Source organism: Pteropus medius, unplaced genomic scaffold (genome assembly GCF_902729225.1).
Source record: "Pteropus medius unplaced genomic scaffold, Ma_sr-lr_union100, whole genome shotgun sequence".
NCBI lineage: Eukaryota > Metazoa > Chordata > Mammalia > Chiroptera > Pteropodidae > Pteropus > Pteropus medius.
The window spans coordinates 630,215-702,303 of record NW_024350927.1 but is presented as its reverse complement, the minus strand read 5'-3'; the positions used below and the strand labels follow the sequence as shown (position 1 = coordinate 702,303).

At 46.7% G+C, this 72,089-nt stretch overlaps 1 protein-coding gene and 1 pseudogene across 1 annotated transcript; one reads left to right on the top strand and one right to left on the bottom strand.

Moving 5' to 3' along the window:
• Positions 1-31,955: 31,955 nt before the first annotated feature.
• KLHDC7A (kelch domain containing 7A) lies at positions 31,956-38,059 on the top strand. The gene has a single exon (XM_039842075.1). It carries the CDS (start codon positions 32,196-32,198, stop codon positions 34,560-34,562), a length of 2,367 nt encoding a protein of 788 aa, XP_039698009.1. The 5' UTR covers positions 31,956-32,195; the 3' UTR covers positions 34,563-38,059.
• Positions 38,060-53,089: 15,030 nt separating this feature from the next.
• LOC120585970 (uncharacterized) lies at positions 53,090-53,208 on the bottom strand (annotated as a pseudogene).
• Between the last annotated feature and the right edge of the window lie 18,881 nt (positions 53,209-72,089).

The following is a 72,089-nucleotide window of genomic DNA, read 5'->3' as shown; positions in this document are numbered from 1 at the left end:
CTTTCTCCATCGTTTGTTTCCTGGCTGGATGGACTTTCTGATCCTCATTTACCAGTGAGAACTGGGAGGCCCTGGAAGGTTCTATGTCCATAAGAAAATGAGGGGCATGGATAGGCAATTGACTAAAGCAGCACTAGAAATGCCCAGTGAGCGTATGAAAAGGCGTCAGGTTTGTGTGTCAGTGCAGTGTGCCGAAAGCACTTTATGAAGTGGTTTAATCTTTAAACTCCGGAACCAGAGAGCTCTGGGTTAAAGTCCCTGTCCAACACTGTCTGGTCATGTTATCTTGTACCTCGGTTTCCTCTTCTGTAAACCAGGGTTAATATAGTACCTACCGCATGTAGACTAGTTAGTGGCTTCTCTGCAGGCAGTACTCAGTAAACAATAGCTTTAAAAAGGCCTGTAATTGACACCTAAGTAAACGCTCAATAACTGTTAGTCTTTAAACAAAGTCAGCAAGGGTGTCCTAATTTTTTCAGCTGTCAGATTTATGGGGGAAGATTAACATTGTCTAGTTTCGACAAGAGTTCAAGGGAAAGTAACATCCTCTTTCACTGTTGGTGGACACGGAAATCGGCACCAGCTCTCCAGAGGACAGATTCGACAATGGATTTCAAAATGCCATGTTGCAGATCGTTTGCTTTGTTTATTGTCATTTACCTGCTAGCACCTTGGCCTGCTTTCTTGACAGCTGTGACTCCAGTGCCTTGGGTAGTGCTTGGTATGTCATAGGTGCTCAGTTTGTCTTGAATGAATGAATGAATGAATGAATGAATAGGCAAGTTAACATCAGGATTTCTGCTCCTACGAAGCAATGCCAAATCAGTGGGCAAAGTTGTATGTGCGAAATATTTTCAATCGTTGTTAACAGTAGTAAAAAAAAAAAAAAAAAGAAAACAGTTTCATGTCTATTGATCAAAGATGGATGAAATAACGATGTGGCAAGAAGCTCTGCTTTGCCAGTGAACAGGATAACGCACGTGCATGCTCGCTGATAATGAGAAAAGCAAATGGCAACACAAAGTGTTTAGTTTGATTCGACTTGCGTAAAAATACTGTGTGCGTGCGTGCGTGCGTGTGTGTATATAGGCAAAGGAGACAGTCTGGAATGGCTGGTCACTTCTTCTGGGTGATGGGACTCCAGGAAATTATTTTCCTTTCTTATGTCTTGTTTGGATTTTTAAAAATGAGAAATATAAGCTCTTTAAACAGGTAAACTAAAAACGGACAATAAAAAAGAAAAAGAAGGGAAGAGAGAAGAGAAAGGCGACGTGCCAAAGCCCTGTGCGTGTGCGTGAAGGGCTGGACCTGTCCGCGCCCCGCCCTTTCCGCCTCGCCACCCCGCCTTCCTCCCTCCTCTACGAGGGGGCCGTGGGGCGAGGGGGTGAGAGCTCTTCCTGCAGCGGTTATTGCTGGTGGAAAAGATGAGGGCATCGCCCGCTGAGCCCCTCTGCCACCCAATTCTCTGCTTTCGTCTTCCTCTTTAGAGGAAGCCCACTAGGCACCAACGTCATCGATGACTGCGGGACGGACGCCGACCACTTCCATTGTTGCTACAGCAACAATAACTGGAAAGTCTAACTACGATAACAACCAAATCAGTAAACGTGCATTGAGCGCTAGCTCTGCACCTGGTTACCATATTTAATTCTCATCAGACTCCTGGGCAGGTGGCTCATTCATGGATCGCAACTCAGTTATAGCCATCTGTGCAGCTAATAATGACAACCACCAGCATATGTGTGTGTCTACTATGGGTTTTGGATCCCAAATATACATAAGATGGCTTGGATGTATTAAGTTATGCGATCATTACAACTACCTATGAGATCAGTGCTATCATTATGCTGACTTTACACATGAGGAAACGTCAGCACAGAGAGGTTTAGTAACTTGCTCAAAGTCACCAAGCTAACAAGCAGCAGAGATAAAAATTGAACCCGGGCAGTCTGGTCCAGACTCCAGAACCACGATGCCAAAGCTGGCCTGAATCTCAGGTTTAGGAAGCGTAGGGCGATGGCCTGGGTCACACTGTGAGTGGGTGGCAAAGCCATGACAGGCCGAAAGCAGCGGCCCAGGGCCCCTTGGTGCCTCTGTTTCCCCGGCTGCCTCTGCTGGTGCCTCTGTTCCCTCCCGGAAGCAGCGCTTGGCCTAATTAATGCGTGGGAACTGCTAAGTGCCTTGTTTGACAGGTGTTTCTAGAGCATCAACACTTTTCCTCTTTCCTTCTCAAATTCCCCAGACAAGCAAGCACTTCCTAGCTCAGAAAGTATATTGATCATATCTTTTTTACTTTCTCTAGTTTTATTATTTTCTCGATGCTTTGACATCTTGGGGTCCTTGCTGGCAGGTGACAGACAGACCCTCCCAAGGCCAGTTTCCTCCTAGAGATAGTAAATAACTACCCTTCTTCAAGTGTGCTTTTCACGTGCAAACCAACCAGAACGGAGCCCATACCCCGCAGCCACCTTCTTCACGGAAGCTCTCACATGTCACCCCTGCCCTAATCACCCCAGGGCCAGGCACCAGGCAACTAAGGGCATTAAACCTCAGAGCCACTGAAATTATTCAAACTAGCCTGTCCTAAACCTGCTTAGCCTGCTTTTCCTGCCTCACCCACTCCTTCCTGCAAAAACCACAGTACAGGCTCTCCTCCATGTGGTCCCCTTGTCCTTCCTGCTCCCGACTGACCTTGCTGTTCCCTCACGGGGCCCTGCAGGGCGCTCCTCCTCCTCTGGGGAGCTGTAACTGCTGTCTTTTCGATCTGTTGGCCTCACCATACCTGAAAAATAATAAAACTTACTTTTAAAACAAAATGTCCCAGACTACATTTTGCAGCATCATCAGCAGCATCTATAGTATCATGGATCTCTCACTAGGGGCCCCCTCCCTGACCACGTCCAAGCCCTCTTCTGCCTGGCATAACCCCTCAGACTCAGCTCTTCTTATGTCTGCTTCACTGAGAGACATTACACACGATAGATGCTAAGAGTGTGGGTTCGAGGCCTCGCTGTGCCATTTCCAGGCAGTGCACACCTGGGCCAGTTAATTAACCTCTCGATGCCTCAGTGCCTGGAAAATGGGAAAATAATTCCAACCTCCTGTTTTTCTCTATTGCTGCCTGGGTCCCTCAGGAAGGGAATAAGGGAACCAACCTTGGTTAGTACCTATTATGAGGACCACGTGGGGCAGGCATCAGCACTCTCATTCTGCAGGTGAGAAAAACAAAGTTCTGAGACACATGTCAGGTGAGGAGAAACAGCAGAGCCACGGTACAAGCCTCCTTCATTGTGTCTTTCTTCTCCATTAACAGGGCCAGGACTAGGGCAAGGCGAACAAGATAATCAGGGTGCAAAACTTAGGGAGGCACTCACTCCCAGGTTCAGGCACTCGAGAGTGGGTGTCTGCTTAAATTTTAGGCCTCACTTGCCTCACCCTAGTCCCACCCTGCCCATCAAACTCACACACCAAGGTTTCCTTCCTCTCCCAACTCTACCCTCCAATGTTGGTCTAGGGTCTTCGTCTTAATCAACCCGCAGGCAAAGAAATGGGCCCTGGTGACGACTTCTTAATAGCCATGGAAAGCTAAGGCCAGGCTTGCTTTTGTGCATGTGGGGGTGTCTCAATATTTCCTTGGCAGAGAAGTGGTGGAGGTTTGGGGCGGGGGAGTTGGGGAGTCAGGACCTTGCAGTACAGTTCTGAGTTGTCAACTCAGAACTCCACTCAGCACCAGAGAAAGACAGGGAGGTGCGGGCTCCACGGAGTTCGTTCCACGCTTTTCCCCATTTCAAGGTTAGGAAGGGTCCCTAATAGTAAGTCGCCACTTACTGCTGCCTAATTGACATAACATTAATAAAATAGCCGCTCCCGTGGTGCAGTCTCATGGCAATGTCATGACCAAAGGGACCCAGCTGGGTAACGAAAAAGCAATTTCAAAACAAAGCAAGTTCTTTGTACTTCTCCATCGACAGGACACACGGACCACGGCAGCAATTCTTAACTTCTCCCTTACATTCTCGCCCCCTGAATGATTCCTGGTACCTCTTTTCTCCCTGTGCCTCCAAGTCCTTCCCCCTGAACTGCCGGTCCTTCTCCCTCTCTCCCCCTTCGCATTCCACGTCACGAAAGCCCAAGGAGTTGGTTTGGTCACTGCAGAGCCCACCTCAGAGGTGGAGCCTTAAAAGACCTGAACAGGCACCGCCACAAGTCTCTGACGGACTGAAAGCAGGCAGGGATTAACCACTGCTGCCACGTCACGCAGATATGGCCTCTTTACGTCTTCACAGCAGACCAGCTCCTTCTTCCGCCCACCCCACCCACCTCTGTGAATAGGGATGCCATCTACCCTGCTGCTCAGGCCAAAACCCCCAGGTTTCCATTGTCTCTTTTCCTACCTCCTACCAGGAAATGAGGTGCTTGTGCCTCCAAATACATGAGGATTTTTTTGTCCACATCTTGCCTCCTCTGCTGCTGCTGGCAGTTACCGCATTAGCCTCCTGGCTGGTCTCCCTGACTCTACTAGTCCATCCTCCTGATAGCAGCCGTAGTGATTCTTGCAGATGCAACTCTGAGCACGCCGGTCCTCTGTTCAAAACGTTCTAATAGCTTCCCGTGTCCCCAGAATACAATTCAAACCCTGACCGTGACCTACAAGGCTTTCCACCATCAGATTCTACTGGCTCCTTCTCATTCGGCTTGCGGCTCAAATGTTACTCCTCCTGAGACCTTTCTCTGATAATTTTCTCCAATGGTGAAGGTTCCCCTGCTTCAATGCATCTTTCGATCTTTTATCTATCATCCTGTGTTGTGGTCTTTGTATCCCTGGTCACTAATGCTTCTCTGTTTCGTTATTCATTTCCCATATACCTCTCCTAATGAGAGAGTAAGTTCCAAGTGGGACCCCCTTTATTCACTGAATGCTGCTCCCCCATGCATGGCGCATTGTCTGGTTCTTAATAGGTGCCCAATAAGGAAGGACTTGTTGACTGAATACGTGAAAACACAAATGAATGACCTGGGGAAAAGGCATTTGCATCCTCTTGGCTGCAATAACGGAAAGTGGACTCAGCCTGGCTTAAACATGAGGACTTCTTATCTCACATAATGGGGTCCGGAGGTTTGGTGGGATTCAGGTGTAGTATGATCAGGGCTCTGGTTCAGTTCCTCTGTGTTATCTCAGCTCAGTCCTTCTCCAAGTGTGGAATTTATCCTCAGACTGGCTTCTCTCATAGGCACGCTATGGCTGCCTCCAGCAGTGGGAGCCAGAGGCTTCGCCGTTTCTACCCAGTAGGAGAGAAAAGGCAAGACTCCTTCCTCACCGCCAAATATGAGATGTTTCCTCCAGCTGTCTGGGCCATCCACTGTAATGCCATGTGCCCATCGGCTTAAGCCTGGACTCCTAATCAATCACTGGAAACTGAGACTGTGTCTGAAGGCTCTAATGGGGACACCCATGCCTAGCCCTGAGGATAAGGTCTGCTTCCCTTATGGATATGGGCTGCATCCGGGGAGGGTGAATGCTTGAACAAAACAGGAGTGCCCTCAGGAAGGAGGGTAGGGAAGCGTGGTGGGGAAGGCAGCCCACGAGCTCTACCACAGCACTATCTCTCCATCCTACAAATAGGAAGCATCTGCCCAGAGAGGTCGGTCCATGTACCCAAGACCATAGAATTTATGTTTGGGCAAACCTGGATTTGAACCCAGAACTCTCTGACTCCAGGGCACATAGTGACTAGGTTCTAAGACCTCCCAGTCTGCTTAAATCCCAGGATAGGGGTGTGTCCGGTGTTTTTCACTCCTCAGGACACAGAGAAGTGGCAAGACCCCTCCAGTGATACAATAGCACTGGGAGCCCTGAGTCAGCCACTCCCTTGTGCGTCCCTACTTTGGGGAATGGGGTTCACCCTCATTCTCTCAGGGGCCAGTTCCCCGGCCTGGGGATGGCCCTACCTCTGTGTTCTTAGTCAATGATCCTTCCTAAGCGGAATTCATCTCTGGAACTTAGATGCCCCGAACCCCCTGCACCTTAGTCCTCCTACCAGATGGTTGTCCCTTCAAGGTGGGAGCTGTGAGTCTCTCCCAGAGCCTTTCTGCGTGAGCCGTTCCTCTGCTTGAAGCACCATATCCCTGCTTCTCCTCCCTCTTTCCCCGACCTCACCTCTTCTTCAGCAACGGTCACTTCTTAGATTATGACCCTGGCTGGTTACCTCCCTCTCTTCAGTTTTCTTGTCTGGGAAGCAAAGGTAACGATAAAATTTTCACGGAAATTAAATGAGAAAATCCATGTAGAGTGCTTAGAACACTGTTTGGCACATAGTGAGTGCCTATAAAAAATTAGCTGTTGTGATTAGCGTTATCCATAGCATCCTTTAGGTCTGAGTTTAAACACCGCTTCCTCCAGGAAGCCCTCTCTGACTATCGCTGCCAGGTCAAAGTTCCTTGCCCTGCTCTGCGTTTAATGTAAAAACCCATCACTCGTAACACTGAAGTAACCATCTACTCACCCCTGGAAGCAGAGATGACAACTTCTCTCTTGTTGACTCTTCTATCTTCAGTGCCTAACACATTGCCTGCCACATGGTCACAAACAAATAAACACTTGCGGGAAAGAGAATGAATGAACAACAGAACAAGCAATAACTTTGTACCACCTGAGTCATTGGGCCAGCAGCGGATTCCTCACAGTAGAGCCCAGGGTTTTCATCTGCTCTGAGAACTTCCTCCTTTCCCCGCCCCTTCCCTGCCGGCCCCTCTGCCCCCCTCCCTGCCCCTAGCGAACACCAGCCTGGAGTGTAGGTTCAAGGCCTGATTAGCACTTTCTCTTCTCCCCAGCCTACCTTTTCAGAACAGATGCTTTCTCCTTCCAATCAGCCCCTCTATTGCCTTACACCTGGAGCTTCATCAAACGACCCTGATTTCCCCCAGCCCAAACCCATCAGACACATTGGGCTGCCAGCCAGGCCTGACCCTCCCCACCCGACTGGCCCAGACTGGATGTCACAGCCCCCCCACCCAGGCCTTCCAGGAACCACGTGCACCATTCACATGGATATAGATAATCCACATGGGCAGATGGGAATCCAAGCAAAGATAATCCAAAACCAGCGGAGGATCCAGAAGTCATTTCTATTTGGCTTTGAAGTGCTTTCAGTGAACTTATTTTTCTCCCCTACCACAGATTTCATTTCTTAATCCTCTTTTACTTCAGCTAATATTGAAATGAGTTTGCTTGCCCCACGCGCACACTGTGGGGGACGACTCCAGAATGCGTCTGAGAGTCACGGGGAGCAGCTTCAGGTTTAAAGTTGGCCGATGCAAACAGCCAGGCCACCTGCTGGTGTCCAGGTACAGCGACCCCAGAGACAGACCCTGGAAAGGCCTTCAGGGCTGCTCAGGTGAGCTGGGCCCCTGCCCTGCCGTCTGCCGTTTGAGTCCTTCGGGGTGAGCAGACTTACCTCAGAGAAAAAAGAACAGCTCCTCCCACCATCACCATTACACAGGTGTGCACACATGTGTGCGCGCACACACACTGGACCAGCTTAAAAAAAAGTCAAATCACTTCTCATGTACCTGGAAGAGCTTCTCAGATCCCTGGTTGAAGGTAAAATCTCAGCACCTCCCAGAGGAATGGACTCTCTCTACCCTCCCTTCTTCCTAGCCACTGGGAACATTCCTTCATTTTGGGTAAAGGAAGAAGCAAATTTTGAGGCAAAGTTTCACCCATTATTATCTGGCTCACCTGGAGCAGGTCACTTAACCTCTCTGAGCCTCAGGGTTTCTGAAAAATGGGTCATAATACCTGGCCTGCTTTACCCTACCCGGTGGATGAGGGAAAGCCGTGGACGGCAGTGGTGAATATAGAGTTATCTGTGGCATCATCTTAATCTCCCACCACCATAATGGTAGCTCATGTTAGTTGAGCGCTTACTATATACCAGCCCCTATTTGCAGAGCTTTAAGTATATTGACTCACTGAATCCTTAAACAACCTCCTAAAGCAAGTATTGTGATTCTCATCCTCCTACAGATGCAGACATGAAGCCTCAGAACACTTATTGTGTAGCCCCCGGTCACCCAGAGCCAGGTCGGGCCTTGGACACAGCCATTCCACAGGCCCACAGTGCAGCAGGAACAAAGGGACCGAGAGAATGGGACAAGGAGCCATCCACTAGTAGGAAGCCAGCCCTGTCCTTCGGAAATGAAAACCAGACTGCTAAGTCCAGCCAGGTAAGAGACAGAATGAACACAGTGACCAAGGCCTTGATGGGAAGGAGGAACTGTGTTGACTCTAAACAAGCATCGAGCATCCCTGTCTCTTCTCGATTCTCTTCTCCAACTACCTTGGACATTCGTTCAGTCCTTCAATAAACCTCCATTGGAGTCCCACTGCATACCAGGCCCTAACATAGGCCCTGGGCACTGTTGGGTTCCCCTGAAAATCACCTGTCCCCTTTCCATCACAACAACCAGAAAGCGCCCCCACCCAGGCAGCCCACACTCCCAGAGGGGCCTGTTGGACTTCCCTGCCCCAGCCCCCAGGTCTGAGCAAAGCCAGAAGTGTGTGAGGGGTGCAGGCATCATGACCCACAGTGGGGAGCCCCTCACTGACACTCTGCAATGTCCTCCTAGAAAGGAACCCAGAGCAGATGAGGGAGTGAGATGCAGCAGCGAGCACGGCCAGGAAGACCTCTGGGAGTATAGAGGATTCAGTGCAGAGAAGCACAGAGCTGGAAACCCTGTCTCCACAGGAGCCTAGAAGTCCCTCTTCAAAGTCATTCTTGGCAAATAAGGGACAGAGCCTCTTTTTCCAGCAGATGATTCTCCTCCCCTGATAACTTCCTCTTCAAATCCCAAGTCAGACAGGATAATGGAGAGTTTGGGGTGAGAAAGTCAGAAGATGTGTGCTTAACACTTGGATACGCCACCTGTTAATTAGCTGCGTGACCTTGAGCAAAGTCCTCTTGGGACCTCAATTTCCTCTTTGTGAAATGAGTCGACAATGGCATATTTCTCCCATTGCTGTGCCCATGGCAGATATTGCTAAAAGGTCATTCATTCATTCAATGAATGTATTTATCATCACAGGATAGGGTCTAGGTAGTAGGTGGTGTACTAGGCACTGGAGATACAACACTTTACAAAAGAGAGAAATGTTCTGTTCTGTGGAACTTGCATTCACTTTACTCATACTGAGACCAGATATGGTCTCAAAATCCTTAACAGTCTTCAAGGCAAACCATTAATGATCAGATTAGCTTGAGAGATGAACTCTAGAGGGGGGGCGGGGAGAGGATGAACTCTGTCAGAGTTCCCCAAGAAAACAGACCGATAAGATATATAAGGTGATGATGTGTGTGTGTGTGTGTGTGTGTGTGTGTGTGTACATATACAAATATATATATATATATACACAAATATATATATATGTAGAGAGAGAGAGAGAGAGAGAGAAATATAGATTTATTTTAAGGAGTTGGTTTATGTAATAATGAAGCTTGGCAAGTATGAAATTTGTAGGACAGGCTGGAAACTCAGGCAGGCTTTATACATTACAATCTTGAGACAGAATTACTTCTTCTCCAAGAAAATTTCAGGTTTTGCTATTAAGGCTTCAACTGATTGGATGATGCCCACCTACAATTACCCATTATTGAAAGTAATTCTTGTACTTAAGGATAACTAATTATAACTGTTAATCATATCTATAAAATATCTTCACAGTAATATCTAGACTGGTGTTTGACAAAACAACTGAGTGCCAACTAGCCTAGTTGAACCATCAAATTAACTATCACAAACCCTGTAACCCACTCCAAGTAATAATCTCTAAGCAAATATTCAACACAATCTAGGACATAAATCCTTTGATTCTCTGTAGTTCTTGGGGGAGTTCCTTCGGCTGGCAGTAGACTGACAAAGAGTCTGCTTATCTACAGGAGAAGTTAGGAAGAAGTGTTTCTGAGAGGGCAATCTAGACCATCACCTGCAAAGAACCCTGTCAGAATGTTTTGTTACAATGATCTGTGTTACGACATAAACGAGGAACACTTTCTTCTTGTTAGCCCAGAATTTGGGAATGTATCACCCTTGGGATTTTTTGAAAGGCCCTGTCTCAGGGCAAAAGGATTTTTCTAGGTCAGTGAGATCTTTCTCCACCATACCTGCCCTTTCTATATGGACATGAGGCTATGCCTATCTGAGCCACTAAGGGAGAGGACGAGGGAAAAGCATGAGCATCGGCCGTGAGCCAGGCCATGTGCTAGGGAGTCGCGTTTGTCAGGAATTGTCTAGGTTATGCTGCAGTGACAAATATAACCCTGGAATCTCAGGGACTCCACACAACAAAATTTTATTTCTCTCCGACGTTATATGTCTGATGCGGGTTAACAGGTAGTTCCAGAGTCACACAAGGATGCGGGCTGATGGAGGTGCCACAAATTTGTGATGCTGCTATCCCAACGTGTGGTTTCCAGAGTCTCTGTGGTAGGGGTAAGAGACAGTGTGGAGAATTCACATGTGTTGTTAAATGTTTTGGCCTGGAAGTGGCCCACAGTGCATCTGCTCACACTGGATTGGCTAGAATGAGTCACAGAATCCCACCTAACTGCAAAGGGTGCTGGGAAATGTAGTCTCTGCATGCCCACGAAGGATGGGAGAACCAGACCACCAGAGCATTATTTCTCTCTATCGCAGTGCTATCTTACCTATTATCGTTACCTATTACCTTACTTAACTTTCACAGCAATATTTTCTCTCAGCAGAAAATATGCCTGTTCTACAGATGAGGAAACTGAGGGCCTTTCCTCTGACCGAAATGCAGGAACTATAGTACAGGGATTTTCGAGGGCTTTTTTGGCAGCTCCAAGATCTTCTATAATTTCCTGGTCCTCGTTTGTGTTCTGGACCAGCAGTTCTCAACCTGGGTATTGCAACACACCCGGAGGATTCTCCAAGTTATGGCTATTCACAAAGAGCAGGGTATATAAATTTGAAAATTGTAAAATTATTTGCTGTGCTAAATCTAGAGTGTGTTCAAAATTAACCCTAGAATGGCAACAGTTTCTGGGAGGGTACGAACAGGAGGGGAATTAGAATAGGGGCAAACACCCGTGGGAGAATTTTTCCCTTGGGAAGTTGAGTCTCCCCAGACAAAAAGCTGGGAACCACTGCTCTTGGCAGTTGAGTTTTCCAGTCTAATGCCCCCTACGGAGCAGCAGAGCTTTTATGTGACCGTTGGAGGGGAGAGGCAACTCTCATCTCATTGGATAGAACTGTGACCCTCTGGCCAGACTCAGAAGGGAGCGGCGTGGGGCAGAGAGAGGAGCATGGACCCAGGAGTCAGGACGATCTTAGAACCCTGGCTCTGCTCGACTCTAAGACTGGGCTCCAGCCCATTAACCTCCTGAGCCTTGGTTCCCTCACCGTAAAATGGGGGAGCCGTGCCTAACTCCCGAGACAGTTGAGAAGATTAAATGGGGAAATGTGGGGACGCTCCTGGCATGTGCTTGGCTGTCTCTTTTGCCTTCCGCTTCCTGGTCTGATGGATGTGCAGCATGAGGCAGATGTGTCGGCGTGTGTCATTATAAACCCAGAGGGAGCTGCTACATCCACCTTCACCTGTCAGGGGGTGTTTAAAATGCCGTATTGAAAATGAGTTAAAATGCTGTACAGAAACCAGTTAAACATCCAAGTACAAGAGATCGGTTAAATAAACTCATTCAGATTGATGAAGATTGTGCCACCAAATGTTTACAAGGAACTCGAAGTAGCAAAGGAAATGTTTATGATACAATTTTGAGAAGAAAAAAATAGAGCACAATATGGTATATGCAAGATGGTATCAACTATGCAAACACAAGAGGCGTTCTGTGGCCTAGGAAAAACATCTAGAAGGATATACCCCGAAATGTGGCACAAGTTTTTAGATGAGTCATTATCTTTTATTTTTTCTTTAAATTGGGTGTAGTTTCATGTTGATTTTATAATGCAATTTCAATTTTTCTTGTCTCTAACTTTATATTTTAAAATATAACAAATCACAATGAGAAAATGATTCTTTTTTTAAAACTGTGAATGTGGAATTTCCATAGATGCCACTGCATCAGTATGTCAAAGATCTGGCTGTTAGATGTTGGATGTGATCAGGACAGGTAAGGCATGGAATGGGAAGAATCAAACACTGTGGAGCAGGTAGAGCTGAACTTGACCCCTTCCTTATTAGTTGTATGACCTTGGGCAAGTCATTTAAGTTCTCAGAGCTCCGGCGTTCTCATGGGTCAAATGGAGATGAGAATTTCCACCTCCCCGAGGCCCTACAGAAGTCCCCTCACAGAATCTTTGCCACTGCTTTTTCTTCCTTATATTCCGTGGGTATTTCTGGGGTGAAGGGCTCCCCACCAGCCAGATCAGGACACTGACAACTGCTGTAGCATTCCCTTGCTTGGAATCCATGGGCGGGATTTTTCTCACCCATCTTTATTTCCCACCAACATGGACCCAGTCCCTCCATCATGAATGCTTCCCAAGACCCTTGGGCTTCTAAAACTTGATTGCAACTCTCTTTGCAAGTCAGGGAGTGTTGCTGTAGACAGTTTCATCTTCAAAGGGATGTTGAGTTAAGAGGCAGCTGCTTCCTTTGCTGAAAGCCTTTGAAGTCCAGGCCCCAGCAAACAGGGTGATTGGACGGGATGACCTTGGAAGGTCCTTTCCAACCTGAGGGTCTGAGATTCTCTTCCACATTTTCCTCACATCCTCCCATAAGTAAAGTGGGCTGAACTGGGCTTGAGTGAGCGCTTGCCCAGCTCTTACTGTAACCTGGGGTGTCCACACTCCTCCTTTGCCTCTCAAACTCCTGTCTGTCCTTCAAGGCTCCACACCAGCATCGCTCCTCTGGACGCCTCCCCCTAACCTCACAGTTCTCCTTCCTGACTGGGCTGGAGCCCTCTCCCTCAATTCTACCCTACAGCCTCAGTAGCATAAGTGCCTTGCAAATGACTGTCACTCTCCTAGACCCTGAGTCCTTGGAGAGTAAGGACTTTGTTTTATTCATCTCCACATTCTTCTACTCATGGCAGGATCTGGCACAGGGCAGATGCTGAGCAGATGTTTGATGCATTAGTTACTCCCATTCTCCCCAGCCCCCAGAGGCAAGATCTCAACAGCAAGGTGGGGCTTAGTTGTAGCTCCCCTGGAAGGGACCAGAATATATGAGAAGGTATAGCTGTGCTAAGCACCTGCTAAACCTCGTGTTACTCCCTTTTCATTCCCAAAAGTACCCTAAGAGGTAGATGTTCTTGCCCCCCTACTACAGATGAGGACATTGAGGCTTATGAGCTTAAATGATTTGCCAAGCAAGTGGCAGAGTGGGGACTCGGTCTGGGACTATGGCCCCGAAATTGGGCTCTAGCATTCCTCTCTGTCACCTCCCTGTCAGTGGGCTGGCTCTATCCAACAATTTAATCATTACCCTTCGAAGACACTTGATTGGCTACAAATATTTCTATTTTTAACGACTTTATTAAAGTATAATTGACATATCATGAAATCCACCTATTTTAAAAGTAGAGTTCAATGACTTTTAGTAAATCTTACCGAGTTTTCCAACCATCACCACAATCTAATTTTAGAATATTTCCATCATTCTAAAAGGAAATCTCATGCCCATTAGTAGTCACTACCCATCCCCACTGCCAGCCCCAGGCAACCGCTAATCTACTTTCTGTCTCTATAGATTTGCCTTTTGGGGACGTTTCATATAAATGGAATCGTACAACATAGAGTCTTTTGTACCTGGTTTCTTTCACTTAGGCAGTGTTTTTGAGGTCCACCCACGCTGTAATGTGTATGAGTACTTTTTATCGACAAATCGGATGCCATCGTGTGGATAGACCATATTTTGTTTATCCATTAACCACTTGATGGGCATTTGAGCTGTTTCCAGTTTGAGACTACTAGGAGTAATGATGTCGTTATGAACAATCACATACAAATCATCGAGTGAACTGTTTAAGTTTTTATTTCTCATGAAATTTCTAGGTTATACGGCAAAGTTATGCTCAACTTTCTAAGAAGCTGACAAACTATTTTCCAAAGTGGCTGCACCATTATGCATTCCAGCATTGTGTAGGGACCCCAATTCATCCACATCCTCACCAACACTTGTTATTCTGTCTATTATTTTTTGTTGTTGTTATAGCCAATCCACTGGATGTGAAATGGTTTTCTTTGTGGTTTTAATTTGCCTTCTCAATGACTAATGATGTTGAGCATTTTTCATGTGCTTATTGGTCATCTGTGTATATTCTTTGGTGAAATATCAATGAAAACTTTTTTGCCCATCTTTAATTGGATTGATTATCTTGTTGAGTCGTGAGAGTCTATTTTTTTCTACGAAAGCCACATTCTCATAATTGCTTGGGGAAGAAGAAGGAGGAGCCTATTTGGTGGAAGACAGATCTGAGTTTCAATCTTGGCTCTGCCACTTTCAAAACAATCTGGGGCTTCAAACAAGTACCTTCAGTTCCCTCTGCTCACTCTCTTTTGTTGCAGAGCGGTGATAATCACACTTTCCCGAAGGGCCGTGGTCCACAGCAGTTGCAATAATGCAAACAACGCCACAGTACATAGTAGGGCTTCATCTTCTATTTGCTCACAGTATTCACTGAGCCCAGCTCTGGGCTGATCCTTGTTGCTAAAGCCGGGGGGTCAAGCAGAGGACAAGGCGAACAGGCAAGTCCCTGCTGACAAGGAGCTGACATTCTAGAGAGGAAAACAGACAATGAACTAATAACAAAATCAATGTGTAATTTCAGGAAGTGATAAGTGAAAAATAAAACAAGGTGAGGGGGGACAAAGTGTGGTCAGGAGCCTTCTTGGATAAGGTGGTTATGAGTCAGAGTATAGGTGTGTCTGAATGTCCCCATGGTCCAACAGAATGGTGGCTTAAACAAAAGTTTCTTCTCTCTCACTCATCACCAGGATTGGTTTGGTGGCTCCGCTCCTCAAAGTCAGCCAGGTTCCCAGACTCCTTCTACATCGTGGCTCTGCCTTCCCTAGAGCACAGCCCTCCTCCATACCATCTGCAGTGGCTGACAGCCCCGTCCACACTGCATGCTCCAAGGGGAGGAAGCGAGGAGGAAAGGGACAAGCCCTCCCTTCAGGAAATGCCCGGAAGTGGCTGGCTCACCTTGCCCTCTGATTCCACGGGTGAGCACTTAGTCACATGGCCACATCTACCTGCATGGCAGATGGGAAACAGAATCTTTATTCTAGTGCCTAGCCAGGTATCCTGCTAAAACAGAGGCATTCTACCATCTCCAGTTAAGGGGGCAGAAGACTTTGGAGGACAGCAAACCATTCTTGTCATTAATGGTCAGGGAAGACTTCTCTGAGGCTGAGCAAAAACGCAAGTGAAGTGAAGGAGGGAGCCACGCAAGGTTCTGGGGGACGAGCATTCCCAGGCAGAGGCGACAGAAGGCCACGGTATCCGGGATGGAAGAAGCAGGGAATAGCATGGCAGAAACATGAGTCTGGAGAAGTAGTCGGGCCAGATAATGGTGATCGTGGTGAGCGGCATGGATTTCACACCCAGTGAAAGGGAACACTTGGGAGAGCGGCGAATTCAGGACTGACACAATCTGCATGAGCTCATTTTACAAAGATCATTCAGGCAAGTGCTTGGCCTCAGCGGAAGGTGAGAAGCGGTCAGCATAGGGTGTATGTCGGAGGGAGAGTCGATGGGACTTGCTGAGATGAGTCGAGTGTGGAATATGCAGATACAAGAGGCATCAGGCGTGACTCCCATTTTTCCAACCGAGCGCTTATTCTCTTACAGGTCTGACTGCGATGAGCCATGAGACACCACAGAATCCAAACGTCAGACCGCGCCCCTCTTCTGCTCTAAACCCACTCAGGATTTCCCATGTTGTAGAACAAAACTCACACCCTATACGATTTGCCAGATCCTCAGAACCATCGCTTAAAGCGGATGCTGCTCCCGCGTGTTTTAGATAAAAAGACCAAGTTAGGAGGGGTGAAGCGATGCCCAAAGTAGCATACGCTGTGAGTGGTGGACACAGGATTTGGGACCGATTCTAAGGCCCAAGCTCTTACTCATTAAGCAGAGCTCCATGGGGCCCACGTCCCCTGCCAGGCTGGGCAGGCGTTGATTAAATCACTGTGCCGCTTCCTACTCTGGATCAGGTCTCCCATGTCCCTGCCCACACATAAGCAAGCCCACACATGCATGCATATGCATGCACGCAGACACATGCAAACGTGTGTACGCACACATGCATGCACACACAGGCACGTACACACATGCATGCACACACACCATCCCCAGCCCCTTGCCTCTGCTGCTGCTTCATCTCACACTATGAACCCAGCGTGGGTTTCAGTATGTCACGCTAAAATAGCCACAACTCTATCATCTTCAAAGCCACTGCCTACTGTTCCATCCAGAACTGCTTTTTACACAGTAGGAGTTTCTCTTCGAGCACTCAGCAGGGGCTGCTGTGTTCCCAAGACCTCTTTGAAGGGGCTTCAGGGATCGCAGGGAGCCCCTTCCTAAGGTGTCTCACAGGGTGCCTTGTGCACCTTGGGCTGCCACCTTTGCCAGGTGGTCCTTCTCTGCTTGAGTGGTCCCTCTCTGCTAGGAGTGAGGGCTTGACAACCAGACTGCCTAGGTTCAAACCCTAGCTTGACCATTTACTAGCTGTGTTCCATTGGGCAAGAAGCTTAATTCTATAAACCTCAATTTCTTCATTTGCAGACTGGTGGCCATAAGAATAGCTAGCACAAGGGATTCTTGAGAGAATTAAGTGCTTAGATAGGCACATATAGTGAGTGCTAGAGTGTATTACTGTTATACCGATGACCTCTTTCCAGGGTTGATCCTGAAAACCACCCTCCGTCTCTGTGCCAACCAGACAGAAAAATTCTGTTTGTGTTATGTCTTCCCTGTATCCATCATTCTGCTTTAAAGCTGATCATGGCCTGTTTAAAGCTTGCTTTGCCTTCACTCTGCAGCTTAGCCAAACTTCCTCTTTCTTTCTACCCTCCAGGCCTCTCTGGCTTTCCTGTCTACCTAAGTTAGACTCCTGCCTCAGGGCCTTTGCATATTCCTCTCAGTTGGAAACTCTGTGTCCAAGAGTCAAGATTTGAACCCAGGCCCTCTGGCCCCAGAGACTGAACACTAAACCGCTGTACCTTCCCTCTACTTCTCCCTGCCTCTCGGGTGTATAAATATCTGATGAAGTCTGTTTCCTCTGAGTTGCTGGCACCAAAGCCTGCCTTTGTAGCCAGAGGCCAGTCCTGTAGTGTGCAGGAGGAGAAGCCTAATCTTGGGCAGGAATATGGAGCCAGAAGGATAAGGGAATGATTCTCAGGGAGGCCCAGGCTGCAGGTCACATTCTGTCCTCATGGAGGTGCCAAGTCTGACAAAGCAAAGCGCAGGGTTTATTTACAGGCCCAGGTGGTGAGGGAGGAGGCCCTCCCCCGCCAGGTTTTCAGAATCTAATCAGCTTCAGGGGAATTTGCCTTTTCTGCTGAATAGGGGTGGGGCAGAGGTTGGGGGTGCGCTCGGGGCCAAAATGGAAACAGAAGTTGGCATCACCAGGCTGAGTCTCTGCTTTCCTTGAAAAAAATGAACCTGGCGCCCAAGGACAGAGTAAAGCATGAGAAACAAAACACACGCAGCCCAGCCTGGCACCTCCCTGAACCCTCAGACCCTGCATGACGCCTTCTTCCTTCTGTGCCAGACCCAGAGGGGTGACTCTGCAAGGTGGTAACTGATCACAGAGAGGCGCGGGGCTCGGCTAGGGCCCGCATCCCTCCACAATTGCTATTTCTCTATACCTCCTGCGTTAGTTTCCTATTGCTACTGTCTCAAATTACTGAAGACAAAGCAGCTTAAACAATACAAATTTATGATCTTACTCTGAAGTGTGACGTGGGTCTCACTGGGTTAAAGGCCAGGTGTCAGCAGGGATGTCTTTGTTTGTGCAGGCACTAGGGGACAACTCATTTCCTCGCATTTTTCTAGATTTTGAGGCCACCCACATTCCTTGACTGGTGGCCCCATCCGTCTTCAGAGACCCTAGTGGCCTTACTCTGACACTCATTCCTGCCTCCCTTGTCCGCTTGTAAGGACCCTTGCGATCACATTGGGCCCACCTCGATAATTCAGGATGGTCTTCCTATTTTAAAGTCTGCTGATAAGCAAACTTTATTCCATCCACAAGCTTAACTCCCTTTTGCCATGTAACCTAATGGTCACAAGTTCGAAGGACTAGGGTGTGGACATCTTTTGAGGGAGCCATTAGTCTGCTAACACACGACCCACCCCAGACCTAGCCACTGTTTGGGGGGCATCTCCTTGTGCCAGGGACTTTCACACAGTTTTATCTCATTTCTTCCTCCCAACAACCTTGGGAGGTCAGGGTGTCACACTTCTGTCATGTGGGAAAGCTGGGCCACAAGTGACCTTTGGGGGTCTGGGGCACTTTTGCCTTCTTTCATAAAAAAATAAAAAAAAAAAAATGTTTTATGACTTCTTTGGTATAAACATGAAGTATACCCAGGGTCGATTATATTTGTGATTTTTTTCTTTCTGATTCTAACAAGATTAAAATATTCCGTGGTTCCCCCAAAGTGTCCTGGCTTCTCAGCACTGTGACCCCTGTGCCAGATTCATAAGTAGACCCTGGGGACTGGTAAAGGGGCCACCTAGGGTCATGCAGCCAGCCAGAGGCAGAGCCAGGGGTCATACCTGAATCCCCCCCTGAGTCTGGGACAGTGTTCACAGCACCATCGTCCAGCCACTCCATTACCATCCAAACAACGCTTTGCAGAATCAGACTCCGAGGCACAGGGACACTAGAGATTATCTGGCCCGAGGTTCTTATTTCACAGACGAGATCCACATGTCCAGAGAGTTGGTGTAACGTTCTCAGGGACACACAGCAAGTCACTGCTGTAGCCAGGATGGGGACCTGGTCTTCTGGTTGCCATGTGGGGCTCTGCGTCCTTCACGTGCCAACGCCCCTGACCTGAGAAAGAGCTCAGCTCCTCCCCCTACTGCATGCACACACGCACGCTCGTGCACGCACACACACGCGCGCGCGCGCACACACACACACACACGCCTCCTCCCGCCACCATGCATGCGATGTCAGTGTAAACCAGGGCCACTGCTGTGTTGACTGTTCTTTATGTCTGAACAGCCAACACCCAACACACTCATTTTACAGATGGGAAAACTGAGGCTAGAACAGGAAGGGCCTGACCCAAAGCCACCCAGCCAATTACCAGGGAGTCAGCACTCTGGTCCAGTTCTCTGGACCCCCAGTCCTGTGCTCCTTGCTCTCTGCCGCCTTGCCCACGCATGTTCTCTACAACTGGGCACACAGACTTCGGGCGCCAGCGGGAGGGGCCACTCTGTGCCCTCGCCCAGCCCCTGGAGGCAAAAGAAGATTGTGGGGCTGGAAGTTTCTGAAAGAGCAGTTTTCAGGTCCTCATTATCCAGACTTGGCACGGTGGCTGCCTCCAGCTCAGACCCAGAGCAAGAAAAACCAGTTCTCAGGGCCGCCTTCCTGACCCAACTTTGACTCTGCAATGGGGAAGGCAGTTGTCGGGCACCCGGGCTGGGGGCATTGGGCCGAGCCTGGGGTTCGCGCCTCTTGCTGCGGAGTGGCAGGATCCCTCAGATACTTGAGACTCAGTTTCCCCACATAGGAATAATAATAGTACCTACCTCTCAGGGTCGTTGTTACTCTGGATTAAGTGAGGTGTTTAGCACAGTGCATGGCACATGATAGGAGCACAATAAATGTTATGATTTTCATTGGTATATGAATAATGATTAGTTATGGTACATGAAGCAGCCAATGCTTAAGCTGATCCTAAAGGCCAAGAGGAATTGTTAGGCTGGCAAAGAACTAGCAGAGCTCCTCAGAGGAATCGGCAGGGGCAGAAGCAAAGGCCAGAGAGGAAGCAGAGCCTGGGGTCCCTGACTGGAGCCTCCATTGTGGCCTCCAGCACCAGAGGAAGGCCTCTGATGGGTCCCTAAGGCCAACAGAATCTCGGATTCTCCACCCACTGTCCTCTGGTAGAACATATGTCCAGGGACCAAATTCCTAACACCCCACTCATTTTGCAGGTGAGAAACTGAGGCCCAGAATACAAGAGTCACTTGCCCAAGGACACACGATGGATGATGCCAGGACTCAAACCGAGAGTACCTTAACTTTTGAAGGAAGTGATTGACCACTGCATTTCAGAGATTGTAAATCTTTCAATCCCTCAGCTAGTCTAGGAACAGTATTCTTTTCTCTTCTTTTGTTTTACTTTCAAGCCTTATCTAGCATCTAAGTCAACACGATTGATTGACTGCTCCTTGTCGTCCTGAGAAGAGCTTAAAGAAAGAATGGATTGCTGAGCTCAGTGAAAGCAGCCAGCTCCACTCCCCTGTGTCCACTTATGTCCCCTGCTCCAGCCACCATCGCTTTCCTCCATCCCAGCGCTGCTGCTCATTCCTACCTGGGGGCATTGTGCACCTGTTCCCCCTCCCCGAACGTCCTTCCTCGCCAATCTCCCGCGAAGCCACATCCCCTCCTTCCAGATGCAGAACCTTCTTGCTGTCCGTTGGCTCTTGGCCCTGCTGACACCAGCTCATTGTCCCTCCCCACCAGTATTTCAGAGAAAGATAAATACCATATGACTTCACTTATATGTGGAATCTAAGGCACAAAAAGAACAAGCTAAGAGTAATAAAAAAAAAAAGACTCACAAATATAGAGGACAATCTGGTGATGGCCAGAGGGAAGGGGGGTTGGGGGGCTGGGAGAATCGGGTGAAGGGTTAAAGAAGTACAAATTAGGAGTCGATGAGGGTCACGGGGATGGGGAGCACGGCATAGGGAATGCAGTCAGCAGTAATGTCATGGCTGGTGGAGAGCCAGAGGAGAGAAAGAACGATTAAGGGGATTATTTTACAAACTATATAAATGTCTAACCAATGTACTGTATACTTGAAACTAATAATAAAATCAAATTTTTTAAAAAGGCTGTACCTGGACTGTATTCATTTGCTCTGGTTAACACACATTGGTCTGTTCTCATTTATTCATTTGTTTATTCAAGAAACATTTCCTGAGTACCAGCTCCAAGCCAGACACGCCCTGTGTACACAGCCAGACTTCCGGGGGGAAGGTGGCCGCTGGGAGAGGAAGCACAGGGACCTCACTACGGCTGTTAGGTGCTGAATGTCCGCTGCGGGGGCGGGAGTGAACAGGGGCTCTGCCTCTGCCTCAGGGGCCTTCTCAGGCAGGAGGAGCCTGACGGGGAGGGAAGGGTCTCTCCCCGCTCTGCGGACCCTGCCTGGACACAACTCTGGAGGCTTCTGAACCACCTTGCATCCCCTGCTGGCAGCCCCAGGGTTTGCTGGGCAGCATCCTAGCTCTGCCACCTCTGAGATGAGGGACCTGGGCAGGATCACTTTCTCTTGGGCCTCAGTTTCTCTTTTATGAGACAGCACAGGGTTTCCCAGCCCACCGGTTTGCTGTGGGATGGGGGCAACAGCCTATAGCACATGGAGGGGAGTAAGGACAGCTGCAGGGTGGGGGGCCCCTCAGTTGACTTCTCAGAGGCTAAAGCAAAGACACTGGCAAATTGCTCCCCATCATGCAGATTTGGGGGCGTCTCTTCATTTGCTCTCCACCTGTAGTAGACACTGGCAAATTGCTCCCCGTCATGCAGATTTGGGGGCGTCTCTTCATTTGCTCTCCACCTGTAGTAGACAAGGACTAGACTATAGGCCCCTCAAGGCCTTTTTCAGCCCTGAGTACTAGAAAAGCAAGCTTGCTACCTAGAAACAGAGGAAGTCAAGGCTCTGCCCGGAAAGCTTCTGCTTCATCACTCCACCCCCGGCTCTCAGACAGCAATAGGAATGGAAACTCAACATCTCCGAAGACGGAGGGTAAACTAAGCAGTGTTCACCCATTACCAGCTAGAAGGACGTGAAACTAAACTATTAGACAAACAGCCCCACCCCCCAGCACTGCGGGGCCCGGAACACAGAGCTGGGGCACCATCTCTGAATGATGGAACTCAGGAAATTAGAACTCGGAACACAGAGCACGGAAAAGAACTGTGCTCCTGGAGAGGGTGGGACAGAACGAATAGGGTCAGACTGGGGGACGCGCGGACAAGGAAACACAGCTTAGGCTTCCTCTCTCCAAACTGGAACTGTCGCCTCCCTGATTGTCTCCCAGTCTGCGGTGACTACTGGTGGGGGAGCCCCGCTCCTCGAATTATTTGGGATGCTCCAATCAAGGGAAGTGCTTCCTCAGCTCTTACCTCAGTCCGTCTTGCTGTAAGTCCTAGGACTCGTCTGGCCTCCATGTCATTCCCAGCCGGGTAGAGACTAACTCTGGCCATTTCATTATCCCATATGCTTTCAAGTGCTGAGACCCATCCGGGCACATAGAGCTGACTTCTGGTCGCCAGCCTCAGGGCCGTCGTACCCAGTGGGCCCTCTGCTTCGACTGTCTTCTTCCTCCCTTGTCCGCCTGTCAAATCCCTCAAGACTCGGCTCTGGGAAGCCTTCTCCCCAAAGCCCTTTCTCTTTCCTCCTTGTTTCCACGGCCCTCCTGCCATGTGTCATCACGATTTGGTCCTGCCCCATGAGATCTGGAGGGCTGGAGAGGGTCAGCCTCATAGGGCAGAGGGTCTGGGGCTGAGCCTGTCAGCTAGGTGAGTTGAGCTCTTTGAAGCTCAATTCCCCCTTTGCAAGGTGGGAACAACCCTTCTACCACTGAGTGAAACTTCTACTGGCTCAGGAAATCAACACTGACTTCTGCAACCAGAAAACCCTGAAATCTCAGTGGCTTAACCCAATATCAGTGTATTGTCACAATCTGATGTGGGCTGGCGGGGGGCGGCCCTCATCCGTCTGGGACATGTGGCCTCTGAGGTCACCACAGCAAGGGGAGCGAGGGAAGAGGCAGCACATTGCTTCTTCACTGCCTCAACCCAGAAGCCACTCAGGTCACTTCTGCTTGCCCTTCCTAGAACATAACGCCATCAGATGTGCATGCACGCACGTGCGCACGTGCGCGCGCGCACACACACACGCACACACACACACACGCACTGCAGAGTGGTCAGGGAAATGTCATTTTCCTGGGTGCTCAGAAAGAGGAAACCGAACTGGGACTTGGTTGAACACATAGCCTGTGTCTGCCACAGGGTTGTCATGAGGATTAAATGACAAAGAATGCAGAATTCCTAGCCCAGTGGCTGACACATCGTAGGTGCTCAAGGAAGCTGCTCATTCTCCATTCATTTCTCCATCCCCAGAATCAGCCCTGAACCTGGCCCCTAGCAGGCGTCATGTGGATGCTTGGTGCAGCCCCTCCACCCAGCTTCCCTGGTTGTTCTCCCTGCAGCCTGCCCTCCCTCCTCCTTCCTCCGGCTCTCTGCAGCTTGACTGGGGCCACTTTCTCCACCTTCTGCACCTGGGTATCTGTCTCTTTTCAGAGCATTGATTTGCAATCGGCCAGAGCAGCTCTAATGGGCCAGTGAGGCCCCCGGCTGCGCTGAGTTAGCTCCATTTACAGATTCAGAGCTGTGGAACGCAAACCTGCCCTGCCTTTCTGGGGGCTAGCACCAGCTCTCCAGTCTCTGGGAGAGAACAGAGTCAGGTCTAGACTCAGGGCTGCTCCTCTCCCAGCCAGGCCACCCTCACGCCCTTGCACAGCCCCTCCCTGCTGGTTTGGGGAAGCAGTTGGGAGCCGCAGCCATGCCCGCCAGGTTCCAGGCCCCCTCTGGGGTTCTGCTTTTCACTGCAGCTGTCAGGAAGGGGTCTCTGCTTCTCTCCCTGCTGGTATTCTCTTGAAAAGAACACAAGATGTGGGGGCCCAAAGACAGGATGGTCCTCACCTCAATGCACCTTAAATCATCCCATCACCATGACAACGTATACAGAGGCAGGTTTTATTGGCCCCATTTTATAAATAAAAGAAATCAAGACTCAGAGGTCACAAAGCAGTATTTTCTATACTTATCTGGCCAGGAAACCTTTTTTTTTTTTTTGCATGGAACAAACCCAAGCATACACTTTAAAATATGTCACCCTCGGCTGGCCTCTTTCTTACCCTAAAACCAAGCTGATAGATACTTCCAAAAGCTCAGTATGCACCTTCCCCTAGCTGAGGGGTTCTTAACCAGGACTCCAAGGGCCTGGGGACTTCGAGAATTTGTATGTGAAATATTATGCGTGCGTGCATTTTTCTAGCACATGTTCATAACTTCCAGAAGATCTTCAGAGGGGCCTGGAACGCAGAACGGGTGGAAAAGCACCACCCTGTAGAGAAGGCCCAGTTTTAATCTAGGGTTTCGAGAAACTAAACTAAATGGCAGAGACGCGGGAAAGAGTACCATGAGTAGGAGAAATGGCCCATGCGACAGCAGGGGACGAGGGGACAGTAAACAGACGAGCTTGGCTGGAGCAGAACGAGTGTTTGGGAACAGTGACAAATGAGGTTGGGACATTGAAGGGACCTTGGAGAACAGGCTAAGCCATTTAGATTTGATAGGAGAGGCTAAGGGGAGCCACGGGACATCCTGGAGCTGGCAAGTGGCAGCTCAGGAAGGGGTTTACAGAAGAGGTAGGCGAGAGGGGAGGGGAGAGGTGAGCTACAGCCCGAAACAGGGAGCATGCTGCCCACAGAAGGGCGCACAGAGCTGCCAACTGCAGGAGCGGGAGAGGGAAGACGGCCCAGCTGTGAGCAAGGTCTTTGGTCTAGAGGTGCCTGATTCGAATCTCAGGTCTGCCATTTCCTAGCTGGGAGGCTCTGGGCAAGTAATTTAACGCTTCTGGGTTTCTTCCTTGTAAAACAGGGATAACCGTGCCTGCTTGGTAAGATGGCAAAAATTCACTTAAAGGAGAAAGTGCCTCTGAAGCACTTAGCTCAGGGCACGGCACACCGCCAGCCCTCTACAATGAAGGATGGCTTCTCTCCTGGTCCATCAATGCATTCTGTAAACACTTATCAATCCCCATTAGGTACCTGCACCTAATCTGTTTTCTGACAATAACTCCATAGATGGACGGCACCATGCCTATTTGAGAGATAAGGAAGCTGAGGCACAATGAATATTTTCATAACCAGAATCAATAGTGACATCTATTAAAGTTGCTGTGGAAACTCAGATATCAGAAGGTCAGTGACAAAAGTGTGACCTCTCTCTGACCCAGGGTGGGTGAACACACATGCTCTTGACGATGTTCAAGGTCATACAGATGACTGATTCCTGGGATTGTGGCGGGGAGTACTCACCCAGGTGTATACAGTGCTTCATGTAGAGATCTGGTTAACATGAGAATTCTGATTTTTTTGAGGCTGGAGAGGGTCTAAGATTCTGCATGCTAATAAGCTCCTAGATAATACTTCTTTAAGTAACAAGGGTTTCTACAAAGTGGTTTTGGGGTATAACAGACTTGGCCATGGGGAAGAAACTGAGCCTTATGTCCCCCGCAAGGCCGGTACGAAGATTAAAGGAAATGGTGCCTGCAGCCTCAGCAGAGCACAGGGTCTAGCACAGAGTGGGCACCCAATAAACATCAGCTGTTGTTGTTATTATTATTATTATTATTATTATTACTGTTGGCTTTGAGCCCTCCATGAGAGGTCTCCCCCTGTATGCAGGCAGGGAGTAAGCCACATACTCAAACCTCAGGATTTTCCCTTTGCTTCAACTCATTCCGCCCTAGGAACAAAAAATCAGGATGCACTCTGCCATCTCAAATGGCACCCATGAATCGTTTCGCATTCAATTTCCCCATCAAATTCACAGGCACGTCGCGCATGCCATTATTCCATTTCTTAATGGTCTGTGCGGTAGAAATTGTAAGTAGGACATTTCTTCATGCCCTTGGCATTCCCAACTCTTTAAAACTCCTTTTCCAGGCCAGACCCCCTATTTGGCATCTGCAGTATGCTTTGCCCTCTCCAAAATCCTGGCTTCACCTGACCCTGGCCTCTGCTCGTCCCAGAATGGAAAGGAACAAAAGTGACATGTCTCTTTGGAGAGCAACACTGGCCTCCTTTGAGTTTCTACAGAGGTGAGCTTTGGCGGCTGGCAGCAGGGTGAGCTGGATGGGTGCACGGTCCAAAGTCAAAGAGGAGACTTGTTTTGAATCCAGCCTGCGTACCACTCGCAAGTTGTAAGACCTTGGATGAGATCACCTTGCTTCCTGGGAACCTCAGTGCCCTCATTTATAAAATGGGGATGATCATGCCAGCCGCACAGGGTAGAGGAATCAGAAGTACCCAGTCAAAGGATGTGCCTATAACAACCATGACAGCTATTTGTTGAGGTCAATGAGAGGCTTCGTGGGAGACTCTGGAATGAGTGAGCTCGGCAAGTGGCATTCACAATGGCAGGTCCACAAGAATCTCAGTTTGGTCTCACCTTTGCAGGCTCCGAATCCCAGCTGAGGTGGCATCCTCAGTCTAGTAACTCCTGAGCCAGCATCATCCTAGACCTGCCTAACAAGGGCCTGGGGAGGAAGAGCCAGGGGGAATATTAGATGTTTGACCTCCTGGCCAGGCGTGGGTGCCACAGCTGTGTGATGCAGAGTTGGAGGAGGCTTGCACTACCAGGAATTGACTTCTAGTTCACACATGGTGGGGAGGATAGATGGGGTCCTGGGGGAATGGCAGCCAGGCTGGTCTGATTGGGGCAGTGCCTATTACCATCAAGAATGGAAATATTTCAGCATTTTAACAACCACTGAGAACATGGCAGTGTACCCCCTCTGGGGATGCAGCCCGGGAAGCTGTACATAATAAAGCCCAACTTATGCCAAGGAGAGTTTATCCAGGAACAGCCCCTGGGTAAGTGTAAAGAACCACCACCATCACCGAATACTGAACACCCTGCAGACCAATAGGAATTTATCCTTGACCTTCTCCTCCACCCCCTAGACCCAGTCAGATGCCCTATGTTCCAATCCCAGCTATACAGACTCTTCCTCTCTCTAGGCCTTAGTTTCCCCATCGGTCAAACCAAGATTCATTTATTGCTGACCCTTCTGGATTCAAAGGTTCCCATTCTCCCTCAGGTGAGTGTTTGCATGTGTGTGCACATGTGCACGTGGGTGTGTGCATGCATGTGTGTGCTTGTGGGTTAGTGTGCACGTGGTACACATGCGCGTGAATGTGCAAAAGGCCATACTCTTCTCTGTCTTCCTCTCTGACATCTCTACCCCTTACTGCACACGCACCTCACCTCCAGAGCTGCCCACACCCACCTCCTCCCAGCCTCGTCCCTCCCCTCTGGGCCTCACCTGCCACACTCACCTGGACGGGCCTCCACCCTGGAAAACACAGACCCAGACTGAGAAGAGCAGGGAAGGCACCAGCACCATGGAGTTCAAAGCTAATCGCTCGAAGATGGGCCTGTTTATTTGCATGGCACGCATTTGTCTCTGACTGTTTTACCCACCCTCTGAGCCAACTGAAGGGTTCTCAATTTATCCTGCCCGCACGGAGAGGCCAGATTGGCAGCACGCACGCACGTTCACAGACGCCCAATATAGACTTCCAATTATCTTTTAATTTCGCTCCTATCTTCATTTGTTCATTTCACTTTTTCCAAATGGACTGGAGGAAAAAAAAAGCTGTAATTTATGGAGTCTGAAGTCAGCTAGTGGGAATGTTGTGTTTACCTCTGGTTGAAAAGAGACCGCAGGGTAGAGTCAAAAGCTCACTTCCAGCCACCCTGCAGGGGAGAAGGCCACCTCTTAGCGCCCCCAAAGTCCCTTCTCTTCCATCTTCTGACAGTCTGTAGTAACTACGTCCTCTTATTTTCTGTATTCTTGATGCTCTGGCATCTGGGCCCCACTGACCATGAATATCTCCATAGACAGATGGCATCAAACTGCCCCTCCCAGCGTTAGCTAGTTTCTAGAGAGCAGATGACTAGCCTAGGAGCATGCCTTTCACATGCAAATGAACCAATCCAAAGTCATACCCCTAAGCATCTCCTTCAGAGGGTTCTCACAAGGTTCTTACACACCAGGGCCAATGTCCCCTGCCCTAGTCACCCCAGGACGAGGATTAGACAACCAGAGGCAGCCCCGGAGCTCCCAAAATTATTCACGCTAGCCAATCCTAAACTGTTTACCTACCCTGCCTCCCCTGTTCCTTCCCAGGAAAACCGCAATAAAGACTCTTAGTCATACTTTCCCCTCACCCGCTCTGCTTCCTTACTGACTCTGGTGCTTCCCCGTGTGGCCCACATGGGAACTATGAGTACAAACCACCTTTTCAACAGCAGCCATCTCCTGACATGCTGGCCTCACTGTACCTGAATAATAGTAGAACCTACACTTTAAAACAATCTCAGGTGGCTGTGTTCCCTGAGAACTGGACTGGAGGGCAGACAGCAGGAAGCCTCGTGTAATGAAGGCCTCCTCTGTGCTCAGCTGTTTCACAGGCGTTACTTACGCTCTCTGATAAGAGAAGGTCACAGGAAGTGCCAAGCCGGGATTCGAATCGGTGTCACCTGACACACACGCCCCCATCTGCACGGTCTGCACCCAGCCCCAACATCCGATCTGGAGGTCTTCCTGCATCGTCACGGCTCTCACCTCCTCCAGGGTTCCTCCTACCTTGCAATTTCCTCTTCTTGGCCTCCACTGTTCTTACCACGTCAAATGTCCTCGCCACCCTCTGTCCTAGCCTGGTGCAGGGACTCCTGTTTCACTCTGCTACGGAAATCCTCACCGAAGAGCATCATCACCCTCTACCATCTTCTTGCTCAGCATCTTTTTCCTCCAGAGTTGACAGTCTCCACGGATGCAGGGACCATATAGGTCTCCCTAACCTATATCACCGCACCCCAGCACAGAGCCTGGTACATGATAAGTACCTGGTAAATATTTGATCAATCAGTCCATCTATGCCTCCTGCTTTCTTATCAATATTCAGTGCTCAATGTCTCTTTCTGGAATCCTAACCTGACCTCTATTCTGATGCCCCCTGCTTTGGGCTCCCTGGTCATCCGATAGCCCAATTGTACTTTGTCAATAGGCACCTGTTGACAAATCACCTCATTAATTTTTCCTTTGTGATACATCGTGAGTTGATTATATGTCAGTGTACGTGCCATCTTCCAGATCAAGATATAAGTCCCCCAAGGCTGGGACTGTGTCTTCTGCTCCCAGTGGTTCTCCCCCTTTCCCCCGCTGCCCCACTGGGTTTGGCTACACCCTGTGCCCAGGATCATGGTTCCAAATGGAAAGAGTGATTTCCTGACTCAAAGGTTTAAGCCGGAGCTGTAGGGAGAATGCTCCAGTGAAGCCTTTACTGGATGGAAAACCATACACCAAAGGGGCTGAGCCCCTGCCCACCTGCTGGCATCTGAGAGGACAATGCCAGGTCACAACACACCAAAGAGGTATGCCACAAGTCTCCCCCTCTCCAAGGGTACAGGAGTTCCCAAGCTAACCCTACTGTCGGAATGATAGCTTGGCCACTAGGGGACCCACATCAGCCCCAAAGTCTTGGTTCCATTACTGGACGAATCCTTTTTATTACCTTTTATACCTCATCCTCTCCTTCCCAGAGGAAGAGAAATGGGTCATGCAGCTAGAGAGACCTCGTTATAAATCGAGACCCTGTTACCCACAACCTACGTGACATTGGCCTCGGTTTCCTCGCCTGTGAAATGAGGGTGATGAACAATACCACCTCTCCCGATCACTGGGTCATGAAATGGCTTTACTTAGGCAAAGTGTCCAGGACGTCACCCCATCTTCCCTGTTACTTACCTTAGTGATCTACGGAGCAACTACTCACCTCCACCCCAGGGTGAAGAGGAATCCTCAGCAGACAAGTAGAAACGCTGAAGTAGTTTTTATTTCTAGACCCTCTGAAATCTTCTGCGGTGACTTAAAAATGGGGATTTCCTGGGAGCCATCTCAAACCTTCTGGGTGAGAAAGTCGGGGAGGGTGGAACTTGGAAATCTGCATTTCTCACAAGCATCCCCAATGCTTCTCTGTGCCTGTGAAATTCAGAATCACTATCTTGACCATGATGGAAAAAAAAGGGACCAGAGGAGGCCTGGTTCCTGGAGCAGTCCTACCTGTCGGATGAATTCAGCTCTGTAAGACTCTGAGGTTGGGAAACAGAGGTAGAAATTTCCATTTACAAGCAAACTGACATAACCTTGGAGCTGCCATAAAATGAGGATGACAATTGCATCTTTCCCAAACAGACAACAAGCACTAGCTGAGATTCATTCATAGCATCTACCCCCACTCTACCCATGGAAAGGCACAATGCGTGTTGGCTGTTTGTCCCAATAGTGCCTGGCCCTATACAGGACTCAGGGCCTAAAATTGAGTCCTCAGGGATTGAGAATCCAGCAGGAGAACAGAATGCACTTTGACCCATGGCCCATGTGACAGAAGCTGAAAGAGGCTTGCAGAAGAACAAGAGACCCAAAGAGAAAAAGGTTGGAGGCACCGGGGAAGAAGGCACAGGCTGACTCTGAAGCACTGGAGGGATGTGGATAAGCAAAGACAGGGGAAACTGGCCCGAGCCCCAGCCCGGAGCTGGGCACACGAGGCAGGAAGCAGGAGATGAATTTGGAAGGGTGAACTGAGGCTGGAGCGTGGAAGCCTGTGAACTCAGGCATGAGCCAGGATTGTCTCCTGAAGTCAAGGCTTCAAAGTCCAATCCCTCCCAGGCATTGTGTTTCCTTTGACCCATGGACTGAGTTTTAGTTTCATTTTTTTAATTAGATGCCATCATTTAGAAATCAAATGATCGTATCACTGCCTAGACTAAGTGTCTCTGAAACAGTGGGATCTGGCAGTGCTCGGCCCGCCCACCTGGCACCATCACCAGGTCGGTCCTCCCTTTACCTGTCCAGCCCCGGTAGGCAGCATGGGCCTGAGACCCCTACTCTGACCTTTGGGGATCCTGAGAGGACCTCTGTCTGGAGAGGGGCAAAATTAGACCTATGCCTCAGAAGGTTTGTCTGATGATGATTAATATGAGTGATGATGATGCCAGTGGTAAGAAAGAGGAAGAAGAGAGGACAGGAAGAAGAATGGCTGATATTTACCGAGCTCGTCCAAGGCGGAGGAGCTCGGCTCTGTGGGCTTGACACACGTTAACCCATTCTGTTTTCACCACAACCTTATGAGTTTCATATGCTGTTACCCCCATTTTTTCAGAGGAAGAAACTGAGGCACAGAGAGGTGAATTCGCTTGCCCAAGGTCAAGTTAAGATGCAGATCCAGGTAGTCTGGATCTGGAGCTCACAGCATTGGCGAGATGGGGTCAGGGGTGGTGGTGAGTCTCCCTCTCACCAAATGAGATTGTCTGGTTCAGAGGGTGAGGAGGGCAAGGATGTGCCCCACTTCTACCCCCAATCTGGGTACTAATGCCATCTGTTTTCCGGAAGTGCTCTCGGGATGGACAATTCTCTTTGTCAGGAGGACAGAGGCATTCGAGAGCCAGGTCAGGTGGCTCGGCAGCCATCCCTGGCTCAGTCTCCCCTGATGCTAACTGCAGACCTCACTCTCCCTGTGGGGACCAGCAGATCTCAACAGAAAGAAAACAGACCCAGGCAGTTCTCATGCCACACCTGCTGTGGCTCCACCTGTCCCATACTCACCACACCCAATCCTCCTAGCCCAGGAGATTTGCAAAGGAGAAAATAAAGCACATACACAAATAATAACCAAGCCCATGTGTTTCCTGGCATCGGGCGACTGTGCGGTCAAGAACTTCCTCCACCTTCACTTGCCCACTGGACACTCTGCCTGCTGGACACCCCTAACATTTCCAGCTGCTGGCGGTTCAGGTGGCTGATCACAAGTTCAGCCCCGGGGCAGAGTCCGCCCCTCCCACCCCCAGGGAAAGCATCAAGGATCCAAAGAGGCCAGTGCTGAGATCTGCCAGCCGGGGCTCCAGTGGCCACCCTCTACCAGCTCAAAGTCACCTTTGCTCCAACTCTTCAGCTGGCTGGCCACAGCCAGCCCAGAGCCAGCCCAGAGCCAGCCGAGAACTCTCTCTCCGGCTCAGCTCAGCTCAGCAGGAACCAGGAACCGGCCCGATTGGGCAATCATTAATCGGATTTTTGGCATTCCTCAGCCCCAGGTCGCCTTGGGAAACATGTTCCCTGGAGGAGGAGGAGCCGAGGCCCAGGACTGGCATTTGGACATGCAGCTGACAGGCAAGGTGGTGCTGTCTGCTGCCGCTCTGCTCCTGGTGACTGCAGCCTACAGGCTCTACAGGTCGAGACTTGCCCGGGCCCCGCTGTGGGGTGGGAATGCCAAGGCCGAGGCTGAGGAGGAGGCAGAGGGCTCCGAGCAGCCTGACCTCCAGGGGGCGGCTCCCGGGACGCCCCTCCGAGAGCTGAGACGAAGGAAGGGAAGCAAGGGCTGCAGCTGGGAGAATCCAGGGGGCTCCCCAGTCCTGGCAACGGGAGCCCCTTCGCGGGACTCGGAAGCTGGAGAGACTCGGAAGCCCGAGAGGAAAGGTGCTGGTGAGGAGTGGGGTGGGCAGTGCCCAGACTCTGGCCCGGCACCTCCTCACCGCAGTGGCCAGGAAGCCAGCACAACTGTTGGCAGTAAGGCCGGGCTGCCCCACCGCTCCCGTCTGGGCAGTGAACCTGGAAGCTCCCCCACTGGCCTCGCCGTAGTGGACGGCAGCAGCGTGGGCAGCAAGCCTGCTCCACGGCGGGATGGCAGACCCTCCGAGTGGCCGGGGACCGGGGAGCAGGAGTCGCCCCAGCAGCCCTGGACGGCCCACAGGGAATGCAAGAGTGACATGGACAAGAGCTGGGTCTTCCCCCGAGTGATGGGGGTCCGCGGGGAAGAAGCTGGGGCCCTGCGGGCTGCCTCAGACATGGGCTTGGCTCTGCATCAGCAGGAGGGGGCCACCAGCGCCTCTTACACCTTCTCGTCGGTGGCCCAGGTTCGAGTGGAGGGGAGTTTCATACAAGAGAAGGCGGAGGGGACCAGGCCTGGGCTGCAGGGCAAGGTGTATGAATACTATGTCGAATCCACCTCCTGGGCCACGTCCAGGGGCAGGCTGGCCCCCGGGACTGCAGCCCTGGCTGAGGCTCCACTTTCTGTGCCAGGTCCCCTGGGAACAGGGGCAGCCTTCGGAGGCCATGCTGATGACAGAGAAGGTGTTGCCCATACGGCCACCTCCTCCCAGCCTGTGCTGTTGCCCCCCACACAAGGCTTCGGCAGGAAGGAGAGCCTCCTTCAGATCATGGAGAACCCGGAGCTGCAGCTGCAGCTGCACGACTTTGGGGGCCTTGCTCCACCCCACCTAGACCAGAATGCCCCATCTGGCTGCTCCGTAGCTGGGGCATCTCTAGAGTCCAGCTCGGCTGGAAGCGTTGGAGAGCCCAACCTACTGCTCGTGGCCGGGACCAATTTCTTCCACCTCCCTCTCACCCCAGGTTCAGCCCCAGATGTCCACCTGGATCTGGGTAATTGCTGTGAGGTACTGACCTTGGCCAAAAGGCAGAACCTGGAGGCCCTGAAGGAAGCTGCCTACAAGGTGATGAGTGACAACTACCTCCAGGTCCTGCGCAGCCCGGACATCTATGGGTGCCTGAGCGGGGCAGAGCGGGAGCTGATCCTCCAGAGACGGCTCCGGGGCCGGAAGCACCTGGTGGTGGCTGATATGTGCCCCCAGGAAGACTCTGGCCGCCTTTGTAGCTATGACGATGAGCAGGATGCCTGGCACCTGCTGGCCCACCTGCCACCTGAGGCCGTGTCCCGAGGCTGTGCCATCTGCAGCCTCTTCAATTATCTCTTCGTGGTATCCGGTTGCCAGGGGCCTGGGTGCCGGCCTTCCAATCGAGTCTTCTGCTACAACCCGCTGACGGGGATCTGGAGTGAGGTGTGCCCATTGAACCAAGCCCGGCCGCACTGCCGGCTGGTGGCCCTGGATGGGCACCTGTATGCCATCGGGGGCGAGTGTCTGAACACGGTCGAGCACTATGACCCTCGCCTGGACCGCTGGACCTTTGCCCCGCCGCTCCCCAATGACACCTTCGCCCTGGCACACACGGCCACAGTGTGTGCCGGTGACATCTTCGTCACGGGCGGCACACTGCACTACCTGCTGCTCCGTTTCTCGGCCCAGGAGCAGCGCTGGCAGGTTGGCCCCACGGCGGGCGGCAAGGACCGCACAGCCGAGATGGTGGCGGTCAATGGCTTCCTTTACCGCTTTGACCTCAACCGCAGCCTGGGCATCGGCGTGCACCGCTGCAGCGCCAGCGCCCGCCTCTGGTACGAGTGCGCCACGTACCGGATGCCATACCCGGACGCCTTCCAGTGCGCCGTGGTGGACAGCCTCATCTACTGCGTGGGGCGCAGGCACATGCTTCGCTTCTTGGCCGACCACATCTCGCCCAGGTTTGTGCCCGAGGAGCTGCAGAGCTTCCCCTCCCCGCAGGGCACCCTCCTGCCGGCTGTCCTGACCTTGCCAGGCCCCGATGTGTCTCAGACCAGGGTCTAGCAGCCCCTCTGCTCGGTTCCTCCTGCAAAACTGGAGGCGAAGAGCAGCCCCCGACCACTGCTCCATAGGCCATTTCTGGTGGCCAAGACTTTGGCCAGGAAGAGGTTAATTCTAGTCCTCCCTTCTGCACTGGCTGCGGCTCTGAGATGTCAGTGGGCTGCAGAGGCCCGGTGTGAATAGAGAACTAGGAATTGGTGTTTGGAGGCCGACAGTAGCCACGTCCGCAGGGATGGCCACCACCTTGCTTCAAAACTGAATTTGAGGGTGCGGGGGGGGGCTGCCAGGACCCCAGCAAAGTTCAGGGGCACGACCTTATTACAACTGTGATTCAGGTGCCAGTTGACCCCCAGCGATCCTTCAAATCGACTCTGCTAAGATGGGCCACCTCTCTATAAGCCACCAGGGTCCCTTCCGAACCATTGACTCCTGGGCCCCAACTGCCAAGGTTCCCAGAAGCACCTGGAACACACAGGTGGGAAAAATGAAGGGAGATGGTTCTGGCAAGACTGGAAAGAGCCGGGGGAGCCCCAGGGGCCCGGGCAGGGGGAGAGATGGTTGGTGAAGTAGAACGGCTAAAGTCGGAGGACTTTGGCCTGCAGAGTAAATTAACCAAAGCCCATTTGGCTTTTTCTCATTCCCTGGGATTCTAGTGTGAGTAACCTCCATGGCTAGTGACCGTTGAACAAGGTACATCTTCTCGCAGGGGTCTACTAAGAATACAATTGATTCTATATCTGAGGCCTTGGGAGAGGCAGGAGAAGGTGTAGTCCACGGGCCACCCTCCCCCTGGGCCTCTGCTTGGGCCCATTGTTAAGGGACCACTGACTTTCTCCCCAGATCTGAGAACCCTTCAAAGTATAGCTCTCCAAGCAGGAGCTAGGAGCAGCCACTGCCAGTCAGCCCTTCCAGTGACTGTTGAGAGGTGATGGCATAATTTGCCCTTCCTCCTCCATGTTGTCACCTAGTCGGCCTCATCAGACAGGAGAGGACCAGCGAGGGGCGGGCCCATGATGGAACTGAGGACCTAGAAGGTTCTAGCGGCACCTCAGGAGACTGGGATCTCTTTTCACATCAGATTTGGTAACTTCTCAATGGAGGAGACCTTCCAAACTCAGGAAGCTACCAGCTCTCCCAGAGGGAAGGGAGAGAGACTGGTCCAATCGATAACCACAGCCCTGTTCCATCTCTAAGGGAGACACACATGTGGATACAAGATCAGCCATGCTCTTGGTCCCAGGCAGAAGCCAGGGGAGCTGGACTCCAATGTGACGAGCAGCATGGAGAAGAGAAATAGAGATGGAGGGGAGAACATGCACCAGGTGGAGCGGGACAGGTGGAAGATAAGGTTGCTTAGGACTTCGGCATCCCTCTCTTGAAAATGAGGAGAATGACTCATGTCCTTCTCTGCCTAGCGTATAAATGAGAGTATCTGGAGAAAGCTCTTCCCAAGATCCCAAGTGTCCCAGGCAGGAGCTGTGTTCACTGCAGCCGCTGGGGCTGAGCTGGGGCTTCTTTCGGAAGATGCAAGATTAGAACAAAGAATGAGAAGGAGGTTGGCACAAAGATGAAGACCTTTATTGGAGCACAGAAGACCTAGGGCCTGGGAAGTGAAGCTGCTTAATTTATTTCTAAATTGGAGGCTGGGAGAGGAAAGTCAGCTGGCACCATGGCCAGCACTGGGGAAGAGCGACTCTCCCTCTCCCACCAAGGCCATGCCCAAGGTTAGCGTCAACACTCAGGCAGGAAGGGACCCATGGGAGGAAGGGCTCAGTGACACGACTGGTGGCATCAGCATTGTGGTTTCGGGCTGGGGTTTGCTTGGGAGGAGAACCCTGTGTGGGACCCAGGGCAGGTGGAACCAGATCTAGCCCCAGGGCTAGGCCTCCGGTGAGGGGCCAGGCAGAGGGCAAGGCCACAGTGAGGCTGGGTCAAGTGTGGGAAGGGCTCCAAGCCAGGAGTGAGCTAGGGATCGCTCTGGAAGACCTTTCAGAAGCCCACATGGTAAGGACTAGGGGAACAATCCCAGGGACAAGGCTGCAAAGCTCGTTCCAGAACCAGCGATGGCGGGTGTGGTCTTCATGAAGTGAGGGAGAGCCGAGGTTTGGGTCTGGACGGACGTGGCAAGTAGCGGCACATCGTGTCCGCCTCCCTGTGGCCCCACGGCAGACATCGCTAGCCGATCGTCACATCTTTTCCTGTCGAGCTCTTATAACAGCCTCAGCAAGAGGTCAGCACAGGGCCCCAGGCACCGACTACCAATAGAGTAGAGCTGGTGTGTTTCTCATCTCTGGAGCTGGGTTTAGGAATGAGAGTGGCCAGGGGCATCGTGGTAGAGCGAGGTAGTCCAGGGGGCCTGCAAAGACCAGCTGGGCCCGTGATGGTCAGGGTTCATTTACAGAATGTCGAGGCCAGGCACCTGCAGAGAGCATATTCTAATGAAGGAAAATAGGCAATTTTGAAAAAACAAATACATAAATAAATAGAACCCATGTTACATAAGTGCCATAAAGATAGATAAGGCAGAGAAGTGGAATAGTGTGATCGAATCTCCCTTATTAGGGGACATTGAGCAGAGATCTGAATGGAAATCTGAGAGACACATAGACCAGGGCTCCAGAAGCCTGGCCGTGCCTCCCGATGGGCTATGTCACATGGGGGTGTGGGGAGCAGGTTTGCCTCCTAGGAAGTCCATCTTAGTGTGCGAGGAGGGTTGGGACCCAGCTGTTCTGTTTTTATATACAGGAGAGAATTCTGTTCCACTAACATTTATAAAAGAGGCTCATTGCACAGAGATAAGCTACATTCCCAAGAGAGAAGCAGAGTTCACACAGTTAGGGATGAGAGTCAAAATAATTACCAGGACATCACAGACACCACGCTGGGTATGTGACTAAGTGTCAGCCGGCCCACATTATTGCCACAAGTTCAGGGTCTAGGATTTCCACTTGGCCTTGTTTAAGAGGCTGGTCTGTTGACCTGTAGCCCTCGGCCTCTCTGTGTCTCTTGGCTTCTCCCTGGGCCATCTGTCTTCCTTTTTCAATAGGAGTTCTTTCTTCTTCGGGGAAAAAAAAAAATGCCTTAGGTTTGGTTTGCTTTTTATGTTAGGCCAATCATGCCACTATAGGAAAAAAAAAAAAATTTGGAAAACAGAGAAAAGTATAAAAATCTCCCCCATTGACCCCCGCTGTGGTGTGTGTCCCTCCAATCTGTTTCCTCTGTGTGTGATTTTGGTTGGGCTTGATTTTTGCCTAGGTGTGATTATGCTGAATGTACAATTCAGTTGCTTCCTTTTTTCCACTTAGCTTTGGAGAATAAGCATTCTCCTGTGTTATTCCAAACCCTCGGTAAACATCATTTCAATAGTTGTACAATATTCCAGCAAGTGGCTGTGCCGTGGTTTATTCAACATTCCCTCCTTCTGTTGGGCCTGTAGATTTTTTTTTTTTCTGTTGGTTTCTTTTTCTATTATAAATAAAACGTCCCTTGTTTTATTGTTCCTCTCTGTCTGGGGCCTCTATCAATATTTACAAGAGAAGCTCAGCCTAGGTCTTGCCTGGAATAACATGGTTATTAAAATAACCACAGAAGCCACAGCATTGGTCTGGGCCCCACTCCCACTGTAGGGCACAGGGCTGTCCTCGGAAACGCCCAGCCAGGACAGCAAGGCTGTCTGGAGGGGCCCTCCCAGGTGCTCCTCTGCCCTGTGGTGTTTCTGAATCCAAGAGGTGAGACAGAGCCTCTGGTCTTCATGCGCAGGCCGTGGACGAGATGCTTTCCACGCATCACCTCTGGATCCTCACTACGACCCTATGCTACCGGTGGGAAAACTGAGGCTCTGAGAGTTCAAGGGAAACTTGCCTTCGTGGCCAACTCCAAAGACCCTCAGTTTGCTTAGAAGCCCCCAGCGTGGTGCTCCTTCCATCCCCATGTCGGGAGGCACTGGAGCCAAGGAGCTGGAGTCAGCCCCCAACCCCTTCTTCACTTGCACCAATCAGGTATGTTCTATCCTTGAACTGTGAACTCAAAGCAACTTTTCTCAAACTCTCAGAGCCTCATTATCTGCATCCGTAAATTGGGTTTGCTACCGCCAGCCATAGTGGATGTTGCAAGAACTAACAAGAAAACTAAGAAGCACCCAGCCCCAGGATCGCTCCAGAGTCCGTCTAGGAAGAACCGGAAAGCTGTTTGACATTTAAACTGCAGGGGCCCCATCTGGTTTGACAAGGTCTGGGGTGTGCTCAAATAATTCATATTTTCGACCACCCAGGAGACTCTGAGCCTCTACTCCCCTCTTCCAGGGGGGGTAGTTAAAAATGAACTGGCTGCTGGTTCGAGTTTCTGAGGCTCAAAGCATTAAGCACTTTCGCAGGCTGTCTAACAGCACAGAGGATCTTCAGAAGCTGCTTAGAGCCCCACCCCTGCCCTGTCCTCCACCCCCTCTCCCATACCATCCCCCGCCCCCCAAACATGGGGAAGGTCACTGTGGAGGGGACTCCTTTTTTTTTTTTAACAGATAGGGAGTAAGAGCCACTCAGAGCACCTGGAAGATATTTAGATTTTTAGAAGCATGACAAGCGCCCAGCACTTCCCACCTTTGTCATCCTTACCTGGAAGGGCCTTGTGGCCCCAGAGTCGCCCAGGAATCCCCTGAAGCTGTGGCTCCAGCCCGGAGGAGCGCCCCCGGCACGGCACGCAGCGGCAGGGGGAGGGAGGTGGAACACAGAGGGAGGAGGTGTCTTAAGGGAGGGGAGGGGAGGAGATGGGCCGCCGGAGCCGAAAGAAAAGACAGCCTGGAGGAGAATCTGCAAACGGCAGGAATCTCAGGTTTTTCGAAAAGTGGGATGTGGGTCAAAAAAAAACGCCAGTGGAAAAGCGATCCGTTCCAGGTTGCCTTTTCATGTGAGGGGAGCAGATGGAGACACGGCCCTTCCCAATAATAGCTCCGGTGTCTCCCGCACTGGGCTCTGTGCAAATCACCACCATCCCGTCATCGAACCCTCCCTAGACGGTCTGGGAGGGATTCCCCTCACCACGCAGGGGAGAAAACGAAGACAAGGCGCTCCACGAAAACTAGAAATTACTATTTTTAATACCGACTGTAACATCTACCTTTGTATTATTAAAACACAGAGAGAAATGCCTTCATCATTCATACACTGACTGAGCGTTGGCCGTGCTCCCGTGTGCTCTACTTACGTGATCTCGTTTTATCCTCAAAACAACGGTAGTAGATGGCACGACCGGCCAAATTCTCCCCTTCTCATCAATTTCTCCACCCTCGGTCTAGCTGTGGGACTTGCTTTAAGGAGCTGGGGCATTGGCTTTCCTCTTTCGTGCGTCCTGGACACCCTGAGGCCACCGCCACGTGCACAAGCCTGGGCCGGCCTGCAGCATGGGAGACACGCGAGCCAAAGGCTCATCGCATTACCCTCCTTCAAACCTATCACCGTCCCATTTCACAGAAGAAATGCGTAAGGCTCAGAGAGATCTCGCTTTTGCGATGTCAATTCGCAGCCTTGACAGGGTGGTCTCAGATCCCCTCGCCGACACCCCAACTCCTCAGTCGAGTGCCCCACACTGCACACTTAACTCCGTCACCTCTCACTCCAAGACCTTGTCCTGCAAGTCTGTTGTTCCCGGCGAGTCGCCCCCGTGGGCAGTGAGGATGTTTCGTCTGCCTCTGTCCTTGGTGCCAGCACAGAGCGGCCACACAGCACAACTCGGACAAAGCCACAGCTGAGCCGTGTCCACCTTTGAAATGCACCATCAGGTACCACGATCAGGAATTCAGCAGAGCCCAGCTGGGCTGCCTTCCTGTCTCCAAGAGGAATCGCTCCACACCTCAAACACACACCCCCACGTTGGCTCACAACGTCGGGACGCCCAGCCTCTTGGTTCTTCCAGTGCTCAGCACAACTGCCCTGATGAAACCGTCAGCACCTGCCCTCTGCCCAGGAGCCCTTCTGCTGCCCACCAGGGGCAGGGAGGCACTGCCGGGGGAGGCCCCTCCGCCCTGGAGGAGCCTGACCGGCAGGGGTCGCTGTTCAGATACCCGAGTTCTCCGCCCTCGGCGGATAAGTCATGCTTTGCTCTGGCTTCCTCAGAAACGTCCCTTTAACAAAGTCCCTTCAGCCCTCCACGTCATCCTCCCACTTGCACCTCCTTCCTTTCCGAGACCGCAGGGAAGTCAGGCCCTCCTCACCCCTTGAGCCCACCTCCTCTTAATGCCCTTCGGGACGTCACGCAAGGGACAGCCCTGCTTCGGCACCAACCTCCCCTGTCATCTGGGTGATTCCAAGTGGCATTCAGATGGGCTCCGGCCTCTCCGTCTTAAAAGGAGAGCCACTTGCCCACAACGCTGAAAGTGCAATAAAGAAAAACCGTGACTACACTTGAGAAGGTTAAAAACACTGCACAAATACAAGGCGTCTTTATTCGTCATGAGTGTCAAAGTGGCGCGGTGTCTCTGTGTCCTTGAAAACAGTTTATCCTCTGAAGATTTGTGATTGTTTCTCCTGCAATCATGTTTATGCTATCGCACTCAGCAATCTTTACTCTGTAGAAAATATGAGGGTTAGTGTTAACCTGGCCTCGATTCGAATCATAATAAATCCTGAGTAAACGCCTTAAAAAAAATGCCTCCTGTTGCAGAATGCTTCCCATCTGATCTGAAGGAGCCAAAATCTTGGATCACACCTAGAAGCCTTTAAACCCAGGCCTGCCTGGACTCTTTCGGCCACTCAGTTTCCCTTCCCAAGCCTGGGGATGACGGAATATTAGGGCAATATCAACTTCCAAAAAACCCGAGTTATTAATGTCTTTCATACAAGTTGTCTTTTCTCTTCTAAACATATATATATATATATATATATTTTATCGTGGCAAAATACACATAACAAAATTTACCATCGTAACCTCTTTAAAGTATATAGTTCAGTGGCCCTGAGTACTTTCTCAATGCCGTGTCTGTTTTATCTGACTACAAAAGATACACAAATATTTATTGTCAACTATATAATTGGAAAAACACAAAAAAGCCCAAAGAAGACAGTAGAAATCACTCCCACTCAGAAATAATTGGTTATTGTTTTGATTATTTCCAGGCTCTTATTTATTATCCATAATTTTTAAAATAAAAAAAAAAATGGGTCTTACTCTGAACTCGCGGTGTAACTGACCTTTCCTCTTCGAAATATTGTTACTCTTTCGAGTTTAAAGAATACATCGCTGGGTTTCTCTTCACTGCGGTAAAATACGCACAACATAAAAGTTACCGTTTTAACCATTTTTAAATGTGCAGTTCAGAGGCGGTGAGCACATTCGCATTGTTGTGCAACCAGCACCATCGTCCATCTCCAGAAGTTTATTTTTCCAAACGGGAAGAAAGAAAGGCTATACTTATTAAACACCAACTCCCATTCTCTCTGCACCCCATCCCCATCCCAGCCCCTGGTAAGTGAAAGTTGACTTTAACTTTAGAAAACATCCCTTAACGAGGATAAGGGAGTTCTCCGCTTCATCAGCACAGATAATTGGGAATCTGCCTTAAGCGCAAAGACACATTGCTTTTCATTCATTCTGGAAAGTTCCGCAAACAGTGCAGAACCCAGCTCAGTGGGACGCTTTGGGGCAAAAGAATCAATAGCTTCTTTCTCGAAGAGAGTACCATTCCCTCCTCACTGCCACGGGGAAAGACAAAGAGAGAAACACTCTCTCTGTTCTCTATGAATCTCGTCCACCATCATGCTAAACTAATTACTTTTGGTGCTTTAACAAAAATACAGTTTGAGAAAGGGAGTGGCATAAAACATGTTAATGGTCGCGTTCCATTGCGAGTCTCAATTATGCAGTTGTGAGAATCTGGAGAAATGAGGAACTGAGTCACTGTAATTACGCAGTAATCATCTCTGCCAAGGTGTGCACACCCAGGACAGGGATGGATTTAAGGAGCCTCAAGGTTAAGGTGCACATGGGACAAACAGAAGGATTATGGAGGGTTGAAGGACCAGGGCTTGGGGTACAAAAAGAAGGGTTCCCCTTTCAGGAAGCTGGGAGGTGGGGACGGGGAGTGACCAGGCTAGTGAGTCAGCACGATTCGACAGACACAAGTTCCACCCTTTCTCCTCCGATGCCTATAAACCCCTACTCCCTGCAGGATGCTAGGGTCGTGGCTGTCAATGGGTTGGCACGTTTTCCTGCAAAGTCGAGGAGTGCACAGGTGAGCGACTCCGTAAGACGCTGGCAGACTGGCAGGAGCTCGTGCAGGGAATAAATGTAGCGTGATGGAGAGCGAGAGGTGGCACGTGCTTATCGTTCTCTTCTGGAGAAGGTGGCACTCAAGCTATGGTATGAAAGCTATGGTATGAAAGATGAAGGACTTGGCCTAAAGGGAGAGAGGGAGAAAAGAAAAGAGTCCACACGAGGAAGAACATTCTGGGAGGAGGCAACACAGGAGCAAAGGCCCCGTGTCCTACCCCAGAGGCCAGTGTGGCCAGGGAGGTGGTATGAGGCCAGGGCCTGCCAGGCCATGCAGGGCAATGTCAATTGTCACATTGTCAATTTTCAGCTAGGATAAGAAGTTTGGATTTTATTCTCAGCCCAATAAGAAGCCCTCAGAGGACTTTTTCTTTTAGAAGCATTTTAGATGTACAGAGAGTTCCAAGATTTCCCACACTGTTGTTAATATCTGATATTTAACATGGTACATTTGCCACAACTGAGGAGCCAGTGCTGATACACTATTATTAAGTGAAGTCCATACTTTATTCAGATTTCCTCAGTTTTTACCAGATGTCCTTTTTCTGTTCCAGGATTCTGTCCAAGATGATACATTACTTGTAGACATCACGTCCTGAGGCTCTTCTGGGTGGTGATGGTTTCCCAGACTGTCTTTGTTCTCGATGACCTTGACAGTTTGGAGGAGTACTGGTCAGGTATTTCACGCCGTCCTTCAGTTTGGTTTTGTCTGATGCTTTTCCATGGGTTATGGGTTACTCGACTAAGATATGGGAAGAAGGTCATGGAGGGAAAGGGCCATTCTCATCACATCATCTCAAGGGTACATGCTATCAACATGGCTTATCACTGTTGGCTTTGACCTTGATCACCTGGCTGCAGTAGCATTTGCCGGGCTTCTCTGCTGTAAAGTTACTCTCTTTCCTTCTTTCCATACTCTATCCTTTGGAAGGAGTCCCTGTGAGGCCACACCTAGGGAACAGGAAGCTATGCTCCACCTCCTTGATGGGGGAATGTCTCCACAAATTATCTGGAATTCTTCTGCATGGGAGATTTGTCTCTTCTTCTCCATTTACTTACTTAGTCAATTATCTATTTATATTAGTATAGACCCATAGATAATTACTTTATACTTTGGGTTACATTTCAATACTGCATTGTTTATTTTGTTGCCCAAATCATTCCAGCTTTGGCTACCGGGAGCTCTTTCAGTCAACGCTGATGTCCCTTTGAGATAACCCCATCGTTTTGTTTCTCGGGCATGTCCTTATTTTTTTGGCACTTATATTTTCCTTCCTTTGTCCTAAAATTTGTCCAAGAAGCTCTAGCTTTTTTAAATTAGAGAATGGTGTTAGGAACTCAAATCCAAGGACTGAGTCTTCAGAGGTTTTTAAACACAAGAGGGACATTATTGATCTCCAATTTAAATGTGTCTTTCTGGCTGCTATGGAGAGAATGTTTTGGTCGGTGGCCAGAGAAGAAACTGGGATGCCAGTGAGGAAGATATTGTGGTCATACAGGTGAGAGATGTGGGGACCCACTTGGACCCTCAGAGTTAACATGAAGATTACTTTAATTAAACTAAAGCCATTTGATATCAACAGATGCAGAAAGAAGCCTTCTTAGAGCTTCCTTTATCTCTCTAAAAGCAGAGACTTCTAGGAGTGAAACTATCATAAATTTCTGTTTCTGCAGGAGTTTTACGGCCATGAAAAAGATGGAAAAGACTACTTGCACCTGCATAAACAAACATCACAAATTTTCTTATCTCCCGTTTGTTCTCCTAGAAACCCATTTTTTCTTCCCATAAAGCCTTCTCTCTCCCCTCTCTTTCCCAGACTTCAGCCATTTAGTGAGCTGCTGCTTTGGGGAGCTCCTGTATCCATATGAATCAATGTTGCGTTTTTTTTTCTTCCTACTAATCTATCCAGTGTCCGTTTAATTTGCATGCCCCCAGATATTGAGTTAAGAGGTTTTTCCGCCCTGACAGAGGCAATAGCCTGAACTACACAAGGACACAAGGTCAGCTAGAAATGAGTCCTTATAATAGCAATACATCCATCAGATTGTTCCTCTGGTTAGCCCTCCTCGGCCCCCTGCCCAGCCTGACTCAACTCCCCACCCTCCAATGCATTTCTTTTCTCTTCACTATCCTGAATTGATTTCTATAGTTGACGACCGGGAACCCTACCTAATAGAGTTTAGCAACTTTACCCTTGACTTCTACAGTGGACTCCTAGAAGACAGAGTCTGGGCCTGGTTCATTTCACTGTCCCTCAGCTCTCGCACAGAGCCCAGCACTTGGACCATGCTTAGGAAATGCTTGTTGAGCCGGATTTGTGCAACTCAATGAACAAAACAGTTGGCTGCACAATGGAGCACCATCAACAGGGCTACAGGGGGCATCTTGGTAACCCACTTAAGAAAATAAACTGTAAGTTCTTTCCCCATGTTCATTTGCATGGATACAATTAGTGTGCTAATTAAAATTGAGTCTTATCTGTTTATTAAAGTAAGCCCAGCAGGACCTCCAGTTGGCAAGATTTTGTTGGCAGAAAGTTCAGGCTTCTCTGGGAGCAGAAAGGAAGCCATTTCCTTTCTCATCAAATGTTTACTAATTCAGGTGACTGCAGAATTTGGCTGACCCTCTGTTCAATGGGCTCACATTAGCAAGGCTGGCAGCCACGCATCAATCAACACCCATATTCCAACTAAAATGAGTGAGAATTTGTAACCTTTCTCCCAGCCTGCCCTGGCTAGAGTGTGCCTTACTCCAGAAAGGAAGAGTTTGTTGCTCAAATTAATAGTATAAACAAGATTTCAGAAGGGAAGCTTTAACCTACTTAAGAGAACACACTGTTTTCGAGCAATTAGTACCATTTGCACACAATGAATGAGCTAATTGCAGATAAGCCTTATTTCTGCTTTGAAGAGGCATCCAGCAGGACCTCTGCTTGGCAATACTTTGCCAACAGTTACTTAGGATAGTTAGCATCACCACATGTTCTTGAAAGGAATAATGTAGCAATTCACTGAAAGCAATCGCCTGTATTCGGATTTCTAAGTAATTCTCAGTAATTCTCATTAGGCCTTAATGTCAGCATCTATAAAATGGGGGTGATACCTATCTCCTAGCGTTATTGTGAAGAGTTAATGAGTGTGTTTATGCCCGTAAATGGCAACTAAATCCACCCTGGCCTTCCCCCAAATTTGATCAAATGAGGAGACAGATTCTAGGCTCCGCCGCTGATGAGGACTACCTGGCATCAGCCGACTTCTGATTCAGCACTCTACTCATGAAACGAGAACAGCATCGGCCTTGGATCTGGGCTCTGCTGCCAACTAGCTGGGCAACTTGGGGCCAAACCTCTCTGCTTCTGTCAAATGAGCCAGGTGAATTAGCTTTGTGGTTTTAAACTTTAAAAAAAAAATTTTTTTTAATTTTTTTAAAAAATTATTTCTTTGCTTGCTTATATTCTGTCCAGAAGGAAAAGCATTTCCTCTACCCTCTTAGGGGTATTGCAAAGGAGTGTGCAAATTAAAATTAACAAACGACATTAACAAAAGAAAAGACACAGAATTTTTATTGATCTACGTGTGTGTGTGCTGAAGTTCACAGAAAAAAAACCTGAAATACAAAGAAGCAGTTCGACTCAGGGGCGTATATTCCTTTAACAAAAGAAAGAGGGTTTGGGCCTCTAGGGACAATAAATTGTTGAGAGTGACAAGGAAGTACAGGGGGAAACTAATAGGAGATACAGGCTATTTTAATAAGATCTGTTTATGCAAATTCATCTTGGTGGTCGTTCCTTGTCTTCGATGACATGAGCTGCTCTTCTCTCCCGGGTACTGGAATATCACAGAAGTGCTGCTATGTTCTTTTCCTCGCATAAAATAGGGGGACATGATGGAGAGGGTTTTCGTCTGTGTTCCCAAAAAGCTAACTCTGAGAAAAGGATCTGATCACGAATAGTTCATCAAAGAGGTGATTCTAGGAAATATGGCTGGGAAGTGTGAAGCGAGACGAGGAAGGAAAGAAAATCAGGGGCTCACCCTGTTGGAAAACCCAGGGAACCCTCCAGAGCATGCCGCAGCATCACCTCACCTGGAGGGAGGGGGGACTGGGGTATTTATTCACCAACTGCCATCAGTCATCATGGGAACGCTGCTTTTAGAGGAGAGGGGACCCGGAGAAAGCCCTCCAACTGTCGAAGGTGATGGCAGATGGAAGTCAAACCAGCACACAGTGAAATGGATAAAACTTAGGGGCTATATGCAGAGGGGTCATGGTGTCCCTGCACGGAGCAGGGAGCGGGTAACTCGCAGTGGTTTTCAACCACTAATTTGATTGGCATTCTTACTTGCCGGGGGTGCGGCGAGAGGAAGGAGCATTGAGGGCGAGCCGTGAGACTATGACTTTTTCTTCTCTCTTTTTCTTTTGAAGTAACTTCAAATTTACAGAAAGTCACAAGAGTAACACAACAATTTTTTTTCTGAATTCTTTTTCAAGAATAACTTGGTGACAGAGTGCTTCCTCATTCCCACATCCTTTAGTATTTATTTATTCCCCCCAAACAAGGACGTTCTCCCACATAACCACAACACAACCGTCAAAATCAGGAAATTCATAATGATACGCTAAACCATCTAATCCACAGAGCCCTGGTTTTCTCGATAATGTTCTCTACAGCAACGTGTTCTAATCGGGACACTTACACCTCACGAAATCCCTCTTCAGTCTCCTCCAGTCTGGAATCGTCCCTCTGACTTTCACAACCTTGACACGCTTGACAATTTCAAGTCAGTTACTTCGTAGAATGTCCCTCCGTTTGGGTTTTTCCTATGCGTCCTCGTAATTTCCATTCGAGTCATGCAGTTTGGCAGGAATATCTCACAGAAGTGCTGCTGTGTCCTTCTCGTCGCATCCTATCAGGTGGCACATAATTTCGATTTGTCCCATTACTGGTGATCTGATCACTTGATGAAGGTGATGGCTGCCAGGTTTCTCCATGTAAAGTTACTCTTTTCCCCTTTGTAATTAATACGTCTGTTGTGGAGATGTATTTTGGAGGGACAACGTAAATATCCTGTTCCTCATCAAACTTTCACCCGCTACTTCTAGCATCCATTGATATTTGGGGCAGAATTAGTTATTACAGTGATGGTTGCCAAATGATGATTTTCTAATTCCGTTATTCCTTCTACATTTATTAGTTGGATTTCTACTCTAAGACTTTTCTCTTTTCCCCATTTATCCATTCATTTATTTACATCCCTGTAGACTCGGAGATTTCTACTTTATTCAATAGATTATAATCTGTTACTAACATCATTTATTTTGATGCTCAAATTTTCCCAGATCTGGCCGGTGGGAACCCCTTCAAGCTGGTTTCTGTGTCCTTTTTAATATTTTCTCATCATACTTTGAGCATTTTCTTTACTTTCGAGCATTTTCCTAACTTTCCTTACTTTCTAATAACAAGATGTTCTAGCTTATCTTCTATTTTCTCTGTCCCAGGCTTGAAATCGGCCATTTCTCCAAAGAATCTTCATTCTGTTTGGGTGTTAACGTGTTCACTGCCTTGGGGCATTGGTGCTTCTAGGCCCTCTCAGTGACTACATGCATTTATTTTTGGATTTATTTCTATATCTATCTCTATAGATCGAAACCATGAGTTCACACTAATACCTCCAATCCCAATCCAATACCACAGAGTTTATTTCTGTTTGTCTCCCTTTCCATATTTGTAACACCTCAGACAATGAGAAACCCGGCTCCCATCCTCTTCGATATATTTAATCATTAGACCAATTCCCCTGTATGTAACAATCTCCCATTGCCCAGGCATGCAGTCACCTCTTCATCCTGCAAGGGCTCTGTTACCCTCATGCCAAGCCTCCCGACCACTGCTCCCCCATGCAAACACCCTCTTCTCTCTGCTCAGGCTCCAACATCTCCCACCAGCTGCCAGACCACAAACCCCCGACCGCCATCGCAGACATCTACCTTGCATATCCCAACATGATGGCTTTGGACTACACTATTCAAGAAGACAGACAGAAAAGAAGGAAGGTGTGAGCTAGAATTCTAATTCTGACAATGCACACTGTCCTAGAATAGTTTCTTTAGAAGTAGCACCTAAGAGCAGAATTCTTATGTCTGTGATTTATTGAGGAAATGCTCTCAGGAGAAAGTAAGGGGCTAAGAGAAGCCGGGGGAATGAAAGAAGAGGAAACACACAAGAGAAGAGAAAGCGGCAGTTTGATCCATTCATAGAAACAGCAGGGGACCTGGGGATGGGCAACTGAATCGGAAAATGGATTTCAGGGGATCTGGGTGGGGCACCAAGGCCTCTGCTACACACCCATCTTCACTTATTCTAAAGAGAACAAAGATTTCTATTATGTACACACTAGGAGAGTGTGTCAGTGTTTCAAAATTTTCTCTAGAGGGTCAGATCGTAAACATTTTAGGTTCTGAAGCCGGCATAGACAATATGTAAGTGCATGGGTGTGGTTGTATTTAGGTAAAACTGTATTTAGAAAAAAGGGCGGTGGGGAGGGGAGCAGGCAGAGGGCCATAGTTTGTGGATCCCCGCAGCCTCTCTTGCCAGCTTATGAGTCCAAACAAATCCAGTCACTTCGCGGTGACCTAATGATGAATGTTCTCTCCAAAACACCAACATGAGGCTGTCCCAGCCCACCCCATTGCTTTTCAAGGCCTGAGCAGGACCACCAGAGAGTGATTCAAGGAAATGAGATCAAGAGCTCTATTATTTCCCCCTAGTTTGGGACCTAGAATTGAATTAAGGAGCGAATTGGTCAGGCAAGGGCCCAAACTCTCTAAGGGGCTTGAACACATCACTAGAATGGTAAGATGATGGAAAAAGTTAAACTGAGTGGCTTAAGAAGATGACAACATCACATTCAAAAGAATGAATTGGACCCCCGCCTCACGCCATATACTAAAATAGACACGAAATGGATCAAGGATTAAATGTAAGAACTTAAACTACAAAAGTCTCCTATGAAAACATAGGTGTAAATCTCTGTGCCCTTGGATCAAGCAATGGTCTCTTACATGTGGCACCTAAAACACAAGCACTCAAAAGAAAGAAATTGGAATTCATCAGAATTTAACACTTGTGTGTGTCTAGCAACACTGTGACGGTTAAGCTTAAGCGTCAACATGGCTAAACTATAGCATTCAGTTATTTAAGCAAGTACGTTAGTCTGAATGTTGCTGTGAAGGTATTTTGTAGATGCCGTTGACTTTAAGTTAAGGAGATTACCTTCCAGAATTTGGTTGGGCCTCACCTAATCAGGTGAAAGCTTTAAGAACAAAATCTATGATTTCTGGGAAAGAAAGAAATTCCACCTCAAGACTACATCACCCATCCTGAGTTTCCAGCCTGCAGACCTGTCCTATGTTTTTCAGACTTTCCACTCCCCACACTGCATGAGCCAATTACTTAAAAATAAATCTCTTAGTCCTTGTATCTCTTCTGTTCTTCTGGAGGACCCTAGCTGATACAGACACTATCAGGAATGTGCAAAAACAATTCATGGAATGGGACTAAATCATATATCTGATGAGGACCTAGTATCGAGAACACATAAAGAACTCTTATACCTCAACAATAAAAAGACAAATAACCAAACTTTAAAATGGGCAAAGGGTTTAAATAGACATTTCTCCAAAGAAGATATACAAATCGCCAACAAGCACATGAAAAGATGCTCAGCATCGTTCATCATTAAAGAAATGGATATTCTTTTGGGGAAAGTTTACTGAGTGTCTTGGATCAGTGGGTTTATAGTTTTCATCAAATATAAAAGTGTTTTGGCTATTATTTCTTTAAATTTTTTCTATTCTCCTTTTTATAGGTCGCATATGTTAGATCACTTGATACGTTCTAACATATCACTTGATATGTTAGATCACTTGATACGAAATAAACAGGTCACTAATGTTCTGTTTATTTTCCTGTTTTTTTTTTCCCTCTGTGAACTTTGCTATGGAAAGCTTCAAATGCTCTGTTTTCAAATTCATGGATATTTTCTTCTGTCGTATCTAACCTCCTTTTCATTTCATCCAGTGTTATTTTTCATTTCAGATATTGTGAGTCTCAACTCATTGATTTTCCTTCTCTCGGGGGCCAGTCCATGCTGTCTGCTGCCACCATCTGAAAACCATTGCTTTATATAGTTTATCTGATTTTCTAGTTGTTTAAGATGGAAGGGTAAGTCTGTCTCTCGGTCTCTCCATCATGGCCAGAAGCGGAATTCAAACACCACTTTAAAACCACCACAATAAGCTATTTAAGTTGGCAGAGGAAAACCCAAGAAGCATATTCTGGCAAATGAGTTGACCACTAAACAAATTCTAAGGAGGTGGTTTCTGTTCACTGCAGGACTTCTGCTTTGTTGAAAGAGGCTTGCAAATTCGAGGCCCGAGTAGATTGTTCAGAGCAAGACTCAGTGCCACTACCGGAAATCTTCCTCTGTCTACTCCCATACTTCAGCTTCTCTTTGAAAGAAAGTGTAAAGAGATACTTAAATAATTGCATTTAAAGAGGCACCAAACTATTAGCCTGCCCAGGACATATGTTTCCATCTGCCCTGTCAGGAACAACAGGGTCTGGGAAGACTGGTTTCTAGGTAATCAGAAATGAGAATTCTCATGTGGCAGTAAACTTTCTTGCATGCCGATCCGATCACGTCACTGATAACTGTGGCCATTTTCAGGGTATAGTTCAGGCTTTTGCATGGCCTACAGTGAATGCCCTTTGAAATCTGGCATACCTGTGGCACACCAACCCTCCCATGCCCTCTCACTTACCACTTGCATGACTTCTTCCCCATTTAATCTAAGTTACCTTCTCCTTTTTTATAGCTGCCCAAAATGAAAGTAATGCTCACCTCCTTGTCATTAAAACGGGAGCGTAGGGGTGGGAAGAGGGGGAGATTAGAGTTCACAAGATTGGTGTTGCAAGAGGGACTGCTGGCAGTCACAATTCAGGTGTTCTAGATCAGCTGACCTGGCCCTGCGGGGCTCACCCCCTGCTATTGCCTTGAGTTGGGCCAAGCTACCTGGACCCTTGACCCAAAAATCCTACCAGAAGATAGATCAGAAGTTAAGTCTCAGCCAGATGATAATATGGACCTCGATCCTCCAAACACTTAACTCCTACATCAGCACAGTACCAGCCAAGTCAGAATACTCTGGATTCAAATCTTGGCTTCCCCACTTACCAGCTTTCTGTCCCTCCTTCCCTTCCTTCCTCTCGCTCTCCCTCACCCCTCTCCTTCTTTCTCTCTCTCCCTCTCTGACTTAGAGATTTGCCTTGATCATCAATGGAGATGACCTCAGCCCCTCTTACATAGCCGATGTAGGATTAAATGAGATAGTGGTGTGAAGCACTCAGCCCAGTGTCTGGCACATAAAAAAACACTTAATACTAGCTGTTGTAGAAATAGAAACAGCCAGTCCACACGGGTTACTAGGCTGATGTGTTTTATTGCTGATGTGCCCAACAAATCTCAGCAAGATCTTCTGTCTTCAGCCTCTCTCTGCACAGTTTCTATAATCAGACAAACAAAATTCAAGTTTCCCTTTCTACCTAGAACATGAATTAGTTCCTACATGGATTTCGTGACATGAGACATTTTCTCTGATCAAGTAAAAGAAGGGAACTCATCTGGCTGACTGGTTTGTTGGCTGTTTTCTTCAAGTAGCTCTTGCAAAGAAGGAGAGGGGAAAATCTATATCTGAACTGACTTCTGTATATTGTAGCCAACTGGGATGCTGGCCAAATTTTCTGGGCTACGAATGAAAAAGGATTCTTTTTTTCTCTTGTCTGCAGGAATCAGTCTGCCTTCAGGCCTATGTGTATAATAAGGGTTACAACTGGGTCCTACACTTTGTTGGTTTGGGGGTATCTCTGTCATCATTCCAAATCTTGTTCTCAGTGCTGTTAACATTGATGTCTGTGTAAATGAAGATTTGTTTTATGGTTCTTGTTGAGATGACCATTTCAGTTGACAGCTACCCCTCACCACTGGCTGGTCTGGGTTTGTGATATGTCCCCCATCCAAAAAAAAAGGCAAGAAGGTAAATGATGGGGTCCACTGGTGGTTTCACAGTTCCTGGCCAAAAAAAAAAAAAAAAAAAAGCTGAATGTTTATACTTGGTTTCTCCTTGTGGCCTTGGTCATACCTAGAATTTAAAAATATTTATTGTTTATTTATTTATTTATTTATTTATTTATTTATTTATTTATTTATTTTAACACCTGCAGCACCTGGTCTTCCTAGGTGGTCTCCCATCCAAGCACTAACCAGGCCCAATCCTGCTTACCTTCTGAGATCAGATGAGATCGGGCACATTCAGGGTGGCATGGCTGTAGTAAAAAAGATTTTTGAAAGTTAGAGACGAGAGAGTGAAAAGTAATTATTATTCACTCTCCCATTGGCGAGGACATGTTATGGATGGTTAAGGGACTGGTGCACATATAAACCTCTCTGCCCTTTTTTTGGTCAGTTGCCCACTTGGCCACTTTGGGGCTGGGATTAGAACCATTGTGTGACCAAGGTATGGATGTGCCTGGCGAAACGCAAAAACTTACCTGCTTAGACGTGTATCAGAAACTCTAAAAAAGTATGTCACACTTGTTTCTGTATTTGCTGAGTAGAGCTTTTATCACATTAAAAGGCTACACACTTCTTCAGTTTGTAGAGAATTTAGTAAGCAAGACCCCTCTCAAAATCATAATACCCAATCTCATTTAGCATGACTCCTGGGCACAGAACTCAGCTTGAGCTATGAGTTAAAGAATATGCACACAATTTGTTTGCTTATGGAGCTCAGCTTCCATCCCCCTGCCTCTGGTCCATGCCATTGGTACAGAAATGGTGCAAATTCAATTCCACACATGCTGCCTAAGAGCCTCTCACTGCTGGTGCTGGGTGGGCAGCATGTGTGTGTGCACGCACGTGCATGAGGATGAGATACAGGAATAATAAATAAAATACGGCAACTTCCCTCCAAAATTTATCTCTAGAGACCACTAGGTGCCTTTAAGATCCTCAAGGCTGAGGCAACCGACACATTCATATCGGATTCCTCCCTGGCTACCCCAGAGAACTTAGTGTCACCTGATGGAAGCAAAGAGGCATGGAAGAAAGAGGACACATAGTTTTAGGGCCTATTTGAGATGTCATCCACACCTTCCGCCTCCCTCTCTACCACTTTCCTATGTCACCAGAGTAGTCAACACATCACCTTCAATCCCCAAAGGTACGGCAGCCAGGCAGCCCGAAGGTCAACACTAATGAAAGATGCTATCTGGAAAATAAATGTCAAGCCAAACTGACATAATTAGCTGTATCTGTGGTCCTTGAGGTTTGGCAAGTGAGGATGGGGTGGGAGGAGAGTTGGGGAGGGGGGCATGCTCTTCTAAAGCTTCTGGAACATAGAGAGCAATTTGGATAGCCTACAGTTAGTGATAGCAACTTTCTGAGTGACTACCTAATTAGTGCCTGCCCAGCTTCCATGAAAGGCAGCATACAGCAAATAAATAAGGACGCTTGGCTTCCCCTTAGCTCCAGCCTTGGACTTGCAGGATGTCGACAGCTTTAGATTCAGCCTTCATTGCCACTATTCCAATGCCAGAGGGTGTTTTTCCCCCAAAAAAGTGTCATTTGCATCATAGCTTAATAATGTTGTTGACATCGCAAATACCCCCAGAGCCACTTAAGTCATTAGTTTTCTGAGGTTGATGGGAAAACATGAAAGATGTATGTGGTAACAAATGTCCTTTTTATTTGGTTTTTACCATCCCAGCGAGCCAAGTTTACTTCTGAATGATGTTGAGCAAGGAGATTCACCCAAACTAGCCTTGATTTCCTCATCTATAAAAGAGAGTTAATCAAGACAAGTAATAACAAGTGTTGGAAAGGTTGTGGAGAAAAAGGAAACTTCATGCATGGCCGGTGGGAATGTAAATCAGTGCAGATTAAGGGATTTATCCAAGGTATCGCACCCAGCCACCGTGGAACACAGTATGGAGTTTTCTCAAAAAATTAAGACTAGAGCTACCATATGACACAGCAATTCCTCTTCTGGATATCTAACCCCCAAATTTGAAAACATTTATTCATAAAGATATATGCACTCCGATGTTCATCGCAGCATTATTCACAGTGGTCAAGACATGGAGACAACTGAAGTGTCCTCTGATAGATGATTGGATAAAGAAGATGTGGTACATATATGCAATGGAATACTACTCAGCCTTAAGGAAAGGTGAAATACTGCCCTTAGTGACCACAGGGATGGATCTTGAGAATATCATGGTAAGTAAAGTAATTCAGACCAGAAGAGTCAAGAACCATATGATTTCACTCATATATGGGATATAAAACAGAAAGTAACAAACAAATAAGACAAACAAATAAACAAAAAAACTCAGAGACACAGACAAAGGTATGGTGGTTACCAGCTTGGGGGAGGTAGAAGAGGGTAAAGGAGGTCAAGTACATGGTCATGGAAGGAGACTTGATTTTGGGTGGTGCACACACAATGCAATATACAGATGATGCATTATAGAATTGTACACTTGAGATTTATATAGTCTTATTAACGATGTCATGCCAATAAATTTAATAAAATTTTTTAAAAAGAAGGTTAATAACACACACATCCTAAAGAATCATTGTGAGAATTATGACAAGGGTTAGCTTAGCAGATGCTCAAGAAATGGTACAGTAACAAAGGTGGTAATGATGATACTGCTCATGATGGTAATGATGCTGAAGATGATGATGGTGATGTTGATGATAAATTTACTTCCCCCTCAGTGATCTTGTTTCCCGGAGTGGGAAGAACTCAAAAACGTAACCAAAAAAAAGGGGCTGTTGGTTAATGAGCTCATGCGCTGATGTTCATTGTATGACAAGATGTAATAATGATAATTACCATGTGTAGAGAATACATTTTCAAAATACTTTTACATAAGTTATCTCATTTGCACCATTCAACTACTCTATGAGAAAGTTACTATTATTATCCGCAGTTTACAGCTGGAAAAAAAGTGAGACTCAAAAGATTAAGAACCTTGCTTAAGCTCCCATAGTCAGTAAGTCTTGAACTTGAGTCTTGAGATTGCAAATCTGATGTTCTTCCGGTGTCACATATATTAACTTCTAAGCATTTCGGAGAGTGTGGAGAGAAGCTTGATCAAAGTGGTTCTACCACATGAATTTTATCAATGAAGGGACTCCAGAGACAGACCCCTGAGACAGGAAGAGGGCAGACCTCAATGGAACGACATCTAATGCTCACTGCATCAGCCTACGGGAGAGATGGGATGTTGATATGAGCTCAGCGAAGAGCCAGAATTCCAAAATACATTTTTAAAAGTTGTTTTTTGTTATCTCTTGCTGCATAAAGAGCCACTCTAAAATTTAATAGCTCAAAATAACAGCCATTCTCACGATTCTGGGAGTTAAGAGGACACAGACAGGTCTTCTACTCTATGAGATGTCAACTGGGCTGCAGTCATCTGGGGGGAAAACTAAGCAGGAATGTCCAAAATGGCTCACCCTATGCCTGGCCGTTGCAATTAGCGATTGGCTTAGCTATTCACTGAGATCTCAGCTGGAAAACCTCGGTTTTCCTCCACGTGGTGTCTCCACGTGGCTTGGGCTTCTCACAGCTGGGCAGCTGGATTCTGAAAGGGAGGATCTCAAAGGCGAGCACTACAAAGAGAGGAAAGAGAAGCTTCCAGTGTTCTTACAACTTGGGCTCAGAAGTCCCAGAACATTATGTCTACTATATTCTATTGATCAGAGCAGTCACAGGGCCAGCCCACATTCAAAGAGGAAGGAAATAAGCTTCAGCTCTTAATGTGAGAAGAGTCATGTGCACATGGGGGGTGGGGGTGGAACTAGCCATCTTTGAGACTAGAAGCTGAGTTGTACCGTTTTAAAGCATGAATTACACTGAACTTGGATTTCTGTAGTGTTATCTCATTAGAGTAATAAAAATAATACTAGCTGCAATGTATTGAGTGAATGCTATGGCCTGGTGATTTACATATGTCATCTCTATTCTCACCACAGGTAGGGATTATAGAGATTAAGGGATTTATCCAAGGTATCACACCCAGACACAATATTTAGAAGAAGGACAAGGGCCATCTCTTGTCTGGGTGTCCTTTCTAGAAGAGAGAAAACATTTCCTGGCAGCCCCCTCCCATCCCCGACAAGTTTCTTCTTACTGTTTCTTGGCCAAGAGTGAATTGTATATCCATCAATTCCTAAGCAAGTCACTAGTGAAAGGACAGGAGTTATCATGAATGCCATAAGCAGGTGCTTCTCCACTCAAAAATTGACACTTGCGCATTTCTCTAGGGGTGGCCATTCTGGGAGTCTTGATGATCCCACCCCACGCCTAACTCTCTTGAGGGCTAAAGGAGTTGATCTCTCAGCTTAGATAATCTCTTGGGCAGTGGTGGAGAAATAGATGCTGGGAAGTCCACCACAAAGATCACTCTGACTAGAAAGAGGCAAAACCAGGACCAAAACCCTACCTCTTTCTATTCAAGCCCATGCCCCTTCTTTCACTTTCTACCTGATCTCAGAACAGATGTGATAAGAAAGGATGCTCCAGCTTCTTGTCTTTGCTGTCGATGCTGATGACTTGGTAATTTCCATCAGTCACATGAATGGGATGTGTTCCCTGTACCTTTGTCTCCAAAATGCCTTTCCACCGTAATGGGTAATTGAGAGCAACACTCATAGCACAGACTCCCAAGAGGCTAAGAGAAACTACTCTCCTGCTAGCGTGGGCTTTGTATGAGTTTGGACTACATAGAGAAAGGTGAATTCTAATGGGCACGTAGAACTCCAAATCACTCTGCCCAGCCACCAAAATCTGGCCCATCAATGGCTTTTCTCTGACCAATAGTACATAATTTGTGGAAGGATATACCTCTTCTCTCCATCGAACCAAATACAGACCTTCAAATTGTAGCTCTTAAGGGAGAAGTCTCAGATTTAGTCAGGAGCAGTAGATAATCAAATAGCTGAACTCTGTGAGCTGTAACATCCAAGCTGGCTTCTTCATGCACACGGCTGGCACATCATGCTCTTCTACATGACCTCTCTCTCCAGCAGAATAGTTGGATACATTACATGGCTACTCAGGGCTCACAAGAGCATAAAATGGAAGCTTCCTGGCCTTCATTTCTGCTGCATTCTATTGGCTCCAGTCCAACATGGGATGAGATTACACAAGTATGTAAATCTAGGGAGCGGTGGTTCATGGTGGCCATCTTCAAAGATTGTTGAACACACACACACAAATAGTAAGCATTTACAGATGTTCAAACTAACATATTGAATCCAGATTCTGTGGTATTGAATCCAGATTCTGTGGTAAGTTCACCCTGCTGCAACTATCCAAGGGTCCCCGACCTCTGGGCAACGGACTGGTACCAGTCCGTACCTGTTAGGAACTGGGCCACACAGCAAGAGGTGAGTGACAGGCAAGCAAGCAAAGCTTCATCTGTATTTGCAGCCGCTCCCCAGCACTAGCATCACCACCTCAGCTCCAACATCAGGCATTAGATTCTCATAAGAGCACCCAGGTGCCAAAAAGTTTGGGGACCACTGCAACTATTCATGATTAAATGAGAAATGTGATTTAAAATTACGTTTTCCCTCCCTGGTTTAATGCCTTCAGAGTCTATGCCCACTCATCTCCTCATTTTCTGCTAATACGAATTAACAAAAAAAATGCCATTCTTTAGGTGCATGAGATGCTTGGATCCAACTTTAATCACAGCTCTCACAGCTGGGGTGTGATGAAGGTGGTCAAGAGGAAACATGGCTTCCGCTTGTAAGATTATTCAAGGATGTCCAAACAAGGCAGGATTCGCTGTCAGGGGATACTCAGGATTGATGGCACATCAGTCCTTAAAAACCACCAAAAAAATCTCAATTCAAAGACTCAGAGTCCCACTCTTTTAAGCATGCCCTAGCTCTCTCTTAAGAGACCTATTGAGGCTGTAAATTTAACCTACGTTGTAGTTTAGCAACCTGCCGTTTCAAGCGATGCAACTGATTTTCAGCTATGTTAAACCTGTGGCTAACAAAGAAGAGAAATTGCTTTTAAGGCAGCCATAGAAGGGCCTGGTCTTCTTGCCAGATTTGAGATGTGAATGCAGAACCTTAAGCTTGATATTTTCTTTCTTTAAACTCTACAGTACAGTTAGAAGTAGTTTACACACCACACACTGCTTATATTCCTATTCTTGCTCTAATAGATTAGCACAGCAAACTGTTGGCCTGCAAAGACTTGCTTTTAATATACCATTCACTCTAGGCCATATCCTCTCTGCCAGTGGGATCTTCACTGCCTTCAAATATAACCTAGTCAGGTAACCAACCACAGATTTCCACTTCCTTGAAAATCTATAGTCAACAACCTGTTAAGATTCAGTTACAGATAATAGAAATCACTCCTACTAAGGTAGGCAGAAGGGGATCTAACATTAAGTATTAGGAGGCTTGTGGATCACTGAAGAAGCAAGAGAAGTAGACTCTGAGCTCAGCTCAGAGAGAAAACCTCTGGTCTCCAGAAACCTTCTGTCTTTGCAGTGATCAGAAAGCTTCCTTTCCATTGCCAAGGAAACCAACAATTCAGGAACCTGCTTAGCTACACGGTCTCTTCATGACTCATGTTAGCAAAAGGGGATGCCTCGTGCCCTACCTCTTTCCCTTACTATATCAGTTCCAAATCCAAGACTTGCACAGGAGATTTTGATTGATGGAACCTAAATCACATCTGAAACACTGGCTGCAATGGAGTATAGGAAATTAATTTTTATTTTTTCAGCCTTCATAGTACAGGAAAGCACACTAGACAGAAGTTGGAATAGATGTTGAACAAGCAAATCCATAGTATCTAGCACATGACCAATTCCTTCAGATCTGAGTAATTATTTTCCTGAAAGCCTTGCTCAGAAATATACTTTTGACCGATTGAGGAAATTTTACCTCTATTTTCATCTAGTTCCACCAAAGACTTAGCAAGAACTCTTTCAGTGCTGGGCCACATGTAAGAATTATAGATGTGGAGATGAATAAAGCTAGGTTTCAGTCCTCTCAGAGCTCATGGTATACAGAAGAACACAAATAGAAAATAAGACAGATAAGACATAGAGCAGAGGCAGTAGTAATGAATTGGATTCCATATTGCGTAGTATATGACGTACTACAGTTTTATATCTCTATAAATCAGATGACCTTTTTCAAGTCTCTACCTTCCTGGGAAGGTAGGAAATATATCTCAATCATTATTGAGAACCCTCTGTATGTTAGTCAAGGTCTCAAGATATGAACAGCCCACAACATTGGGGGTAGGTAACCAGTTGCAAATTCCTGTCGAAGCCCATACCATCTTTTAAAGTCAGGTGGCTGCACTGTTTTCAGACCAAACCTGGACACGGTGGCCTTGATGAAGCAGATAAGACCGATGCCCCATCCTTGCGGTCATTCTCTTAATGTCTTCCATCTAGGTGGGGTGACTGAAAGAGCTTGGGGTTCTGCTTCTCACTACTGGGATATCATAACAACTTCTGTGCCCTTCCCAGACCTAAGGGAAGTTTTTCAAACCTTCTCCTACCTTCTCTAAGATCCACCAATCCCTTTCCCTTGATAATATCCCCACAATGGGGTATTAGAAATATAATGCACCCAACTTGGTTTTTTGAGGCCAGAATAACCCTGATACAAAACTCAAGATAGGAAATTTTAAACCAATCTCACATCTATGAATATTGCAAAAATTCTTTAAAAATATTGGCAAATGGAAGCTAGCAGTATATTTAAAATAGTAATATGCCATGACTATTAGGCTTTATCCATGGAATGTAAAGACAATAATAATAGCTGACCTTCATCAAGGGTTCACTACATGCTAGACACTGTTCTAAATTCCTCTTTAATATCTAGAATCAATGAGAATATACTCGTATGTTCGCAGTTTAGAAAATGAGGGAAATTAAAATACAAAGAAGTTCAGTAACTTGTCCTTGGCCTCAGTGAGGTATTTCCACATCAGAAAATCTATTGAGTAATTTATCAAAGTAACTGTTTAAGAAAAGTAATTATTTCTCATCCCAACAGATGCATAAAATCATCTGAAAATAATTAAAACTCATTCATAGTCATTGTATTTCTGACTTCTGAGAATCCACAAAAGCAATGAAAACACTGGCAAAAATTATCCAAATAAACTTTTTCAGAATTATAAAGTAACCAAAGGCTAACAATAATCCTAAATGCATTTATTCAAGAATAAGAGCTGAATCTTGGAAAGACCACTGAGGTTTGTGGCCATTTTAACTTTCTCTATTTCCATTTTTTTTCTCTCTAGCTCCATGTCTTAAAAAATCAGCAGACACAGACCAATTGTAGCCATGAAAATCAGTCACTGGAAGGGGCAGACTGAATTTGGAGATCCTCAAAAATCGCCATCCCCGGAGAAATGTCATTATTTGATTTGCCTTGCAGCTCCTGGAAAAGCCCTATTTTCAAGGCTTATCATTATTTGACCTGGCTCAGAAACTACTCAGTGGAAAAAGCTCTAAGCCAGAGTATTTGTCAAAAAAATTGAATGGCAATTTTAGTGTTTAACATTACAGGTGTCTGAGGTGGTAATACCAGTTGAAGCAAATAAGAACCTGGCCAAAAAAAAAAAAAAAAAAAATACTTAAAAGGAAAATTTGGGTAATACAATATCCATAAGGGTCTTTGAAAACCTCTAACATATTCATGGGAATCTAGAAGACCACACATGTTTATGGTTATGCACATACCCAGAAAAGACCAGAGAAGGTCCTAAGGTCCTAATCTCTCACCTCTACATGATCTTAAGATCCTGAACTAGCAGAAAGTGAAAGCAAACTCAGAACTGTAAACTGCCAAAGCACTGAAGGAACACAAAGAGTCTCTTGGCAAAGAGTACAAGATTTATTGGTGCAAAGCATTTAAGACAATCTCTGTCCAATCGTTAGCTGACCACTAAGCTAAACAAGCAGAGACTTCAGTGGCTGCACGTAACAGGGAACAGATTTTACATAATCAGTCCAGAAAAGCCACTAAACAAGCAAAAGAGAGGGTAGGGAACAGCAACAACAATGAACTCTGAGGAAGAGGAGGAATCTGATTTCCAGAGTTGCCACATTATATTATTTGAAATGTCTAGTCTTCAACAAAAAAATTTGGGACACACAAAGAAATAGGAAAATATGGTCCACACGCAGGGGAAAAAAATCAATAGAAACTGTCCCTGAAGATACCTAGATGTTGGACTTCCTAGAAAGAGCCTTTAAATCAGCTATTATAAATATGTTCAAATCATGTTCAAAGAATTAAAGGAAAGTGTGAGACAAGGTATCATAAAATACAAAATACCAAAAAACGGTAGATAGTACAAGAAGAACAAACTAGAAATTATGGAGTTTAAAATTATAACTGAAAGGAAAATTTTACTAGAAGGACCCAGCATATTTCTCTTGACAGAAGAAAGAATCAGAAAACTTTAAGTGATGTCAATTGAAGTTATCCTGTCTAGAATAGAAATTGAAAAGACTGGAGATAAATGGACAGAGCATCAGAGATCTATGTGACCCTATCAAATATATCAACATATGAATAACGGAAGTCTCAAGAGAGGAGAGAGGAAGAGCAGAAAGAATATTTAAAGATTTAGATACATGAATATTTAAAGAAATAATGGCAGGAAACTTCCCAAATTAGTGTTGTTTTTTTTTTTAATTACCTACACATCTAAGAAGCCAGAAATTCTAAATAGGATAAACACAAAGTGATCCATACCTAGATATATCACAGTCAAACTGTTGGGAGACAAAGAGCAAATCTTGAAAGCAGTAAGAGAGAAAAGCAACTTATTACATACAACTGATCCTCAATAAGATTAACAGTTGGCTTCTCCTCAGACACCATGGAGACCAGAAGGCAGTGGAATGAAATATTCAAAATGCTGACATAAAGGTTGTCGACCAAAAAGTCTATATTCAGAAAACTATCTTTCAAAAATGAAGGAGAAGTTAAGATATTTCCAGACAAATTAAAGCAGAGAATTTGTCACTAGCAGACTAAAGGAATACTAAAGAGAGTCCTTCAAGCTGAAATAAAAGGACATGAGATAGTAACTTGAATCCACATGAAGAAACAAAGACTGGTAAAAGTAATTGCATAAGTAAATATAAAAGACAGTATTAAGGTTGTTTTTGTTTTTGTTTTTCATAAGTCTCTTCTATCTGATTTAAAAATCAATGCAAAAAGCAATAGTTTTAAACTGTGTTGAAGAGATTATAACATATAAAGATATAATCTATATGACAATAATTATACAAAGGAGAAAAGAGAGAATGGAACTATATTGGAGACAAGTTTTTGCATACTATCTAAATTAATTTGGCATTAACCTGAACTGGATTGTTTTAATTTAAGGTGTTAATTGTAATACACAGAAAAACTACTGAGAATGTAACTTTAAAAATATACGGTAAAGGAAATAAGAAAGGATTAAAAATAGAACACTAGAAGATATCTATTTAACACAAAAGAAGGCATTAATAGAGAAATAAAGGAACAAAAAGACATAAGACAAATAGAAAACATAGCAAAACGAGAGCTGTAAATCTTAGCAGTAATTACATTAAGCATAGATAGCTTAAACATGCCATTCAAAACGGAAAAATTGGCTCAATGACTTTTTTAAATGGTCCAAATATATACTGTCTACAAAAGACACATTTTAGATTCAAAAACACAAATGAAATTATAAAAACAGTCCATTTAAAATAATACCAGAAAGGATAAGTATTTAGGAATAAAGGAAATGAAAGAAGTACAAGACGTATACTGAAAACTAGAAAATATAGTTGATTTGAATTAAAGAAGACTTAAATCAATGGAAATATATACCATGTTTATGGATTGGAAAACTCGATATTATTAAGACGGCAACTTTCCAAATTGATCTGTAACCAAGTATCTCTATCAAAATTCCAGCTGCCTTTTTATAGAAATTGACAAACCAATCCTAAAATTTATATGGCAACATGAGGGATTTAAAATAGCCAAACAATCTTGATAAAGAAGAACAAAGTTGGAAGATGCACACTTTCAAATTTCAACACTTACTACAAAGCTACAATAATCAAGACAGTGTGGTATTGGCATAAGGATAGACATATAGATCAATGGAATAGAATAGAGAGTCCAGAAATAAACATCTATAGTCAAACTATCTTCTATGAGGATACCAAGACAATTCAGTGTGGAACGATAGTCTTTTCGACAAACGGTACTGGGATAACTAGGTAACCGTGTGCAAAAGAATGAATTTGGGCTCATGTCATATACAAAATTAACCGAAAATTGGTCAAAGGTCTAAATATAAAAGCGAAGGCTATGCAACTCTGAGGGGGTAACAGGTGTAAAACTTCTTGACCTTGGCTTAGGCAATGATTTCTTAGATATGACAAATAAAGCACAAGAAAAATAAACTAGATTTCATCAAAATTAAAACTTTTATGCATCAAAGAATACCATTAAGAAGGTGAAAAGAAAATCCACAAAACCCACAAAACAGGATACAATATTTGCAAATCACGTATCTGTTAAGGGACTTACATCCAGACTATATGATGGATGTAAGTCCCTTAACAGATCTTGCTACTCAACCATTAAAAGACAAATAACCAAAATTTTAAAAACAGGCAAAGGATTTGAATAGCCTTTTCTCAAAAAAAAAAAAAAAAAAGATATACATATGGCCAATTAGAACAAGAAAAGTTCATTAATATCAATAGCCATTAGAAAAATGCAAATGAAAGCCACAAGATGCCTCTTCAGATCCACTAGGATAGCTATAAAATTTTTTAAAGGCAATAACAGGTGTTAGTGAGAATATAGAGAAATTGGAACCCTCATACATTGTTGGTGGGAATGTAAAATAGTACAGCCATCTTGATAAACAGTTTGGGAGTTCCTCAAAAAGTTAATATAGAGTTACCATATGACCCAGAAATTCTGCTGAGGTATGTACTCAAGAGATTTGAAAACATATATTAAAAACAACAACAGAAACTTGCATGCAAATGTTTATGGCAGCATTATTCACAATAGCCAAAAAGTAGAAACGACTCAAATGTCCATCAACAAAATGTAATATATCCATATGATTCAATATTCTTCAACGATGAAAAGGAATGAAGTACTGATACATGCTACAACATAAATGAAGCTTGAAAACATTATGGTAAGTGAAAAGAGACAGTCACAAAAGACTATACAAGTAATATGAGTCCATCTATATAAAATGTCAAGAATAGGCAACTCTATAGAGGCAGAAAGTAGATTGGTGGTTGCCAGGGGCTGGAGAGAAGGGATGAATGGGATTTATTTTAGGAGTAATAAAAATGTTCTAAGATTAGATGATGGAGATGGTTGTACAAGTCTGTGAATATAATAAAAGACCATTGTATTGTACTCTTTAAAATGGTGGATTTTAAGTAAACGAATTTTAACTCAATAAAGCTGTTATTTTAAAAATAGTAAACTAGAAATAAAGGAAACTTTCTTAACTTGGTAAAATGTGTTTACCTACATTTTATGATGTTTTAGCCTAAAATAAATATCATATGTAATGGCAAAACTGTAAAAATATTATAATTAAAGTAAAAAATAAAATAAACATGCCTGTTATAACTTTATATACAACACTGTACTAGACACCCTAGTTAGCATTTTATAAGACAAGAAAAAATTAGATAAGAAATAGAAAGAAAGAATGGAAGGGAGGAGGGAGGGCATAAACGGTATAATTATTGACATAGACAATCCAAGATAATCTGTAATCAATTAGAACTAGCAAGATAGTCAGCAGAAATTTTTGGATTCAAAACTCAACAGTATCCCTGTACCTCTGCAATAATCAATTAGAAAATATAACTGAAAGAAAGTTCCCACTCATAAAAGTAAGAAAAACTATGTTACTTGAGAATAAATCTAACAAAAAATGTGAGAGACCTTTATGGAGAAAATTATAAAAAGTTACTGAACGACGTAAGAGAAGACCTGAAAAGATGGAGAAATATAACATGTTCATGCATGGAAAAATTCAGTATTATACAGATGTCAGTTCTCCCCAAAATTAATTTATAAATTCATTGCAATTCCAATCCAGATCCCAACGGAGCTTTTCATAGAGCTGACAAACTGATTCTAACATTAATCTGAAGTAGTTAAGGATAGAGAAGAGCCGAGATAAAAGAACATGAAGAAGGAACTTTGCATCTAAATATAAAGACTAACTATAAAACTATGTAAAATTAAAATAATGGGGGAGGTATGCAGAATCGACGAATCTATCAGCGGAACAGACCGTAGAGCTCAGAAGCCATCCGTGTATTTAAGAGGACTTCGTATTAGTCAGATGAGCCGTATGCCTCAGCCAGGAGTGGAAGATTATTCAACAAATGGTGTCGGACAATTGGTACCTCTATGGGAGACATTTTTAATTGGAGCCCTACCTCATACCACACCTAAAACTAAATTCCAAATGGATCAAAAACAAAATTTTTAAATTAGTTGAGGAAATACAGTTGAATATCTTCATAATACAGAGTTAGGGAAAGAGTTCCTAAACAAATAGCAAAAGATACAAATACAATGAAAGAGAACTAAATTTAACTACATCAAATACGCCCATTTCTGAATGCTGAAACCATCACAGAACAAAGGTCAAGTACAACCAACACAGAGAATAGTTCCAACAGCGTAGAAATGATATTCAGAATATACGATGCTCCTATAATTCGAAAAGGACAAACAACCTGATTTTTAAAAACTGCATAAAAGAAAATACAAAAGAAACACAAAAAGAAAACAGAAAAGGAAATCCAAAAGGTGTTAAGTATGCAGCTTCACTACTAATCTGAGAAATAACATTTAAAACAAACAATTGAATTCTATTGCATATAGATCATATTAGCCCCCCAAAATGTATTTCTACCATCCTTGTCAAGGCAAGATCTCTCATGCTGATGGAACTATGATCGGGTCAATCACCAGAAAAACAGTTTTCCAGTATCTAGTAAAGTTAAGCATGTGCTTATTAAGATGAATAAACTAGGCCTGTGAGTGTCAGTATAGACAGAGCTGACACATTTGGTATCGGGTGAATAACTCAAACTACAGAAAGTTAAATACCATGTCTCTTTTATACAAAATGTGTAAACACGCCAAAGCCACTCCATATGGTTTATAAGTACAAACAGACATAGTAAAAATGTAGAATCATGAACAGAAAGCGCTAAAACAAATTCATGGTCATGACTGCCTCTGAGGAATGAGGAAGGAGAACAGGAGTCAGCAGGAGGACAAAGGAACTTCAGCTTTATTAGTCATTTGAAAATTTTCTTATTTTACACAAGGATGTGAATCGAGTAGGACAAATGTGAACATCCATGAATTCAGAGAGGAAGGTAGATGGGAGTCTCTTCCTGCCCTCCCTCCTTTCCTTCTTTCCATCTTTCTAATAATAAATAAATAATACTGGCCTCTCCTTCCTCAAGGCTGGGGAAGAAAATGAAAAGCTAAAACAAATCTACTTTTTTTTTAAACTCTTTCTTGTATACATGTCTTGGAATAAGGATGATGAGACTCCAAAAACCTTTGATGAAGAGGTAATACATTAATGGGGTTTTGATGGATTAATAGGATTCCCCTTCCGTGGACCAGGAAGAGGGTGGGGGACAGACATTCCAGGCTAGGAGAAAAAGGTGTGCAAAAGTTCAGAAAACCTAAAATGGTATGCATATTTAGGAATGACAGGCAAAATAGGTAAAGAGACAGGAGGAGGGAAGATGCAGACATCTCCAGGGACTGGAGAGTCAGGCTAAGGATCTCATACCTAGTCTTATGGGCACTGGGGTCTCAGCATTAAAATGTCCTGCAAGGCGGGGCCCCTTTGCCTTTGCCTGCCATGCATCGAAGCTTAGAACAAATTCCACATCACTTGGAATGGGTTAAGGTGGGTCTGCCACTCCGGTAGAGGCTCCTTCCCTCTTGTCACTTTCCCTTCGTAAAGTACCAGCTTGAGAAACCATATCGGTGAGGGATACAACAGACCACTTGGTGCCAAGTGACTGATATGGGAGCCAGCAACTTGCGGGAATTGCCTGGGAACATACTGGCTGTCCAATGATTGGAGATCTCAGAGTCCAAGGGGTATTGAAGCCCTTCTACCAAAGAGGAGAAAGTTCCCAGTCCCACGATAGGCTTCTTGGGTGCAGATCCCTACTGGGAAGAGTGGGGTGGGAGGGATTCAGTCCTCTCTGCTTTACTGTCCAGCCAGCCCAGAGTCTCCAGCCAGGGTCACTTTGGCTCATTCTGTTCATCCCACTACAAGATGTTGGGCAGCCAGGACTGGAGTGGGCATAGTGGAATGTGGCCAGGCTTGGATGGTTAAAGCCTAGAATCAAGTGAAAAAATGGATTGGGGCTGAGGGTAGGGCCACATTATGACTTTCATGGACCCTAAGCCACTCTCCCCTTCTTCCATAAACAAAGTTAAAAATTCTATTTTATCACTGTGTTATTAGTATAAAGGTAAATATATTAATATTATATATTAAAAATTGTCTTTGACTTAAAAGTATATGTTTTCTTCTGATTTTGAAATAAATTAAATGATCTTCATGGACCCCCTAAAGTATTGTGAGCCCTAGGCACTATGCCTACTACACCTAACGAAGGGGTCAGACCTGGGGATGAGATTCAGGGACACCATGCAGGAGGCATCACAACAGTCACTGGGGTGGGTACTGATGCAATCACCATGGTGATGGGGAGCTGGGGCAGGTTAGAAAGGTGTTGCGCAGCCAGGACTGGAGTGGACATAGACAATGGTTATAAAAGGATAAGAAAAAAATTTAAAAAAAAAAGAAAAGAAAGAAAAGGATAAGAATGGAGCCCTCCTCTCTGTCTTCTGTACCTTGTGCAATATAAATGAAGACAGACAGAAGGAAACTCATTAGAGCCATCTATAGCCTAAATGGAACTGCTTCTTCATCCCTCCAATGGGACCACCCCACTCAGGAACCAGGCATCAGAAGAACAGTTAGCATTTAGGAACTTGCTCCGTTCCAAGCACATGGCTGCTAAATGAGTTCCCAGGGAAGTTCCCCCCGCCAGGGTGTGGAACACAGGCATTCCAGAACTCCAGAGCCAGGCAGGGGGCAGGGAGCCAGCCCCCAATAAGGATGCTCCTTACAGCTTCATCCATCAGTGGGCAGGCTGCCCAGCTGGCGCATCAATGCCCCACGTAGAGCCCACACCTCAACCAGAGAGGGCACACAGTCTGGACTGCCGGCTGCTGTCAGCATGTTGCTTCTTCACTGAGCTGCGCCAGCAGCTGGAGAGAAAGAGAAATGGAAAGCAATTAGGGGCTGCCTTAAGCTGTGGCAGGATGTCAGCAGGTCTCTCCAGCTCCCTCTACACACACACACACACACACACACACACACACACACACACCATTCCTTTCTCGTATTTTTTCTTAGAAAGCTAGATCAGCATTCACTGCCTTGCATTCTTTCCCAAAACCCTGGGCTCAGGGATATGGGCTTCCTGTTTCCTCATTCTACAAATTAACTTAATACCCTCCACAAACATCCTGGTATGACTTCCTTAAATCTTCCCTGCGGTCCCCTCAGCAGAGGTCAGGCACTTTGTCAGGCGCCTACCTCCAGATCACAATCCCAGTTGGTCTCAAACTTCAATGTGCAGCAGCATCACCTTGAGGGCCTGTTGAAACACAGGTTATGGGACATCACCCTCAGGGTTTGTGATTCAGCCGGTCCATGATGGGATCCAAGAACCTGCATTCCTAGCAAGTCCCCAGGTGAGTGCTGCTGTTGGCTCCAGGCCCACACATTGAGAACTATTGCCTTTACCCATCCCAACCTTTTCCTGTTCTGCATTCGACCTTCTTAACTGTCCTCCAAATCCTTTCTTTTCTGCCGTTTCATACATTTCTCCTAACTCTCACATTCCCCCCATCTCCATCCTCCCCACGACTGTGTTAAAGGTGGCACACAGGGGCGGGCAGAGCTTTTCCCTGCCTTGTTCCTCTCTTGTAAAGGAGGATGCTCCCTCCCCCAGCAGACGTCCCCTTCCATCTCACTAGCCAGAATTAGGTAAGCAAGGAAATTCTCCTACCAAAAGAAAAAGGCAGTGAACGCTCTGGGGCAGTGTGCCACATCCTCCTTCAGAAATAAATGCCTCCTGAATTCTGGGAGCAGCTGAATGGCCAACACATTCAAATCTACTGGACTGTAAAACCATTGATCCACAACCTATTCCCCTTGCTAGTCTGTGTCTAACACAGTAAATCTGTTTGTTCAACACACATCTCTTCTTTCCTGGTGCCTGCTCTGTACCACACACCATAGCAGGCGTTGAACCAGCAGGGCCTGGTGGAAAGAGCGTGGGCTTTAGAGACCAAATGGTCTTCGAATCCCACCATTTGCAATCTGTGTGACCTCAGGCGAGTCGCTTCACCTCTCTGAGCCTCACTTTGGTCATTGCAGAGGAGTCACGAAGACTTAAAAAGATAGCACATGAAAAACGGGACACATAGTCGTTCAATGGAGGAGAACTGATGATAATGGCGTGAAGACAGGAGGAAGAGGGAGCTGAGGAGGGGCTGGCGACTGTGTCTATGTGTTCTCAGCGGCTCTCCCATGTGGTATCACAGCAAATGAGTCAGATCCGCTGCTGAGGAGAAAGAACCAAAGAGTCATCACCATTCGGAACTCCCATTTCTTCTGAAGGCCGCCATCAAACAATACAGAATGGTACGAACGAGGATGATAATAATGGCTGCCATTTATTAAATGACTACTAGGAACCTAGCACTATGTCAGAACTTTACAAATATCAACTCTTTAATCCTCGTAGGAATCCTAGCAGATGGATACTATTATTAACTCCATTTTTCAGTTCAAGAAATCAAAGCACAGGGAGATCACAGACGTGAACCCCGGCCCCTCACCCAAGAGCCTGAGCTCTCACCACTGTGTTTCACTGCCTCCCGTGACTGATTAAAAGCATCTTTCCTGCTCATAGTCTCCATATGGCGACACCATTTGCTCATTTGGAGGATATCCAGATGAAACTAGATTTGGAAATATTTCCACCGAGAGGAGCAGCAGGCAAAGCATGGCCATGCCCCCCCTACCCCCGCACCCACCCAGCCCCTCAGAGGAGGGAGACAGTCCATTCTGCACCTCCAGGCAGCTGTCAGCAAAATGGCATGGCCCCAAGTGATACAGTGGTACCCTTGGGTTTTGGCAGTATTACTCTTTTATTGTTGTTGTGTCCTGCATCCCCAGGCCATTCTGCAAGACCCTCCATATCTTTCTGGCATCTTGCTATGCCAGGCCCTGGGCTGGGCACCAGACACATGCAGAGATGCACCAGATTCAACCTCTCAGCCCCAGAAGGGATCAAGGTCTAGAGGAGGATGCAGAAACAGCCAACAAAAACAGATGTTTGCAAGAGAGGCTGCGGAAGCCCAGAGGGAGGCCTCTTATCCAGCCTTGGGAAGGGCATGGTCAGGGACAGCTTCGGGAAGATGCTGAGCACTGGTGGCTGGACTGAGACCAGCTGAGTGAAGCATTCGGGATGGATGATGACAATAGTAGCAAACACTGTGGCAGGCATTTTTCTAAATACTTTAACAAAGTTAACTCGCCTGGACTCAAAAGCAACCCAACAGGCAAAAAATGCCTGTCATCCCCATTTTACAGAGAGGAAACCGAGGCACAGAAGTTAAAGACTTGCCTGAGATCATAGAGATCATAGATGCTGGCGCCAGCATCTGGTTCCTGCGTCTGGGCCCTCCACCTCTAAACCAAGCTGAAGAGGGCTCCCTGCTGCAAGCAGTATGTGCAAATGCCCAGGTGCCCAACAGCAGGACCCACCTGGGGACCGCCGATGGTGGCGAGGCTGGAGGAATCAGCAGAGTGAGTGTTTGTTTATGGAGATAAGTCTTGGGCAGAGCGACGGCAGCCCAATCAATCATGCAGCTGGCATGAAAGTGCAGTTAAGCTCTCTCTGTGATCTGGATCATTGATAGCTGGGTCCACAGACCCAACCCCCAAAGGCTGAACCCTGATGCCAA

Excerpts from the sequence above, each read along its gene's own strand:
- KLHDC7A (XM_039842075.1), top strand. The coding sequence starts at position 32,196 with ATGTTCCCTGGAGGAGGAGGAGCCGAGGCCCAGGACTGGCATTTGGAC.